This window comes from Zalophus californianus, chromosome 16, assembly GCF_009762305.2.
Source record: "Zalophus californianus isolate mZalCal1 chromosome 16, mZalCal1.pri.v2, whole genome shotgun sequence".
Lineage (NCBI taxonomy): Eukaryota > Metazoa > Chordata > Mammalia > Carnivora > Otariidae > Zalophus > Zalophus californianus.
The window spans coordinates 42,231,781-42,302,082 of record NC_045610.1 but is presented as its reverse complement, the minus strand read 5'-3'; the positions used below and the strand labels follow the sequence as shown (position 1 = coordinate 42,302,082).

At 52.3% G+C, this 70,302-nt stretch overlaps 1 protein-coding gene across 6 annotated transcripts; it reads left to right on the top strand.

The window, feature by feature from the left end:
• The first annotated feature begins 54,652 nt into the window (after window positions 1-54,652).
• On the top strand, window positions 54,653-70,060 carry ETV4 (ETS variant transcription factor 4). 6 transcript variants are annotated; one of them, XM_027567604.2, is made up of 13 exons: window positions 54,653-54,868; window positions 55,405-55,515; window positions 55,700-55,793; window positions 56,020-56,067; window positions 63,411-63,464; window positions 64,686-64,812; window positions 65,278-65,421; window positions 65,652-65,920; window positions 67,809-67,883; window positions 68,045-68,113; window positions 68,267-68,439; window positions 68,716-68,817; window positions 69,174-70,060. In XM_027567604.2, exons 2-13 carry the CDS (start codon window positions 55,456-55,458, stop codon window positions 69,396-69,398), a joined length of 1,440 nt encoding a protein of 479 aa, XP_027423405.1. In that variant the 5' UTR covers window positions 54,653-54,868; window positions 55,405-55,455; the 3' UTR covers window positions 69,399-70,060. The 6 variants fall into 6 exon arrangements, with proteins under 6 accessions (XP_027423405.1, XP_027423401.1, XP_027423403.1 ...); XM_027567600.2 differs by having other exon boundaries at window positions 65,260-65,421; window positions 69,174-69,398; XM_027567602.2 differs by having other exon boundaries at window positions 55,369-55,515; window positions 65,260-65,421; window positions 69,174-69,398.
• The last annotated feature ends 242 nt before the right edge of the window (window positions 70,061-70,302 follow it).

Sequence of the window (70,302 nt, the reverse complement as noted above, 5' to 3'; positions counted from 1 at the left end):
CCCAGCGGGGAGCCTGCTTCTCCCCCTCCCTCTTGCCACTCCCCCTGCTTATGCTCTCTCTCTCTCTGTGTCAAATAAATAAATAAAATCTTAAAAAAAAAAAGATTGGAGGTGGCACTATTTAGAAAAATAATAAAAAAATAAAAACTATTCTTAATAGGGACAGAAAGTAGACTAATAGCTGCTTAAGACTGGGGGACTAGGGCAGTAGGGAGGTGTCTGGTAAAGGGTACAGCGTTTCTTTTTGGAGTGATGAAAATATCATAAAATTGATTGTGGTGATGGTTGCACATATCTGTGCAGATATTAACAACCATTGAAGTGTACGCTTTAAATGGGTTAATTATATGATATGTGAATTGTATCTCAATAAAGCTGTTTTAAAAGAAAATATCCTTGAGAGCTTGTTTGGAGGTTCCTCACAGACTACACTAACATACAGTACCTTGCTGACCCCTGGCCTAGATAGGAAACATTTTGCCTAACCAGATTTAAATGCTCTGCATAATAAAGAAACAGTGCAGGATGGGGGAGGGGTAGATGGAGAAAAGACAGGAAGAAAGGCCAGAAGAAGACAATTTGATGACAGACCGGCTTGGTAGCTAGTCGGGGAGGCAGGGAAGGGCTGATGAATGTCTAAGCCCGAGCTCACAACCCATGGTCCACAGACCAGACCCACCTACCACCTGTTTTTGTAAGGCCTGTGAGCCGAAAGTGGTTTTTACAGATGATCATTTGCAATCAGTTTGATGATAGGGAACGCTGACTCTGAACACTGATTAAGCAAAATGTTTTATTCCCGCCCCCAAAATAATTCCATTCCTCTCATTAGTAGACCTGTATTACAAAGAAATTTACTCAATGATCATTATGCTTTGCATTTCATTAATTAAAATTTTGTGGAAATTTGCTCTCTCTATGGTTATGTAAGTATATACCTGATATGCTTGCTTTTGCCTCTTGGTCTACAAAGCCTGACATGTTTACTATTTGGCCCCTGGTGTGTTGACCCCTGGTCTAGCAATGGATGATTTTCAATTTCAAGTGGCTTCCTGTCTGAAAACCCCGTATTATCTCAAGCCTCGAGTGAAAGCCTGTAAGACACCAGCTCTGTTGGTGGAGTTCAGAAGGACTAGCAGCAGGTGGAGGCGGCCCCAGACAGAACTGAGCAGGTTCAGAGAGGGGGAGCCAGGGAGAAGCTGTAGAGGGAAAGCACACAGAGGACTAAATGACCCCAGAGCCCACAGAGGCAGCATGCTTGCCTTGAATATTCTAGAAGAAGATGGTTCTAGAGAGAGGCAGGGAAAAGGCTAGATCCTTCTGTTACCTGGATGGGGCCCTATGGGAGCAGACAATGAATGACTTTCCCACCACGAGGTCAGCCCCCCTGAGGGTGGGAACAGTGCCTTAATCATCTTTGTTTCCACAGCATGCCCAGCCTGGTATTTAATAAACATTGATGAATGAAGGAATGAAGGAATGAATGAACGAATTATTGGACTTAGCTGACCTGAGTGAAGAGGTTACTCAAATAGTGACTTGGACTAACCTCTGAGAGATGTTCCCACCTGCTCCCAGCCACAGGTTAGTTTTTACAGCATTGCCCAAGCTGTGTCCCCCAAGACATTAAAATGTGGAAAACAAAATGTTTCGAGGATCAAAATGTTTATAACAGGCTGCCTTGTGAATCCCGTTTCTGGACAGTCTCGATATACACTGCACGGCAGCTTATTAAAGGCCCTGAGAAGTCCTGTACCACCAGCTGTTCGGAGTGTGGCGGGGATCCGACACTCTCAGATTGCCAACCCGTCTCCCTTAGTTGAGCATTCACTCATAGTCCCCAGAGGTTCCAGGGGTTCCCAGTGTCACGGTTCCCCCCTCTAAAATCCAGGCAATGAGAATCAGGTTGATTCTCAGCTTTCCCCGCGGCTGATAGAAGATTGAGTTTTCTTCTGTTGTGGGTTGTTTCCTTCCTCTCCTGGTCTCTTCGTTCTTGTGGGTTTGTGCTTCAAAAAAAATTTTTGTTGTTATTTTAGTGTGATTTTGCTTTAGGAGGGAGCAAAAGTTGATGTGTGCACATTCATCTGCCCTTTTTCTTTTATTATTATTTTTATTTTTAAGTAATCTCTACACCCAGCATAGGGCTCGAACTTACAACCCCCAGATCTAGAGTCATATGCTCCACCAACTGAACCAAAGGGAGAAAAGAAGGGCTCTACGGTGGTGTCGTGTCTGGCAGCCCGAGAGATTGGGTGAAGGGAAATGAGAGGCGGAGGTGTAGGGAGTGGACCGCTTGCCCGGTTTCCCTGAAGCCCATGCGTGGGGGGAAGGGCTGATTGGCTGAGAGCTCTGCTAGGGCCTGGGAAAGCCAAAACGTGAAAACCTGGAGAAGATCCTCCCCTCGAGGTGCTTAGTGGGTGAGAGATAAGTGCATGATTTTTTTTTTTAAGTGGTCAGTGTTACATGATAGAGACAAGTGCGGGGTTATAGGAGCCCCTATGAGTGGATCGGTGCAGACAGCGTGTGCGTGTGTATGTGCACGTGCGTGTGTGTGTGAGTGCGTGCGTGTGTGCAGGCATCCTGGAGGAGGAAAAGTCGCAGGAGCCACATTTCAGAGGACAGCACCGTAAGGGCTGCAGGGTGCCAAAGGGGCCCTGGGACAACTGCCGTTGGACAGGAGGACCTGGACCGCCACGCGGGAGCTTGGGCTTTATCCTGCGGCTGGTGCGGAACCGCTGAGCACTGAGCGGTGGCCCCGGGTGGCTCACTTGGGCAGCTGGGTGGAGGATGGGCCCAAGGCAGACAGCACGGGAGTCTGGGAGACCACTTAGGCAGCTGTTGCAAAATCCGGTGAGAAATGATGACGACTGCACTCAGGCAGCGAGCGGATTCGTGATGGATCATCGGGGACAGAGTCAAGGAGGGGAAATCAGTGTGTGTGAGCTGGGGCGGAGGGAAGGGGAGGGTGGCCTAAGGAAGCCTCCCAGGTTTCCAACTCCTGTTGGCTGTTGGGGGAGGGGTAGATTAGCCCCTCCTGCTCCCCTCCCTTCTGCCCCACCCCCCTTTCCGCAGACCTGGGAGGACACCCCCAGACCATGTAAAGAGTGCTGGCTACCCTCCCTGCCCCGCCTTCCCTCCTCCCACTGTTTGCTGGGAGTCCCCTGGGAAGAGAGAGAAGGAGATGAAATCATGGAACAGAGAGGATTCGAGCCGCATTTCTTCCCTTCTCTACAATGGAAAACTCTAAGTTGGGAGAGGGGAGCCTTTAGGGGGGGCCAGTGAGGGGAATTTGATGAGGTTATGGTTTTGAAATAGGAGCTGTCAGGAACTGCCAATCTGAAGGTCGACAAGGCTCTCGTTTTTCCTTCTTCTAAGTAGGCGCTCTTGGTTGACCTCAGTTTAGAGCCTCCTCTGCCCGACTGAGTCTGTCCTATTATATCGCCAGCCTGCAGATGCCCGGCTAACCAATGGGCCTGCGTGCCCACAGGGGAGCGCAGCACCACTTCCGAAAGCTCCCCCATGCGGGAAGGGGGTCCAGGGAGCAGGAAGGGCCAGATGTGGAGTTGGAGGGGCCACTGCTCAGCTTTGCAGATGCTCTCAAGTGTCCCAGACCTTCACTTGTAAGTGAAGATGATCAGACTCAGCTCACAGGTTTGCTGTGGTGACAAAACAGGTGGGAGGGGGCATGAGGGGGGCTCTGGAAACCAGGGCCACCCCAACAGTGCAGAGCCTGGGGTGAGAGTATAGATGGAGGCTCCCCTGCGTGTGTCTGAATCCTGGGGAGCTAAGCATTAACGGGCTCTTACATGAAATATGTTGTATCCTCCAACTTTGATAAATATTCTGTCATAAGAACCTGGAAGGCCCCGTCTGACTTTGGAGCTCCTGGACTCCTTTGGAGTTCAACAGGAAACACTGTGGCATGGGGAAGGCAGCCTCCGGCCCCTTGGCCCGCAGCCCAGAGCCCCCTTCTCTTCCCACCGCCAGCTCCATCCTGCACCCTAAGGGCTTCATGCAGACCCATGAGCATAGCCCATGGTAAGGTCTAACTCATGCACACACATGCACACACACACACACACACTGCAAACGGCTGTAGAGCTAGAGGTACACACATCAGGGCATATCTGGAGATAAGGGATTCTGGGAAGAAGCTCGTGCAGATCCTGGAAGAGGGCTCCTCTGCAGGGTGGAGGAGGGGGCTGTCGGCTGGAGGTGGGCCCATTCCCTTGGCCCCGCCCACTGCTTGCCCCATGGACGGGGCGCTGTTAGAGGAACCAGCACTAGGTCAGGGGCCCCTTTGCCCGACTAAGGCAGTAGGTACTGCTCCAAAGTGAGAGTAAGGAGGAGGGATTCTTCTCTCCCCAAGATTTTGGTATTTCTTTCCTCATTTCCTCGCTCTGATTCTCCGCTCCTCTCTCTTCTATTTTCCTTGGGACAAATTTAGGGATAATTTACACACCAGCCAGTCAGAGAAGTGGGAGATCAGATGCCTTGGGGGGCATACCTCCTCAGGCCTCGGAGAGGCTAGTATCTCCCTTCCCACATCTCAGAAAGGCTTCGAGGCTTCCAATGTATTGTCTGAAAACAGAGTATCCTTAGAGACTTAGGTAACAGCAGAGCAAAACCTGGAGGGTGGAGGGCACTCCAAGCACTCACCGAGCACAGTGAAAAATGCAGGGCTGGACAAGGACACTTGGGGACATGGTGATGCCCACCCGGAGAGGAGATCCAGACCCAAGACTGGAAGCAAAGCCTCCCTGTCCCACGCCCCTCCGTCAGGTGAGACTGCATACCCAAGCACTGGTGAGCCTGGAGTAAAGAGGAAGAGGCCACAGGGGGCAATGCAGAGAGGACTGGAGTCTGGACCAAGAATCAAGAGCCACGGGTCTGGGCCTGGCTGAAGCGGTGGTGAGCATTCTGGGGAAGAAGAACATGGACGCGGGGTGCCTGAGTGACTCAGTTGGTTAGGTGGCTGGCTCGATTTCAGCTCAGGTCATGATTTCAGGGTTGTGAGATCAAGCCCCACCTCGGGCTCTGCGCTCAGCGGGGGGAGTCTGCTCAAGGATTCTTTCTGCCTCTCCCTCTGCCCCTCCCCCTGCTTGCATGCTCTCTCTCCAAAATAAATAAATAAATCTCAAAAAGAAAAAAAAAAAAAAAAGAACATGGACTCTGAGACCCCCAACCTACAACCAGCTCTCCTAATCCCAGCTACTGGCTCTTCAAGTTCAAGCAAAGTCCTACCCCTCTCTGAGCCTCAACTTCTTCATCTGTAAAATGGGGATAATGACATATTCTTCACAGAATAGTGGTGCGGATTTAATTAGATAAAGCACAAGATGTGCTTAGCATTGTGCCTGGAATGGAGAAAAGGATCAATAAAGTTTAACCACATGATTATTACAATGATCACAAGAGCTGGGAAATGTCTGTCAGATGGTAGTTGAACTGCAGCAGGTCATGTCTCATTGATGAGCCTCAGTTTCCTCATCTGAATTTATTTTATTCTCTAGAAATATTTCACTATTAATGCCCAGAGTTCCCCTGACACAAGTCATAGCTAACATTTGCACCTGCTAGGGGCCCAGCACTCTCTGAAGCACTCCACACACATGATGTCATTTCATCCTCCCCTTTGGGGGTCTTTGAAAGGCCTTCAGTTGTTCCCCGTTTGGCAGATGAGGAACCCGGGACACAGGAGGGTTAGGGACTTTGCCCTGTGTCACCCAGCAAGACCCAGGCAGCCTGGCTCCATGGTCCATCCTCCCGACGTCTCATCTTCCTGTCCAGATGTAGGCCGTGTCCCCAGCCAGAGCCACCCGGCAGCGCATTCTGACGGAACCCTCTTGTCAACCCAGCCAGCTCATTGGTTTGGCTTCTATTCCCCACGCCGAACGAGGAATGGAGCCAAATTAGTCATTTTGGCCCCTGAGTCAATGATCCTGCCTCGACGTGTTTAGACTTTCTGACAATCACACATCCCTCCACCTCTGGGTTTGAAAGAATCAGTGGTAGGAAATACGGTTTTTGAATTAAAATGGGCAAATGGCCATCCCTCGAATCGTTTACCTCTTAACCAAGGACACTGACCCACCTTGTCTCAGGAGGCACTCAGCATCGCGAGGTAAGATACGCAGGTCTGGGACTGTTCCCCCATTTCACAGCGAAGGGGAGCAGAGGGGTACAGTCGGCTACCTGGGATCTCACAGCCTGCTGGCGGTGGGGGCAGAGGTGACATTTGAACCCAGGTCTCCCGATGCACCTGCACCTTCCCGGCCGCCCGGCCCATCCCGCTGGTGACACACTCCGAGGGGCTCAGAGCCCCCCAGCCACTGGGGATGTCCCAGTGAAGGGTAGGAAGGGCTGTAGACCATTTGGCTACAGGGGCTACAGGACCCCTCCCATTTGCTCTGCCTTTTGGCCGTGGTGCGCCCGGCTACATTAAGCGTTCTTTTCTGAGCAGTTTGTGGGCAGAAGCAGCCTGGAAATTGCCAGGAACAGAGGCACCTGGCTCCCTGGGGACAATTTCGAGTCCATCTCCTCACCTTGTTTATTTGTAAAATGGGAACACAGACACAACTGCTATGTTTTACATTAAACCGAATAGGAGCTTGTGACATTTCTGTCTGCACTTGAGACATGTTTATACTGCTGGGTCCATTATGAATCTGTTTAATATCCTCCAAATTCTGCAAGTCCTTCCATCCCTGAAGCCAGGAAATGGATAATGTGCACATAGGGAAGAAATTTCCAGGCGTTCAGACCCTTAGGTAAATGAGGACTCCTTTTTTTTTTTAAGAGGAAAAAAAGCCTGTTGCAGAAAAATTAAATTCTTCCTGTACAAAATGGTTTTTCCAATGATCCTTTCCTTGTAGGAAATTGCCTAGGTCCTAAAGAGATGCCGAAGAAACCACCAACTACTGGAGCCTGAGGCCCATGCTGGTGAGAGCAGTGCCCCTTTGCCCCGGAGAGCCTGGCCCAGGGTACTAGAGGTGAGTGACCCTCCAGGGCTGAGGAAGACTTCAGGGATGTGTCACCAGGAGCTCAGGGGGCCCGAGCGCTGCCTTGCTTGCTGGGGGCACCTGGGAAGCCAGCGGCAGACTAATCCTGCAGGATTGGGAACAGGCTTCCCACAGGACTGCAGGCAGGAGCAGCTCCCTGCTTGCTGGCAGAACAGAGAAGTATTATTTTAGGGAGAAAAATGAGATTCCTGTTATTGCTTTATTCCTCCTGCAGAAATGTTGGTGTGTCCCCGCCAGGGCCAAGATGAGAGGTGGGTCGGTGCCAGCAGAAGGGTGAGCTCATCACATGTGGGGATATAAGGAGTTTCCAGCAAGGCGAGTGTGGAAAAAGGTTCCATGCTTTGAATCCTAAGTCCCTTGTCAAAGCAGAACACTTTGACCCTCGCATCACCTCCCTCCCCCATCTGTCTGTCACCTTCCTTCTCCATCATCTTGCTCCTCCATTATCTGCCCCCCCTCCCATTTGATCCGTCTATACTGTTGCATCTCTGGCCAAATGCTCCCCCTCAACACCCCTGCAGGTCTGGGCACATTCTTGTTTGGAGATTGCACAAAGGAAAAGCCCAGGCTTTGGAGTCTGAGAGACCTCAGTTCAAATCCCAGCCCTACCAGTTACTGGCTGGGTGGTATTGGCTAAGGGCCTTCAACTCTCTGGGCCTCTGCTGTCTCCATATTATCTGGCAGCTAGATGAGAAAGCAAATGGGAAAACGCCTAGGACACAGTAGATGCTCATTCAGTATTTCCTCCTTTCCGTCTTATGGAAGCAAAGGCTATTGTGTAATGAAGGAATTGTGAGACTTTGGGATTTCCAAATGTCAAATTCCCACAGGACTCTGGGAAATATGGGTCGCAGGTTACCTGCTGTCTTCACCATCAGAGACTTGACATGGCCCAGGGCTGACACAAGTCACTGTGAACTGAAGCCAGAATTAAGAAGAGGGGTTCAGGGTGCTAGAGGGAACCTCCCCGGTCTCGGCCAAGAAAGAAAGAGGAGCGTGGCCAGGAACCCAGGCCAGAGAAGGGAAGGAAGCAAGATGGCACTGCTTAGATAGAAGCAGGTTGACAGCCGGGGAGCAAGAAACTCCATAAAGTGACCACAGAGCTGTACCAGTTGGAGATGCTGAAAGGTGAGGGTGAAGAGGTACGGGGCCCATGGGGTGAGTCACCTATGGTAGGACAGAGCTCCAACTGGCATTTTGGCTGCCACAGGCAAGGGCCTGAAACACTCTCCAACCAACGTTGATTTTCCATCTGTGATTCACCAAGGCATGGAGGAGAGAGGAGGGGAGGACAGGCAGCCTCCTCACACAGCTGGCCGCAGAAGGTGCCTGCAACTTTTCCGCTCACCCCACTGGCCACAGCTTAGTCACGTGGCCACATCTAGCTGCAAGGAAGGCTGGGAAGCGTGGCCTCCAGTGGCACCATGTGCTCAACTACATAAAATCTGGGGTATTCTATCGCTAAAAAGAAAAAAGGGGCAATGGATGACGGGGGCAATTGTCACTTTCTGCCATAAACCCGCAGAGGAAAGTTGGGCGGCGGGGGGGCAGTGCGGGGGAGGGTACGCGGGCCTAAAGTGGAGCTCTGGGACCAGCAGGCACACTTCTAGATTCTCGCTGAAGGCATAAAGTAGGTTCAAGGCTTTGTTTTAAGGGAGGTTGTAGTAGACTGTTCTCAGCTCTTTGCTCTCACCCACCTTGTGACCTTTAGGCAGGAGAGTGGGCAGAATGTATTTCCCCACCGCAGTAACGTTGGGCTTGGACATACGACCAGTTTGGGCCAATGGAATATGAGCAGCAGTGACAAGGTACCAGTGCCAAGTCACAGCCTAAAGGGGCGCCTTCTGCTCCTGCTGTCACCACAAAAAGGGCATGTCCCAAATAGCAGCTTGCCCAAGAAGATGAAGGAACACGTGAGGCCTGTCGGACCCTCAGCCTGGAGCCAGGTATAGCTGTGAGCTGGGAAATATGTGAAGCCTGATTGTGTGGGGATGGCTTATTATGGGATATTAGTGCCGCGAAACTGACAAGCACAGAAACTCTGGCCCCTCCAATCCCTGATGCCGTCCCCATTCTTCCCCTTTACCCACACTTCCCCGATTAACTCATTTAATCCATAGTCATTTACAAGCCACCTGTCATGTGCCAGGCGCTGGTCCAAGTGCTGGGCTTCAGAAACCTTAAGGCACTTCCAGTCTAAGGAGAGGGACAGATATATACATAAATGAGGACACTATAACATGGTATGATACTGTGATTTCTAAGAAGAAATATACATGGTCTCTGTCCCCTTCCCGACCCAGCGCTCCTAAAACCTTTAGAATTTCCTAATCTTAGAGAGTGATCAGCGTGCCTTTTGTGATGTTAATGAGGTGTTTTGGGGAAGCACCTGGGTCACCAGAGGAGGGGGGGGGCTGGTCACCAGAGGAACCAACCACGTGATTAGAGGGTTGGAACTTGCACTCCCTCCTCTCCGGACCTCTGGGGAGATTCTGAGAGAGGCAGGAGATTGAGTTCAGTCACCAAAAGCCAATGATTGAATCATTCCGGGAAAGTGGCTCACTCAGAGGGCAGGGAAGCTCCACAATCCTTCCCCCATACAGAGACCTATGCACCTCTCCCAGCTGGCTGTCCCTACGTTATATATCCTTTGATAATAAACGAGTAATCTAGTAGGGTAAAATGTTTCCATGAGTTCCGGGAGCCGCTCTAGCAGATTAACTGAACCCAAGGAGGGGGTCACGGGAACCTCTGATCGATAGCCGGTAAGTCAGAAGCGCGGGTGGACTTGCAGTTGGGGTCTGAAGTGGGGGTGGGGGGTAGAAGCCGCAGCCTTGCGGGACTGAGCCCTTAACCTTTGGGACCTGATGCTATCTCCAGATAGACAGTGTCAGAACTGAGGTAGATCTGTGGGACACCTGGTCGGTGCCCACGGAGAACTGAGTTGTTTAGAGGTGTGACAATCTATTGTAATGGTAAGCACTGCAGGATTCGGTCTATGCTAGCGGCTGGGTGAGGGGCAGCTCAGCACAGGGCTATGCAGACCAGGAGAACCAGATTAGCTCCCCTTGCTTCCTTTAGCTTTCGGCCTCTACCCACAGCCCTCCAAGCCATCCAGAAACTTGAGGCCTGGCTCAGAGTGAGTACTAGATTCCAGAAAGTTCTACAGAGACAGCTGTGACTCCAGGCAAATAAATGGCTTACCCACTCTGAGCCTGTTTAGTCATCTTTAAAATAACATCCATCCCACAAGGTCAGGGGAAGATTTGATGGCAGCACATATGCAGCATGTCTGGTACAATGCCTGGCACCAAGTAAGACACAATCAATTGGCATTCTTGGGACGCCTGTTTGGCTCAGTCGGTTAAGTGTCTGCCTTCAGCTCAAGTCATGATCCCAGGGTCCTGGGATCGAGTCCCACATCGAGCTCCTTGCTCAGCAGGGAACTTTCTTCTCCATCTGCCTGCCGCTCCCCCTGTTTGTGCTCTCTCTCTTTCTGACAAGTAAAAAAATAAAAATCTTTAACAAAATAAAAAATAAAGAAAATTGAAGGCATTCTTAGCTCACCTAAACTGTGCAAGGCAAGTTGTAAAACCAGACGAGGGGATCTAGTTGGAGGAGGTGATGTAGGAAAGATGGTGGGGTTCAGAGCCGACAGCAAGAAAGAATTCTTGAGAGGTCTTTGGTGCAAAAATGCAGTTTTATGAAAGCACAGGGACAGGGCCCGTGGGCAGAAAGAGCAGCAATGAGGTCATGAGGAGTGGCCCAATATACACTTTCAAGTTGGGACGGGGTTCGGGATAGCGAAAGTCTCTAAGGAAATCTGGGAGCAAGGTTTCCAGGACCTTGAGGGGGCTAGTTATTGTTAGGAAAGGGTCATTTAGTACTGTCTGGTAAAGCCTTAGTCATGCGACCCTTCAGATGTATATCGGTGGGTCATATGCTTGGGGGATGATTGCCAACATGTATCTTGAGGGGTAGAGATAAAGGAGGTTTCCAAAGAAATTTTTATTTGTTAAGGTAGACTTACAGGATCCTGGGGGGTCGGGCTAAGATTGCCTTTTGCCCTTAGCAAGGTATTAACATCGAGGCAGCTGAGTTCCTAAAAGAATGTCACTCTGTCTGTCTCAGGGACTTGTCAATGGGCTGTAAGTGTAAGCAGTAGGGAAATTTAATTTTTCTTTTGCCTTTGTTTCCCACATCATAGGTAGCTGAGAGAGCTTAGGCTTAAAGTCTAGCTCTGCCTCTCACTCATTGTAGAAACCTGAGGGCAAGTGCCTACCTAGCACACGACGTAACTGTGAGGGCAGGTGGAGAAACGTGACCTGCAGGGCAAAATGCTGCTCGCCCTCATTACTGGACCTTCAGGATGCTGTTCGTCAGGGTCACTACCATACCAGTGGAACCCTTTCTTGCCCGTGTCTTTTGAATTATTTGCTTGGGACAAATTCAAAATCTCGTCTCCAACCCTTTCTGCAGTTGTCAGATCCCAAAAAAAGCAGGTAGCAGTAAATCCTGAGGCCCTGGACCACGCCGTGGCAGCTCTCCTGCTCGGAGCTGCCTGCAGCCGGTCACCCCTGCAGCTGCGCATTCCAGCTGGTGCCCAGGGGCCAGAGATGACATCATCGGGAAGGACAGGTTTGTAGCTGGGGTGGGGGGGGGCAGGGGAGGGGGGTCGGGAGGGGTGGGGCAGCAGGAACTTTTTAGTGTCCTGGGACTGCTACCTCATCCCGAGTGGGGGGAAAACTGGTACAAATGCAGCAAGCAGGCTTGCCCAGTAGTCCTTTGAGAACCGTCCAGAAAATTCTCATGGGGGTGTAGGGATCACAACTCAGCGTGGGATTAGAGGCAGCCAAGTGAGGTTGGGGCCTGCTGCCTGAGAAAAAGTGCGTGGGGGCGTCTGGGTGGCTCAGTTGGTTAAGCGACTGCCTTTGGCTCAGGTCATGATCCTGGAGTCCCGGGATCGAGTCCCACATCGGGCTCCCTGCTCGGCGGGGAGTCTGCTTCTCCCTCTGACCCTCCTCCCTCTCGTGCTCTCTATCTCTCATTCCCTCTCTCTCAAATAAATAAATAAAATCTTTAAAAAAAAAAGTGCGTGGATGGGGGCGTCTGGGTGGGTCAGTGGGCTGAGCCTCCGACTCCTGGTTTCGGCTCAGGTCATGATCTCAGGGTCATGAGGTCCAGCCCCGAGTCTGGCTCTGCTGTCAGCAGGGGAGACTGCTCGAAGATTCTCTCTAGGGAACCTTCCTCCCACCGGCGCTCGCAGGCACACGCTCTCTCTCTCTCAAATAAATAAATCTTTTTTTTAAGTGAGTGAATGAGCATGAAGAAAAAAAAAAAATAATGGCCAGAAAGAGGCAGGGTCCAAGATGGGGGCTCTCCACTGGATGGGTTTCAGGGCATCCTGAATCCACAGGATTGTATGATTTGGTGTGCATGATCCAGGTGTATCCAGTTAAGACAGCCAATCCTTTGAGTTTGAATAAAGTCAATGCCTACCCCGTTCCACATGCACTCCTCCCAGCACCACCAGGGATACTGGGATGTTGCTTATGGTTTTCCCAATTATCAGACCCCACCCTCTTCCAAATTAGTACAGTTTGTGAATCATCTCATCACCCTGCTGGTACTCGACTCACCCAGAGGTAGAAATCAGCCTCCCTCCATGACTTCAGTCCACATACAGAATCATTCATACACAGCATATTATATGGGTAAAGTTTCAAGGACCAGCGAGGTAGATGAGATTTTGTTTTGTTTTGATGTTGCTCTGTGTGTGTGTGTGTCTGTGTGTGTGTGTCTGTGTGTGTGTCTGTGTGTGTGTCTGTGTGTCTGTGTGTGTGTGTGTGTGTCTGTGTGTGTGTGTCTGTGTGTGTGTCTGTGTGTGTGTCTGTGTGTGTGTGTCTGTGTGTCTGTGTGTGTGTCTGTGTGTGTGTCTGTGTGTGTGTGTCTGTGTGTGTGTCTGTGTGTGTGTCTGTGTGTGTGTGTCTGTGTGTGTGTGTGTCTGTGTGTGTGTCTGTGTGTCTGTGTGTGTGTCTGTGTGTGTGTCTGTGTGTCTGTGTGTGTGTCTGTGTGTGTGTGTCTGTGTGTGTGTCTGTGTGTGTCTGTGTGTGTGTCTGTGTGTGTCTGTGTGTGTGTGTCTGTGTGTGTGTCTGTGTCTGTGTGTCTGTGTGTGTGTCTGTGTGTGTGTCTGTGTGTGTCTGTGTGTGTGTGTCTGTGTGTGTGTCTGTGTGTGTGTCTGTGTGTGTGTGTCTGTGTGTGTGTGCTTTATCTGCCCAGTGTTCCTTCCACCATCCAGTAAAAACAAAGAACTGCTGGGACACCTGGCTGGCTCGGTCGGTAGAGCGTGCAACTCTTGATCTCGGGGTTGTGGGTTCGAGCCCCCCATGGGGTGCAGAGATTATTTTAAAAACTTAACAATCAAAAACAAACAAACAAACAGAGAACTACTCCCCAATTCCGTGTTTCTGGAAATGTTGCTCTATATAGTATTGCAGCCCACCGGCCCGGGGTAAGCACCTGACCCAGGCCCAGCCAGATCCAATGAAGGTACCCCATCCCCAGACACTGAGGTGACTTAGCTGGTGTGAGGTAGGCCTGGGGGTATTGGGACCATCTTCCCAACTATATGGAAGAGGCCTCTCTACAGGAAAGAGAATGAAGCCAATACCAAGAGAAGCCAAGCCAAGAGGGACAAGGACGTGAGAAGAGATGTGTCCTGGATCCCTTGAGCCAATGGGAGAACAGCCACAATGTTAACAGTGTTCCCTTGAGTTCTGTAACTCAGTGGAACATTGACTCCACTGTCACCTTCCCAGTTCAGGGGACCGATATATTTCATTTTTCCTGGGTTTTTTCCCCTTAAGAAATTTGAATTGATGTTTCATCACTTGCTACCAAAAGCCTGAGTACAGAAAGGGTTTCCGTCTACTCTACTTTGCTGGTCCTCAAACCTTTAGCCAAGTCTGCAACACATTTTTCGGTATTGAGGTCATGGGGAAGGGCTGATTCCATGTCTAGGCCAACCAGAGCAGAAAGAGGGAGGTACCTGCCGGATGGGGAGAGGCTCCCAGACTGAGCGGTGCTCTCATGCAAGATAGTTGTCCCTTTGTTCTGCTCCCAGCGTTCATACCCTGACCTGGGGCCTACAGCCCCAGCAGCTAATCTCGGATGAAGGCATTTTCTTTCACAAAATGAATCTGGGGACTCCCGGGTGGCTCAGTCAGTTGGGCATCTGCCTTCAGCTCGGGTCATGATCCCAGGGTCCTGGGAGGGGTCGAGTCCCACATCGGGCTCCTTGCTCACTGGGGAGCCTGCGTCTCCCTCTGCCTGCCGTTCCCCCCATTTGTGCTCTCCCTCTCTCTCTGACAAGTAAATAAATAAAATCTTTAAAAAAAAAGGGAATATTGTCATAGCACGTATGTATTTTTTTCTATGTGCATTTCTCTGGAGGGAGCATTGGTAGTTTTCATTCATTTCTCAAAGAGTCTCATGACTCAGAAATCAAGATAGAAAACAAGAAGGTGATGGGAGTGGGGCAGGGGGAAGGGGGGCCTCATGCACAGGTGCAGGAGGGAGGAGCACACTGCCAAGCAAAGGAAGCTGGGCTCCGGCCCTGAGGGACACATCCCACGCTGCTACAACCAGAAGAGTCCTGAGAGGTGTTTCAACATTGTCAGGCTCAGCACCCTTGGTTCAAACTAAATCTTAACAAGAAAACCCAATCTGTGAGGCACTGGGTGGCTCAGTCAGTTAAGCTTCCAACTCTTAGTTTCAGCTCAGGTCATGGTCCCAGGGCCCTAGGATCGAGCCCCGCATGGGGCTCCCTGCTCCGCGGGGAAGCCTGCTTCTCCCTCTCCCACTCCCCCTGCTTGTGTTCCCTCTCTCGCTGTGTCTCTCTCTGTCAAATGAATAAATAAAAGCTTAAAGAAAAAAGAAAAAGAAAATCCCTGGTCTAGCCTAATCGATTCATTTTACAGATGGGGAAACTGAGGCCCACAAAGAAGTGAGTTGCTCAAGTGGTCCAGTGAGTTGTGACGTCACTGGGACTAGAATGTATGACTCCCAGGCTCCCGTGGCCAGGTCTGCGCTCTACTTTCTGCCTGGGAAAATGTGAAAGCCACAGTTTCTGCCCCAAAAAGCTCAGGGTGCTCAGTCCCTCCCACAGCCCACACATGGGGGCCTGCCTCCAGTCCCGTAAAATGGCCCCCACTCCTGCGTCCTCCTTCCCCCCACCTCCCTCCCACCCCCAGCCTCTCTGGCCAGTCGGGGGTCTCCTTCATCCGGGAGAGAGTCGTGGAGGAGGGGCTGGAAGCACCTCCCTGCTCATCTGGCTACGGGAGGCCAGGCTGCCGGCCTCTCCTCCTCCTAGGGGTCGAGCAGAAGCCAGTGTGAACCTGGGGCCCGGGGAGCAAGATCTGCTGGGGCAGAGTCCCAAGACATCTCACTTTACAAGGATGGAATTTCACGACTTGTGTATTTTAATTAAATTTTTATTTTTATGCAATTTTAGCTGAAGTTCCCCTACTCCTACAGCTCACTCATTGTTATTAAAAACCATGACAAGATGAGAAGGAAAAAAAAAAAGAAAAATGCTGTCCGAGCAACGAAAATGAGGCCACTCTTTAGAAGAGGTCTGACCGCGTTGCACACTTGAAGCCCACTCCCAGCCTTCGGATGCTGATTCCACCCCCGTGACTTCACAGATCAGATTTTAAGTCTGTGGCTTATTGCTTTCTGAGCCTCCTGGGGCTTATGGGATTATTTGGGATTTAATCCTTTAATAATTTTTCCTCCCTCTTGTCTGAGGGCTGGTTTTCCAGCTGAAATCAGCCTGGGTGAAACCACTTGCCCCAGCCCTTCTCAGACTGCTGTCTTCTATTACTATATGAAAATTAAGGAGGGGATCTGTGGAAAGCTGACCACTTCTGGCACTGACAAAGAGAAAGCTTAGGGACCCGATTCTGTAGAAGGGGGAAGGCAGCCGTGCCAAGGCCTGTGCCTGAAGCCTGGCATATGTTATCCTCTTTATTCCTTACCACAGCCATGGAAGTGAGGGTTGTTATCCCCATTTTACAGAAGAAGAAACTGAGGCTCAATAACAAGTAACATGTTCAAGCTGACAGAGGTGGTAAGAAGCAGAACCAGGCTTTCAACCCTCTCCCACTGGACTCGGCATGCCTGCTCTCTGAGCCACACCAGCTGCTAGGCTCTAGCCGCCCCTCCTCCCCCAACCTTTCAGCTGAGCATGTGGCTAGACAGGGATGCCTGTGGAATGGAGACCCAAGCTGACCCCCCTCACCCCCTCATACGCTCCAAGATGAGCAGATGGGATCCGATTCCGAGTGCCCTGAGCGCCCGCCGTAAACCGGGCAGGAGGACAGAGACAGAGGCACCGGCAAGACTCTCCATGTGGGGCAGGAACCAAACCCAACTGAACCGACACAACAGGCCACGAGGTTGCTGCCGTGTGGGAGCCCAGCGGAGACGATGAGCCTCTGACCTGCACACAGGTGGCCACATTTGGACTTAGTCTTGAGTGGCGGTGTTTGATGTCCACCAGCAAAGAAGGAACAAGGGGAGCACGGAGAGGGGTGACAGCATGAGCAAAGGTGTGGGGGTCCGAAAGAGAGGGTGCATTAAAGGGGCGCCAGGTGGCTCAGTCGGTTGGGCCTTCAGCTCAGGTCATGATCCAGGAGTCCTAGGATGGAGCCCCGCATCAGGCTCTCTGCTTGGCGGGGAGTCTGCTTCTCTCTCCTCCTCCTGACCCTTCCTCCTCTCATGCTCTCGCTGGCTCTCTCTCTCTCTCTCTCTCAAATGAATAAATAAATAAAAAGAAAGGGTGCATTAAAGAAACTGCAGGAAACACAGTTCTAAGTGCAGAAGGGGAAGGGACAGCTCAAGGGAAGGGACAGGGTCCCCAGCATCCTTTTGCCATCGGGCATTCCCAGAGGGAGAAAATGAAATGGAAATCCTGACTCCGCAACCCTCCTTCTGGCATCGCTGGCTCACAGCTGAATCAGTGGCTCGCCTGTTTCTGGCTTTCTGGGAAAGGGGGTTGCACTCGTTCACCTTGACTGGTGACTCCCTCTCATGAGCCCGAGAGCCCCAGTAACCGGCCCCCCTGCCCAGCAGTGCCCCACTGGAAGACAGGAGCTGAGTCCTTGAAAGGGACTCTTGCCCTCCTTCCCTTGAGCTGAGCTCAGCAACCAGCAAGTCGTTCTCACGCACAAACGTATGCACAGTTCGTTCAATCAACAAATCTCTAGTGGGCAATTTCACTGTGCCACAGGGGCTGTGCTAAGCATTGGGATGTAGAGGTGAAAAAGACAGCCCTGGCCCTCCTGGGGAAAGGAAAGGACCAATGAACAGGTCATTGCAACCTAGTAGTTCTGGGTTCTGTCAGCAGAGGTGGTCACGGGAGGTTGGGGGCTGGGGCGACAGCAGCACGGCTATCTCCAGGGATCTCGTTGGAAATGCCAATTTGGAGATCTACTGATCTATTGATCTCCAGATCTACTGATTCAGAAACTGAGGGTGGGCCTAGCAGTCTGTGGTTTTAACAAACCCTCCATGTGATTCCGATGCAGGCTACAATTCTCCTCGAGAACAGGGAGCTATCAGAATATGGAAGAGGGAGTGGTACTTCTCCCTGAATGGAGCAATGGGGAAGGCTTCCTGGAGGGAGAAATTCCTGCAGTGGAACCTTCCAGAACAAGGGGCCGTGTGAAGAGGTAAAAGACTGTCCCAGGTAGACAAAGCTGTGCATGCAAATGCGTAGAAAGTGAGGGGGCTCTGGGGGTCTTCAAAGAATTTACGGGAGTGGTGGGTGAGCATCCAAACGTCTGCAGATGAGGCTGGAGGGCCTGAGAAAAGAAAGACAGAAAGAGTAAAAGATTTCAGAATTTCTGATGGAAGGAAGGTGAGAAAGAAAACTCAGGTGGGCAGGTGGACCCCCTGCAGTAAACAGCCCAGCCTGAACCATGCGGGACCCATACCCTCAGGGACCTGGAAGCTCCCCTCCCCACCCCTCCCCACCCCCCACCCCGTCTCCCCAAAACTTAACGAACGGCATGACCTCATGTGTTATGGCTGCAAAGGCGTGGGGGAGGCCAAATCCGGTGTTTGTATTGAAATTAATTGGGGGCTCCACGGATGATGAAGGCTTTGAGGAATGCACAGGCCCCCCCCTTGTGATCCCAAGAACAATGGTGTCGCTTACGACCACCGAGGCCCCCGGAGGCTCACATCTGCACGTCTGCAGCCCTTCTCGATGAAATAATCACCATAGGCAGACACGAATATTTAAAATCCAAAGCAAATACCTACAGGACCTTGGGATGTAGAGGACTTTGGGCAAGCACCCCAGAGCTATTTTTAGCCTAGGAAATGGAGCCCCCATTTTACCCGGGGGCAGCTGCTTGTCAATCAGGAAAATCCCTCTGCTCACCCCCAGCCCTGATTTACGGTGATTCAGAGAGGAGACGCTGCCAGGAACAGGGCTGGGGCCAGGAAAATTTCATCTGTCTGGAATCCGACAGGAAAAAAGAGGCCTGGAAATTTCAGAGGAAGCTGGGATCTGTGCCTGTTCCAGAGCCTCTGTTTGTGTTCGCTCAGCTGGCTCCTGTTAGCGAGTTAAGGGTCCACTGAGGAAAAGCGTCAGGCCAGGTTTTTCCATCACTCCAGAACCTTGAGCTTGATCCCCAGGCAGAGGCTGCCCCTGCGACCTCTGACCCCAAACAACAGGAGCCTTCACCACGTTCCCCCCCGCAGGCCCCCAGCCCTGGGCCTATCTTAAATGAACATCTTTGTTGTTGTTGTTGTTGTTTCCTTTTCTCTTACCAAAAAAAAAAAAAAAAGATAGCAAAGCGATTCTTTTTTGTTGTTTGTTTAGCACACTCAAGAAGTAGGGTTCAATATGAACGCTAATTAATTCAATTTAGTTTTAATTTCCTCCCCTGGAATGGCCCAGCTGTCCCAAAGCAGCCTTCTCATCTGTCCTCCCCGGTGCTGGGGCACCAGTAACCCCCTAACTTCCAAATCGGATGCTATGAGCTCTAGAAGAAAACCAGGGATTAGGGCTCTGCTCAAAGTCTTGCAGTGTGGCAAGTCCTAAAGGGGCGAACAAAATTATGTCCCTTGCACGCGTGCATTCCTTCGGTCCCTAAGAGCCTATCTTGTGCCAGGCCCTGTACTGGGGGTGTGGTATGGGGCCGGGGGGATACAAAATGGGCATGACCTGCCCTTGAGGTGCTCACACTTGGGTGGGGGGCATAGCCCTGTAAATAAAGAACTGCACTGTTCTAACTACCTTACAGAAGAGCAAATGGGCTCATCCAGGTAAGCAGGAGAGTCACAAAGCACAGAGGAGAAGCCCCTTGGGCTGGCTCCGAAAGTAGATGAAAGGGGACAAGATGAAGGGGACAAGTAGATCCGAGGGGAAGGAACCATGTGTGCAAGGACAGAGACGCAGGAAAGAAAGGGAACAGACACACGCCCATATCCCGAGGAGTCCGGTGTGCCTGGGACATAGATAGGATCTGAGAGTTGGGCTGGCTCAGGAAGGGGGTTTGTTTAGGCTGTTGGGACTTATGCCAAAGGTGCTGGAGAGTTTAGCTGGGGAACACTGAAGTCAGATGTGCACTTTGTCCCGGTGACCTTGGGAGCACTGTGGAAGCTGGAGGCAGAGGGACCAGGGGCTGATAAGACAGCAGAGATGGAGGGAAGGGCAGGGTTTAGAGAACATTTGCAATCCCAGTTAGAATACCCATGGGGGCTGGCAGATGGGAGTTCAACATTTAGACATGGGTGCGCAAGGGGAGACCTAACTTTCTAGAGAATCCAAAGCAAAACCTCATGCCATAATGTCTGAACGACAGAAAGCATCTAGGCCCGCGGCTCCTTCGTACAGGCAGCCGGGGACCCAGAGGAAGTGAATCTCAGTGGCCTGGCCCTGACCTGTCTTGGAACCCAGGGTTTCCAGTAAGGCACTTGCCTGGGACATTAAACTTAAGGCTCAAAACTCAGAAATCAAGAAATAAAAATATTTTAATGCAGTACTTTGTAAACCAAAATCAATGCAAAACTTTAGGATAAAAAGTATGAAAATTTTAAATAAAGATCCAACTTCCCATCCAATCTTCTGCCTCATCCACCTCACCCTAATCCCAACTCTGGTTCCAAAAAAACCTTATTTTCAAAAATCAGGCAGCCAGGGAAGCCTGGCTGGCTCAATCAGTAGAGCTTCCGACACTCGATCTCAGGGTCATGAGTTTGAGCCCCACACTGGGTGTAGAGCTTACTTGAAAAAAATAAATTAGTAAAAATTTTTTAGAAATAAAAAATAAAAAACAAGGAGCCAACCTGATATTTTTTTTAGTATTGTGTTGTATTGCTCTTGATGACTGAGTTTTTTGGGGCCCCATTGCATTTTGAGCCGGTGACAAGTGCCTCGCTCCCCTCACCCTAGACCTGGGGTTGCCAAAGAGAGCCCCTTCCTGGAATCCAAGCCCCAGTGAGGAGCCCTCCAGCCTGCAGAGAACAACATGCCTGCTTGAATTCTGCTTGAGAGCTGTCTGAGCTCATGTGCGCTGAGGACTCTATGCTGAGCAGCAACTCGGAACCGACAGGTCTTATAGAACCTAGCACCCCATCGCTTGGAAAATCCGATGCTACCGTGCACCTGGGAAGGCTTGTGCAAACTTCCTTTCATTTTTTTTTAAGATTTTATTTTATTTATTTGAGAGAGAGAGAAAGTGAGAGAGACAGAGAGAGAGCATGAGGTGGGGGGAAAGGCAGAGAGAGAGAAGCAAACCCCCTCCCCCCACTGAGCGGGGAGCCTGACTACACCAGGGACTAGATCCCAGGGCCCTAGGATCATGACCTGAGCCGAAGGTAGACGCTTAACCAACTGAGCCACCCAGGCGCCCCAGTTGTACAAACTTTCTAAGCTCAGTTGCCTCATCTATAAAATGTAAAGAGGAATGTTTATTTGTTGCTTTTCACTTCAAAGATATCTAAGTCAGCCCCAGCACAGGACCCAAACCCAGGATCCTTGGTACATCCAGTCCACCAACAATGAACCCATGCCATGGGTCAGGCACTGTCCTGGGGAGGTGGTGATAAACAGCCCGTGAGAAATGTATTCCCACCCCCATATCTGCCCCTGCAGGGTTTTTTGTGTGTGTGTGTGTTTTTTTTTTAAGATTTTATTTATTTACTTGAGAGAGAGAGACAGAGAGACAGAGAGACAGAGCACCAGCAGGGGGAGCAGCGGACAGCAGGGAGCCCGATGCGGGACTCGATCCCAGGACCCTGGGATCATGACCTGAGCTGAAGGCAGACGCCTAACCGACTGAGTCACCCAGGCACCCGTGACTGCAGTTTATATGCACAGATTTGAAAGAGCTAGGTCCAAACAGAGACCAAAATCATTCATTCATGTGTTCATTCATTCATTCATTCATTCAGTAATAGGCATCCACTGAAGAGCCGTCTCTACCAGCTGCTGCCAGGCATTGTTGGCATCACACACGATCCCCGGCCTCAAGATTCTTACAACCTGATGGCCAAGCAGACATAGAAAAAGGACTGCAATACAGAGTGAGGTGTGCTCTTTAGAGACAAAGGAATACGGGAATTTACAGAGTGGGGCGGGGGGGTGTTGCAGAGCAGGACCTTGAATTCCGCTCAGGTAGAATTGTGCCAGATGGACTAGCACTTTTCAGACAAGGACCTTGTCTTAGTCCATTCAGACCGCTAGACCCCAAGGACCGGAGGCTAGGGGGCCGGAGATGCCCAGAGAGAAACAGAGCAACCACAAGACAAGGGCCAAACACCGCCACCTTCTCCAAGGCTTTGCCATTTGCATTCTGGTTCTAGACCCCCCACTATATGTGTCCTTGCCCTCAGCTCCCCTTTCCTTGCCCTCAGCTCCCCTTTCCTTGGTGTGACTTAAGCAAGGCTCCGTGCCTCGTAGATACATGACCCAAATCAGAATAGGTCCATCCTGCCCACTCTTGGGAGACCAGTTTCCTCATTTCAACATCCTTAAAATGGTGAGATATTCCAGATAAGCCAGAGCTCTGAGCTGGCGCGAGGAATGTCCTTCCCATGGATAATCTGTCCTGTGCTTCTGGGGGATTTCAGGTGAACTAGGTTTGGGCGTCTGGTCAGAGAACCTAAGCGTTACATGGGAAAATGAGTGTTGACTGAAACAACCCGTTTAATGAGGAGTTGGGGCCTGAGCGTGGCGCCCTGTTCAGCCCAGTTGAGATCTCACTTCTCCCTCTGTTGCCTCCTCTTAATCCTAAAGCCTTACTCTAGTCTCTCTCACTTCGTAAGACACACTTTCTCACTCCCTCCAGGGGGACGCCACCGCTTCCTCAACTCCCGTGGAGTTCTCAACCCTCTTCCCACCATTCCATGGAAACAGATGCGCTAGTCCACGGGTTTAATGGAGATGCAGCTTTTGGTTGATTTTGAACTTTCTCTAGCTAAAGTCACCAATGACCTCCTTGTCTTTAAACTATGGTTCAGTTCCTGTCTTCATGCCCTTACCGCTCAGCTGTGTGGAACCCTTTCTCCTTTAGTGCCTCCACTCTCCCCCAGATACCACTCTTTCTCACCAGCCTCTGGTCTCCCTCACCCCTTCCTCTGCCGGCCTCTTATTTCAGCTCTCTTCTCCCACTATACCCTCTCTTGGTTCAGCTCCTTTGAGCCCAAATGCCCCTCCCTGGCTTGTACTGCAACGTCTCCAGCCTAAACTCTTCTCTAAGACTTGAGCCTATCCTGTCTCATCTGGTCATTTCACCTGAACATCTTTCATACGCTCAGAATCAACAAGTCCCAAAGGAGCCTAACCTCTGCTCCCCAACCTGCCCCTCCTCCCATATTTCCCTGTTTTGTCGGCTGTGACCACTACATGCAATCGCCCAGCTCAAAACCCTGGAAATCAATTCCAACTCCTCCCCCTTCCTCATCTTCCATATCTATTGAGTCGCCAAGTTGTGTAGCCTCGTATCAGAAATCTCTTTAACCCCAATCCGGGCTCTCCATCCCTCCCACCCCTGTCTCAGCTCAGGCCTTTAGCCTTTTTCCCTCGGATTATGGCAAAATATCCCCACTGACTTTTCTATTTCCAGACGTTTCCAGTTTCCATCCCTCCTCTCCATGGCCGCCAGCGTTCTCTTTCTAAAAACAGATCAAAAAGTGCCATTTTCTGCCTACAAGTTTCCAATGGCTCCCCATTGCCGATAGAATAAAATCCAAATTTCTATTTTAGCATACAGGGCCTTTCACGGTCTATGCTGAGCTGGTCTTACCACACCCCTCTGCCACCACTGTCCCCCCTGCAGGCTTTGACCGGATTCCGTGTTTCTCCCAGTCTCGATTCTTGCTGCTTCTTTCCCACTCTGCCATAGCACCTGCAGATCTGCTATGTTTGTGTCCCCCCAGAATTCATGTTAAAATCCTAATTCCCAGGGGTGCTTAGCTGGCTCAGTCAGTGGAGCATGTGACTCTTGATTTCAGGGTTGTAAGTTCAAGCCCCAGGTTGGGTGTAGAGATGACTTAAAAATAAAATCTTTAAAACAATAAAAAGTAGGGGCGCCTGGGTGGCTTGGTCGGTCAAGCGATCCCAGGGTTCCGGGATCAAGCCTTGCGTCAGGCTTCCAGCTCAGCGAGGAGTCTGCTTCTCCCTCCCTCTCCCTCTCCCTCTGCCCCTCCCCCTGGTTCATGCTCTCTCTCTGTCTCTACCCCCCTCTCTCTCTGTCAAAGAAATAAATAAAATCTTCAAAAAAATAGAAAAACTAAACCCCTAGCCCCCAGTTGGATGGTGTGTAAGGCTGAGGCCTCTGGGAGATGAGTAGGTCCTAAGGGCAGAGCTCTTATGAATGAGATCAGTGTCCTGATAAAATGAGACCCCCACGTAAGGACATGGCAAAAAGACAGACATTTATGAACCAGGAAGTAGGCTCTCACCATCCACCAAAACCGCTGGCTCCTTGATCTTGAACTTCCCAGCCTCCAGAACAGTGAAATTAATTTTAGTTGTTTATAAGCCACCCAGGCTGTGGTATTTTTGTTCTAATAGCCTGAATGGATTAAGACAAGGTCTTTGTCCAAAAAGTGCCCCTCGCTCCCACTCCACACATCAGGGCTCCCTCCACCCAGAGATGAGAGGAGTTGTCCCTTTAATGCACTTGTATCTGCGGGCTCTGGGGGTTCCCTGTGCCCAGCCCTGTCCTGCCTGCTGACTTGGCACTGCCCTTCTGGAGGCTGCTTCCTTCCAGTAAGGGTCAGGCCCTGGGAGACCTGGGGTGGAGGCCTGAGGGTGTGTCCTGGACCTCTGGCCTTCAGCCCACCCAGCAGAGCGCCCTGTCCCCAGCAGGCTGGAAAGGTCACTGAGGTTTCTCTCCACCCTCAGCCTCCTCCTTCCTCCCCACCTCCCACCCCATAAACACACAGCCCGCGGAGGGCTCTCCTTGAAGTCACTGGCTATCCCTCCGAAAGTAGGAAGAATCCCCAAAGCAAACTCCAAATGCTTTACCTCCCCATCCTCCCACAACCCCACCAGCCTGTCCCTGATTGGAGCAAAGACAGTTAGAAACCAGCAAGCATGGAAAATGACACAGCAGATGTTGGTTAGAGACCTTCACACCAGAAGGGGAGCTGGTCCGTGCAGGGGGCCAAAGAGCAGGGACCTTAACTGACCCAGCGCCACGCCTGCATTCCAGCTTCTTTCTCCTCAGCCCTTTGGGCCTCCAAAGCCTTAGCTGCACAGGAAGGTCCTGTCTTCCTTCAAGCAGGCGGAATGTTCGCCTCTGCTATTAACAGAACATCCGGTAACATTTTAATTGAAAACTTAACTCTAATTATTCCACCTGTTGACCAGGAATGCAAGCAAACCCAAGGCCAACTATGAGGCAGCAAATAGATCCACACGTGAAAAGACAGGAGAGAGAGAGGCAAAGGCTGAGAATTAAGGAACGAGGGGAACCCTGGACATTTCTCCTACTCGAAGCCCAAGCACCGTGTCTCTGCCTCACAGGAGACCCCGCGCTGGTTCCCTGAGAGCCCACCTCCCCCCCAAACCTTCACTGAACCCACATACACCCATTCCCCACCACGCCTCTGCCCTCCCCAGTCCTGTACAGGCCCAGCGATTCCTGTTTCTTGCTCCAAGCAGACTTGCTGTCAGCAGATTTGAATGGTGTGAGTCCAGTCCTCCCCGCATGGGGCTCGGCTGTCCACAAGCCCACGGCAGGGTGTGTAATAGCCTGGGAAGCCACAAGACACAAACGTGGCGACAATCATTTACGGGAATACTTGGCAGGGAGAACCTTTGTTCTCACATCCTATCAACCCAGATAGATGATGAGGAAGAAAGCAAGATTTGCATGAATGTTTAAGTAAAACACCATCTTCGAAATCACATGGGCTAAATATAATGTGGTATCCACAACTCGATCCTGGCCCAGGAAAAGGACAGGAATGGGAACACCAGAGAAATACAAATAAACACTGGAGTTTTGCTGCTGGTAAGAGGACCGGGGTTAACGTCTCAGTTTTGACGAAAGGATCATGGTTCCGTAGGATGTTAACAGGGGAACTCTGTCCTCTCGTGGCGACTTTTCTATAAATCTAAAATTATTCCAAAACAGAAAGTTTAGTTTAAAAACAAAAACAAAAACATGTGGCTGCCTCTGGCTTCCTGCCCACCCCCTCGGCTCCCCAACCCCCAGCAGCACAAATTCGCTATTGGCTCCAACCGAGAGCCTTGGGTGGCAACCGCGAGGAGCCCCACAAGGATAAGCTGGGACCAGAGGCAGGATGTGTGGTCATGGGCAGGTCTGAGCCAGCTCGAGCACAAGGGAATCAGTCTGCAGAACCACAGACAGACCCAAACCCTGGAATTCCAGATCGTTCCAGATCTACAGGTCATTTGTTCACTTAAAAAGTATTTATCATAGCACGCGCCAAGGGCCGGACTAGGCTGCTGTGAGAAGGGGAATGTGGGGGGAAGGGGACCATGGGGACAAAGATAAGGGAGACCCAGAGAAATACGGTCTCCTCCCTTGAGGAAGCAGTGAGGGAAACAGATGGGCTCCCCACACGGTGACAATACCCTGCAGTGACTGGAGTGTGGGGATGGGCCTGCTGGGGCGATCAGGGAGGGCTTCACAGAGGAGGTGGTATAAGCTCTAGCAACTACACAGCCCAGTTGCTCCCTGTGACCCAAAGAGAGCCACATCCCCACCCTCTGGCTCAAGCCACAGGAAGGAGTGGAGAAACAGGAGGGCCCTGCTCTCTGCAAACATCAAGTGCTGTCAGCACCATAAACTCATCATCACCATCATCATCATCATCACCATCAGACTCTGCTGGCCCAGCAGGAGGCCCGGGGCCGCAAAGGGAGCCCCTGGTGGGGGGACAGCAGGCGCGGAGGAGACCACCGCCCTGGGCCCCGGCTCTCTCCCATACCTGCAGCTGGCGGGGGCCTGTTGACACAGCTGGGGAAGAGGGGCTCCGGCTGCCTCGTTAATCACCGCTGCACAGGAGCCCGAGGGAGGGGCGCCCCTGGGCAGGGGCGAGCTCTCACCCGGGCTCCTGAGGGCAGAGTGGGGGAGCCTGGCCTCCAGCCCAGAGCCGGGGGAAGGCCTGAAGAGGCCAGGATGGCACGCATCGAAGCTGCCAGGCCCCAAGGACGCCCCAGGCCAGGGGATTTCCCAGCCAGGATGTTTGTCCCAGGAACATCAGCCTTCCTGCCCGGAGGTTAGAAACCGCCTCCAGCCTGCGGCCGGTAACCCCCGAACTGGCAGGTCCCAGGAGAAGCATGTTTTTTTTCTTTCTCATTTGGCCAAGCCAGTGTCAGCTGTTTGCCATGCGGTTCCTGACACTCCCTAAACCCTGTCCAGGGTGTGTGTGTGTGTGTGTGTGTGTGTGTGTGTGTGTGTGTGTGTGTGTGTGTGTGTGTGTGTGCGCGCGCGCGCGTGTGTGTGTGTGTAACCATCAAGAGTTACCAGGCTTTGCTGAGGACAGAGAGAAGGTCCATTCGAACCAGAAGACTGTTTTGAACTCGGCCAGGGAGAGGATGGGGAAGCAATGGAACTGTTTCTGTTCGTGATTCATTCCACAAACACTTAGCGAGCATCTACCATGTGCCTGGCACGGGTTTAGGTGCCCGGGAGACAGCAGAGAGCAGAGAGGAGCCCCCGTTTTCCTGCAACTCACCTTCTAGAGAGAGCGACAGAGAATGGGAGAACAGGCCGTTCACCAACGAGTGGTCAGGAAGGCCAGAGTCCTGAGCCCAAACCCAGTTTCCAGAACTGCTGCCCCGCCCCAGGCACCCTCTTCCTCCGTCCCTAAGAGAGCCCCCCCAGTCTGAACCTGGAGGCCAGAGGCCAGCCTGGCAGCTGGGGGGCATGAAAGCCTGTGTCATCTGGAGTCCTCCGTGGCCGCGGTCTGCTCGGAAGGGTGATGGAAGGAAGGGCAGGCATCTCCCTCCAGTTTCATCCTAACCGGTCTGGACCAGCAGGTGGCCAAGGGCCCAGGGCCTCTGCCCTCTCTCAGCCACCTGGGAGCGAAGGGCTTGTGCCCTCTGCCTCTCCTCTGCCCTGCGCACTCCCTTCTCTTTCCCGCCTGTTCTTCCGCTCTTTCTCCGCCTTTCTTCCTTCTCCTCCGTCCCCCATGCTCTCTCTCCTCCCCCCTCCCCTTCTTCCTGTCTCACATTTTCCTGCCCAGGAATCAGACCCCAGACAGTACCTAGGAAGTCTGCGGCCTTGCCTAATAGAACCGTAATAGTCCTTGGGGAGGCGTGATAATGACATCCTCCTTAAATAAAAGGACTTAATGGAGATTTCCCAAATTTGAAAACCACATTTCCACTAGAAACCGATTCAGCAAGTGACTGCTCTGGAAAGGAACTCTCAGGGAAGCTGCAGTGGGGAGGGGGCGAAGTGGGAGGAGGGAAGGAGTCTGCGCAAAGAACATTCTGCTGAGGGACTTGCCGGGGCAGGACAGAGCCCCTGGCCCAGGGACACAAATCATGACGGTGGGTCATCTCAGTCCTCCCCCTCCCACCCTCCTGGGCCAGCCCAGAAAGAGCCGAAGCTCGGAATCTGGAAATCCTGTGTGACCTGGGTGAGTTACTATTCCTCTCTGAGACTCTGGGCCTCAGCCTCCTCAGCGGTGAGTTGCCTTGTCCTTGTCATCTGTCAGTATCACCAGAGGAAGGTCGGGCATTAGCATTTACCTAGTTCCTAAGGGAGCAAAAGCCCGATGAACGGCAGGGCAGGCCTTAACACAGACCGCTAGACCGGCGTCCTTCTCATCCCGTAAATGAGCAGGTAAACCAGAGCTAGGCCACCCATTCACCCTGGATTTAAGAAAATACCAGACTGTTGCACTGCTTCTCACTAGGATACTAATTAGCAGTAAGTGAGGTGCAGAATATAGAATTAAGATCTCGGGGACTCTGGGTACCTCTGAATACAGGGATGCTAAGACTGAAACCAAGGGCTCTCAAGCCCACCTCATTCTCCCCCGCCCCCCAGTCCTGAGATGAGGAATGTGATGGGAAAGTGCAGATGGCAAATGGCTGTTAACTGAATGAATCAAGTCAGAAGCCCTAGATCAGTGGTGAACCCAGCTCTGCCACTGACTTGCTCTGTGGTCTTGGTGAAAGGTCTTCGGCTCTCCGAGCCTCCATTTCCCGAGATGTAGACTCATGGGATTAGGTGATCTCTAAGAGCATTCCCATTCTAATTTTTTTTTTTTCTAAAAATAATTTAAATTGGAGGTAAAATTCTGATTTGGGGCTCTGCGGCGCGGAGAGATGTAGCGTGTTTGCCAACACTGCCACCTTGTGGCAGGAACACACAACTCCCTCTTGAGGCCTCCACTCCTCACCCTCGTCAGAGCCACCAACGCCCGCCGCCGGGTCCCCGCACCCCACCACGCGACCCCCATCCCAGAGCAGAGACTCCTTCTTATCAACAGTGGCTCTCTTTGGGGGCACCTGGCTGGCTCAGTGAGTAGAGCATGCGACTCTTGATCACAGGGTCGTGAGTTCAAGCCCCACGCTGCGCAGGGAGTTCACTAAAAAAATAAAACAAAACAGGAGCTGTGTTTTGAAAAATATCTCTTTTGGAGTTTGTAACATAGGACACTCATTGTTGCAAATATGATCCTGTCTTAGAAGAGGAAAAGCTCCAATTACAACAATATGCCAATTACAACAGTGAATATGTTACACACGTATTCTCTAGTGTGATCCGGAAAACAATGCTGGGAGGAAGATATGATTGGCCTTCGTTGTACAGAGGAGGAGACTAGGGCTCAGAGAGGCAAAGCGACTTAACCAAAGTCGCATAGCTAGAAAGAGATGACCCTGAAACTCAGAGAGAAAGATCACCAGACTCCAAAGCTTAGGCTGCCTCCGCAGGAATGCTAGCTGTTTTCTCTCGGGTCTCTCGGAATCCACCTTCACAAGCCTCTTAAGCTGGGGAGTTGAGGGGGGGCAAAAGAGCAAGGCCTCCAAGGAACACCCCTGCCCTGCTCCTGGGATGGGGATCGATGGAACTTCACCCAAGGCTCTCGGCTCACCAGGCTGACTTGGAGCACATCAGAAGCTTTCAGAACGTTCCCTGCAATGCCAAAAAGAAACCTCCGCATCCTAAAGAAGGCATGAACCCATGACTCAGAGGAACCAGAAACTCAGCTCCTGTGTCTGTGGCCTGTTGGTGAATTTGTTCAGCCGCCACTGGTGGAAACCTCCCCACCACATCCCAGAGGCCGTGACCAACCTGAGGTGGAATGAGGACAGAGTCATGTGGTTCTCATATTCTCAGGAGAAGTGATCCTCTTGCTGACACATATCCTGCAAACAAGACAAGCCCAACTCCAAAATTTATATTTTCACAGTTGCTTATCAGTTACCTCCTCAAACCCAACAGAACATCTTGCACAGTCGCCACCAATGTAACCACCCCGTACCCACTCCCACGCCCGGAGCAGCCGACGCCCCACAAACAATGTGAGTGTCACGAGGAGAGAGGGACAGAGAGCTCGGGGTAAATGACCTTTACCCCCAGGCTGGAGATATTTGTAACTGTCTCATCCCCTAATCTTATCTGATTCTTCTGGGCTTTAGCACCCACCCACAGGCCCCGGAAATGTCCCAAATGGACCAAGACGCTGCCAATCTCTCCCCTCAAGCCCACCAACACCAGGAGGCCATAAACACGATGGCTCCAGGACTCTACCCCTTCTGAAAGAAGTCTGTAAGACTCAAAGATGAAACAATAGCAATAAGAATAATAATAACAGAAAGGATGCGTGTTGTTACTGGACACAGCTAACCAGGCAAAGGAAGAATACGGCCAAGGTCTCGCTCCCTGCAACCTTCTGGCCCTAAGCCCGTCCCTGTCTAGTTCACTCCAGGTCCGCATAAACATGCCCCCCCTTTGAACCCTCCTACACTGTTGGTGGGAATGCAAGCTGGTGCAACCCCTCTGGAAAACAGTATGGAGGTTCCTCAAACAGTTGAAATTAGAGCTACCATTCGATCCAGCAATTGCACTACTGGGTATTTACCCCAAAGATACAAATGTAGGGACCCGAAGGGGTACGTGCACCCCAATGTTTATAGCAGCAATGTCCGCAATAGCCAAACTGTGGAAAGAGCCAAGATGTCCATCAACAGATGAATGGCTAAAGAAGAAGTGGTATATATACACAATGGAATATTATGCAGCCATCAAAAGGAATGAGATCTTGCCATTTGCAACGACGTGGATGGAACTGGAGGGTGTTATGCTTAGTGAAATAAGTCAATCAGAGAAAGACATGTATCATATGACCTCACTGATATGAGGAATTCTTAATCTCAGGAACAAACTGAGGGTTGCTGGAGTGGTCGGGGGGTGGGAGGGATGGGGTGGCTGGGTGATAGACATTGGGGAGGGTATGTGCTACGGTGAGCGCTGTGAATTGTGCAAGACTGTTGAATCACAGATCTGTACTTCTGAAACAAATAACGCAACATATTTTAAGAAAAAAGAAAAAGAAGAAGATAGCAGGAGAGGAAGAATGAAGGGGAGTAAGTCAGAGGGGGAGACGAACCAGGAGAGATGATGGACTCTGAAAAACAAACTGAGGTTTCTAGAGGGGAGGAGGGTAGGGGGATGGGTTAGCCTGGTGATGGGTATTAAAGAGGGCACATTCTGCATGGAGCACTGGGTGTTATGAACAAACAATGAATCATGGAACACTACACCAAAACAAATGATGTAATATATGGTGATTAACATAACAATAAAAAATTAAAAAAAAACATGCCCCCCCTTTAAACTTACTCTATCACTTTCACCTGTATGCACAATACATCAGCACATCCAAATGTCCTTTATCTGAGATGTTGTCACTGTCTATTGAGCGGGATACAATGCTCCGTGAGGCGTGCCCAGCAGCGGCACAAGACGTGGTGTATGCAGCTTGGCGCTAGCGGTGTGGACACGTCGGGGACATGGGGACATGGGTAGGCTGCGCAGCATCTCCGGAACAAGCACACGCTGTTCTGAGAGCTTCCCCTCCTGCCGGTGTGCTCCCACCTTTTTCTGGGTTCAACACAGTTTTACCCCAAAACCCCGCCAACCCACGGTCATGTCCCTCCTCCCCGGCCCTCCTTGATCACAGATCACAAGCTCTTCAAGCTGGAAGAGCCACCGAGAGCCGTGCCCCAGCCAGGGGAAGGCTTTACCTTATCACCGAACACTTCCTGGGGGGCGGCTTTCTTTGCCTTGTAAACTGCAGAGGAGCGAAGCCCCGCTAATTGGTGGGGTGGCATCAGCCGGCCCGAAGCTCTGATTAACTGGCAGGGTGGTGACGGTGTCGGGGTGAAGGGCTGCCCTCTGGCTCCCCACGCCCCGGTCGGAGCAGCTGTTATAATTCAGGGAGCAGAGACCCCCAGCTCCTTCCCCTGTAGGCCAGAGAGAGATCCTCTCTAAGGGCAGCACGCCAGACAGAGCCTTGGACCGGTCCCTCCCGCTGACCAGCTGGCGGGGAACACAGGCCCCCAAAGGGCCAGCAGCACAAAGAACTCAGCGCAGCATGGGCTCCTCGACACCGTTTGGGAAGATCCAGGACCAGGCCAAGCTGCAGAAGCCCCCAGGCTCTACTGCTGCCCGACTTGGGGCAGAGGCGACTCCAGGCTCCAGAGGGTTAAAAACCCACTCTCCTCCATGGCTCCGTTCCAAAGGGTCTCCGTTAACACCAGAGGTCCCCTGATATCTCACTCACTTTAATAGATTTTTCCCATTGACGGCTCACTTTATTGACTATCACTTCCTTTCCTGCAGGGGAGCTATCTTCTGGGTCACTGATCCAACCAACTTAAAAGGGGTTGCATTGATTAGGTTTTATTGGTGGTGACTCGTGCAGAGACGAGCCCACTTGCTCCTACCTGCTAACAGCTCCTTTGTTTCCCCTCCCAGCCCCCACTCGTTCTGTTGACTGATGGGAGGGACAGTGTTGGAGCACTTGGGCGCTGGGCTGTGCAGTGATGGGGTATTTCTGATGACACAGTCTCAAGCTCTCTGTGGCATGAGGGTAAAGACCATTCACACACACACACACACACACACACACACACACACACACACACACACACACACAGAGGAATTAGTTAGCAAGGGCTTGAATAAAGATAGAAGCCGATCCAGAAAGTTGCCCATTCACTTACTGAGCACTTACTGAACACCTACTATGCGGGATCATCATAAATAATGCCTTCATAACATTTACAGGCTGCAAAACTTTTTTGGATTGATTATCTCACCTCCTGCTCACAAATCTGAGCCATAAGTAGGATGATTATTATCCCTACTTCAGGGATAAAGCACCAGAGGCCAAAGAAACCTGCCCTAAATTACACAATTCACTAGTGGCAAACTCAGAACTAAGGCTTCAGTTGTCTGACTCCAGAGTCTCCATCCTCCTGTGCTAAGAGCCCCAGGAGATACCGAGAGGTACAAGGCAAAGTTAATATTTAATGTAAGTATAAGATTATTTATGTATGTGCAGTGCGTGTGTCACTAATAGACAAAGTAGGGGGTGAGGCAGAAAGAAGCAGGACTGGAAAGGCTCCAGTAGGCATCCGGTTCAAACCCCTCGACTTACGGGTGAAGAAAAATGAGTCCCAGGGATATAAGATCATGCCAAATTCATACAATGAAGACTTTCGTTCATTCATTCTTCCATTCCTTCATGTTCCGTGCCAGGTCCTAGGATGTGTTCTCGTGAGAGCTTATGTGGTAAGCAAGTACTTGAGTGCAGAGGACTAGCCACTCAGCTGTGGGAACACTCATTCTTGTCGAGATGGCATCTGTCCAGGCAGCCTTTGATCTTTCTCCTTTCTGGGTCACTGGCCTAAACTTTTCCCCTCCGTAGGCCTTCCCACCCCAGCCCGTGACCACATTCAGAGCAGCCCATCTCCGGCCAAGACCCCAAAGCACCAAGTCCCCTGACTCGGTCTCAGTCCCAATTAAAATGCCCCTCCAATGCTGTCTTTCACTCTTAGCTTGTCCTGTTCTAGAATCAGATAGACCTTGTCTGGAAGGACAGCCAATGCTACCCAAAGCCTTTCTGAAAGCAAAGGGCCAAGATGTGCAGAACAAGAATCAATCGATAGGACCCAGTTCCACAGCCATGAGTTAGGTGGGGAGAGCACGCATTGGCGTGGGTAAATATTTGTGTGATGGCCTGCGCACATGAGGGGCAGGTGGGTGAGGGACAGTGTGTCTGCGTCTGAGTCCTCTGGAGTTACTCCTGTCCCTTCCCCTACTTGTGTACTCATTCAATCGTTCAGGAAGCTTCTGTTCGTCCAGCATTTTCTTTGTGGCAAGCATTGCGCTGGGATCCGGTGATTCAGAGTTGAACAGGCCTGGTCTCTACCCAGGAGAAACCCATGGTGGAATGTGGGAGAAAAACACATGTGCAAAGAATTACAGCTGTATGTGGGGAGTCCCACAGTCAAGATATTTGCAAGGGAGAGGAGACAGGAAAGCGTCTGATCAAACACGACGTCGGAGCGGAGCTCAGGACAAATCAGCGTTCTCCGAGTGGGCCGAGGGGGAGGAGGATGTCCCAGGCAGTAGAGAGAAACATGCAGGGGCATGGTGTGCTCTTGGAACTAGAACAGTCAGGCTCAGAGGAGGGAGAGAGGTAGGCAGGGGTGGATGGTGGCGGGCGGGGACTGCTACTAAAGGCTGAGGTGGGGGGCACTGGTGCAGGGGGACCCAGACAGGGACATTGGATGGAAGGAGAGGAATATTCTTCCTCAAATCTGGCCGACAAAATGAGCTCTTTTTCACAGAAAGACCCCGAAGACAGGCCCTTTTCCCTTTGTCCATGTGTGAAACTCCTTCCGATGGAGAGAAGTTCTCCTCCAGCTTTAGCTAGAATTACCGTGTTCAACCTTCTTCACCCCGCTCTCTCCCTCTCTCTCCTTCAGACCCCTGTAATGCAGAATCTGGGTTTTGCTCTCTGTGCATGAGAATTAAATCATCTGAATTTAGTAAATTAATTAAATTTCGGCTCCTAGGCAGGAAGCTTGGCACATCTCAGAAAGAATTCCAGCAAACCCTGCAGAAACAAATAGAGAGCCTGAGATCCACCCAAATGAGCAACGGCTAAACGGGTCAGCTGGTTACCAGAACCCATTTTTGTCGGCATAAATCTGCAGCAATCAAGGGGCACACGTTACAAACACACATAAAGGCTGTGCCCAGAGCAGGAGTAGTGGGTGTCTGCCAGGCGCCAGAGAGATGCGTTCCGGCACCTCTGCGTACCCTGCTAAGTCCCACATCCACACTCCAAAGAGAGAGAAAAACTTTCGGGCCCTGTTTCAGGCGGTGCTCACACACTCACTCACACACAGACGTCTTACACACTGACACTCGAAATCACACTCACTTACTTACACACATACACACCTCTCACACATCTATCGTCCACACATACCCACAATCATACCCATGCACAGGTACACACACTCACACACACACGTACGACACATACTCACACATACACACTTGCTCATACACAATCACGAACACTTGGACACACCCACATCTCACACCACACATGGGCTCGCGCACACACACACACACACATCTCACACACATACACACCTCACACTCATGCACTCACAAACAACACAACCCCTTGCACATACACACACACCCCACACCACACAGATCCTCATACATACGCTCACAAGCACAATCACACCCACTCACACGTGCACACAGCCATACATGCTCACACATATAGTGAACTTCCAGGCTCGCCAGTCATGTCCTTTGCTGCCCAGCAGAGCGACAGGGCTTGGGGGATATCAGCATTGCCTCCCTGTTCCCACAGCTAGACTCACCAAAAGCTCACTGTTTGTCCCAAGATGCCTTTGGAGCTATTTTATGTACAGTGTATTGGAGTAGAACAGTTACACAGAAACGTGCCCAGATCGTAAGTGTAGGTTCGATACCTTTTCCCAAAGACCATTCTTGGATCAAGAGGCAGAACAGGGGCGCCTGAGTGGCTCAGTCGTTAAGCGTCTGCCTTCGGCTCAGGTCATGATCCCAGGGTCCTGGGACTGAGCCCTATGTTGGGCCATGTGTCGGGCTCCCTGCTCACGGGGAGTCTGCTTCTCCCTCTCTCTCTGCCCCTCCCCCCTGCCCATGTTCTCTTGAGCTCTCTCTCTCTCTCAAATAAATAAAATCTTAACGATTGTTTTTTTCTTTTTTTAATTTTTTAAAAATATTTTATTTATTTATTTGACAGAGAGAGAGACACAGCGAGAGAGAGGGAACACAAGCAGGGGGGATGGGAGAGGGAGAAGCAGGCTTCCCATGGAGCAGGGAGCCCGATGCGGGGCTCGATCCTGGGACCCTGGAGATCATGACCTGAGCCGAAGGCAGACGCTTAAAGACTGAGCCACCCAGGCGCCCCAAATAAAATCTTAAAAAAAAAGTGGCAGAACATTTCCTGATCCCAGAGGCCCCCACATGACTCCTTCCTGGGGTAACCACTCTCCTGGCTCCTAACAGCTTAGATTAGCTTTGCCTGGTTTTGTACTTTTTTTTTTTCCTGGTTTTGAATTTTATATAAATGCATCAGTTCACTTTGACACCCCATAATGACATTCACTTTGAGAGATTCAGGGCGCCCCTGGCTGGTTCAGTTGGTAGAGTGTCTGACTCTCAATCTCAGGGTCGTGAGTTCAAGCCCCATGTTGAGCGTAGAGCCTACTTTAAATAAATAAATAAAGTTTAAATAAAAATTTAAAAATTAAAAAAAAGAAATTCATAACACTGACACCATAGGACAAAAGAAGACTAGGAAACAAGTATACAGAGTAGCATTTGTCAAACCATTTAGACAAAGAATAAGGAAAGGCTTTGAAGAGTAAAAATGCAATCCACTGATGCAAGGGGTTCTCTGATCCATCAGGCGAAACTAGCTGCTGAGAGTAAAGTCAGACTTGCTGTAAGGCATGGGCCCTAGAACAAAGGACATGAGGTACAACCAGACCTATCCCTTCTTCAACATTTTTCAAAGTGGGCTGAAACCACCACACTGAATGCAGACTCGGGAGATCTGGGTCAGAGTCCCAGCCCTGCCCCTAACTCTGGTGACCCTGGGGAAGTCTTTTTGTCTCTCTGCACCTCTGCCTTCTCACCTGCATAGTGGGGGGTGAGAATAATAATATTACACTTTCGTGAGCACTTGCTGTGTGCCAAGCAAAGCTCCAATCTACTTAATCTTCTAGACCAGGGGCCAGCAAACTGTGGCCCGTGGGCCACATCTGGTCCCTCACCTATTGGTAAACAGCCTGCAAGCTAAGAACCATTCTCACATTTTTAAATGGTTTGAAAAAAAATCAAAAGGATGATATTTTGTGACACAGGAAAACTATGATATTCAAACTTCAGTGTCCAGAAATAAAGTTTTATAGGAACACAGCTTTGCACATTCATTGACGTCTATGATTGTTTCCAGAGCAGCTGTAACGAAGGCGTTACGGCCCACAGAGCTGAAAATATTTACTCCCTGGCTCTCTACACTCAAAGTTTGCTGACCCCTACTCCAAACCACCCTCACCTTGGGCACTCTTTTTGATCGTCCCCATGTAACAGATAAGGAAGCTGAGATCCAGAGAGGTTAAGGCAACTACCGGGGGTGGGGGTGGGGCCCCCAGCTGGGAGTAGGAGGTCTGAGCTAAGTGTGGGCACCTGGCTCCGATCCACCCACTCTGGGGAGCTGCCTGCCATATGTGAGGCCCTCTAAGGCAGTGGGCGTGATGGCATTGCTTGGCAAACAGCCGAGAAGGATAGAAACATGGGAGAGGTGCCTCCCTAACCTCCTGGCAGTCATCAGTGACGGATTCCACACACACCTCTCAGATGAAAATGCCCCAACACGCTACACATACCACATCCAGCCCAAAGACCTTCTGATTTGAGTTAACCATACTCTGTTCATGGCCCGTTATCATAATTAGTCTTTGCAGGGCCATGCTCTTGGCCCCATTCATTCATTCTTTCATTCTCTTTTATCCCCGTAGCCCAAGTCCGTATGATAGTGTCTACTGTCTGTTTGCCGAGATCTTACAGAATGGGTGGTGTTATTTTATATGCATGTGGTTTTTTATTTACTTAAAGGGTATTGTGTCATTTTTTCTTGTTCTCTTTTTCCCTTGGCAACATTTTTTCCCTCTACTCGCCTACTGAGGTATAACATGCATACAGTAGAATGTGTCATGTGCACTGGTCTTAAGTATAAAACGCAATTTTTTATCCATGGATATACCCGTGTCATCACCGTCTACATCAAAATAAGACATATTTCCAGCACCCTAAAAGGCTCCCTTGGACCCCTTCCCAGTCCATAAACTATTCCCTTCCCCCATCTGCTGCCAGAGATAACCACTCTTCCAACTTCGGTTCCCACTCATTAGTTTAGCTTGTTCTTGAACTTCATCTTTTTTTTAATAAAAAGATTTTATTTATTTATCAGAGAGAGAGAGAGCACAAGCAGGGAGAGCTGCAGGCAGAGGGAGAAGCAGGCTCCCCGCTGAGCAAGGAGCCCCATGCAAGGCTCGATCCCAGGACCCTGGGATCATGACCTGAGCCGAAGGCAGATGCTTAACAGACTGAGCCACCCAGGCCTCCCTCCTTGAACTTCCTCTACACGGAATCCTGCAGTGGGTCCTCTTTCATGTCCTGCTTCTTTTGCTCAGTTTGTCTGGGAGATTCCTACATGTGGTATGGGTAGCAGTAGATTGCTCTTTTTAACTGCTGTGTAGCACTAAGTTTTTCAGATCTAGCCGCGTTGCTCTGTGTACGTCCAGTCTGTTGCTTCTCACTGCTGCTCCATGACACATGAACCCCATTTTACCTTTCCACTTGGCCAGCGAGGGACACATGGGATGCCTCAACGGCCATGCTCATCCATCTCCCCTTACGGAGCTGTGTGTACATTTCACTGGGATGAAGAGCTAGGAGCGGAATTGCTGAGGCACAGGGCCTGGGCAGGCTGAAACGCACAGGTTCTACCAAAGCAGGAGGTGGGAGAAGGAAGACCTTGCTCTGCTGGTCTTCCCCTGACCCCATCCTCCCCTCCCCCTTCCCTCCTAGAAAACCTTTCAGCCCCTCTGTGTCCTCTTGCAGGACCCAGTTAAGCACCTTGCTTCCTGAATGTCCTGCCTCCGTGGCAGCCCGCGCCATCCTCCTGCATTATAACAAGACGAGAATCAATGAACTGTTAACTCTATTGCAATAAAGGAGAGAGCCCAACCTTATATAATTCTTTTTAATTGTTTTCTCACATTACAAGGGTTTTTTTTTTTTTTTTGCTAAACTTATTCCGCCATAAGTTATGTCGTTTAATTTCTCAAAGTGCTAATAATTTAATTGCTTCCTTCCTGCGCACAAAGTGCCTGTACTCTCCTCCCTCCCCAGCACTGAGATTATAAAACGGAGTTGGCAGGAATACCTAAGAGGGGAGTCTTTTTGGCGGCAGGATTTGATGGGAAGCAGCTTTCTCAGAAGTCAGTGTGTGGGACTGGGAACCTGGCTTGGGACTTCAAAGGGGCATGGGGCCCAGCCAAGCCTGCCTGCTAGCTAGCTCCAGGGGGTTTGTGATAATCACAGGGGAGGGGAGAGGGAAAGAGCTGAGATTAGAGGGGCGGGATGAGGTAAGGGAGCGCTGAACACAGAATGGTGTGGTTCTGAAGGGCTGTCAGGGAAGCTGGAATCCATCTCCAACAGGAGGGATTTAGATCAGACCGGACACATTCCTGACAGTCAGGACCCCGAGGAGAGGAGCTGACTGGACCAGGGCAGGGTGGGGAGGCGACATCTGCTAAAAAGAACTAGCATTTACTGAACGCTTCCTAACAGCGTGACACTGTGTTCCCCCAGGTCATTGCATTTTGTCTTCACACCCAGCGCTCTGAAGTCAGTACTATTATTAACCACTCTTTGACAGATGAGGAAACTGAGGCAAAGATACATTCATCTGCTCAGGTCCTCATAGCTCGCTGGTGGTAGAGCAAGAAGAATCAGCCTCCGGGGCGCCTGGGGCGCCTGGGTAGCTCAGTTGGTTGGGCGACTGCCTTCGGCTCAGGTCATGATCCTGGAGTCCCGGGATCGAGTCCTGCATCGGGCTCCCTGCTCGGCGGGGAGCCTGCTTCTCCCTCTGACCCTCCCCCCTCTCATGTACTCTCTCTCTCTCTCTCATTCTCGCTCTCTCAAATAAATAAATCTTTAAAAAAAATTTAAAAAATAAAAAAAAAGAAGAATCAGCCTCCAAAGTCTGCACTTTCCTCTGACACGTGGTCATGCCTCCACCGTGTGAGCTGAATGATGACATCACTGCTAATGGAGCAAGATGGGGGGGGCGGGTAGAGGCCTCAGAGGACAAGATTAGGGATGAGCTACTCTTGAAGGTTCCGAGGCCCTGCTCTCCCACCGTCCCTCTGATCCTCAGAATCACCTTAGCACCCCCCACACCTCCACACGCCCACTGCCCCGTGACTCCACATTGTCTGTTGGATACGAGGTCCTTAACAAGGTCTCCAGAACATTCGACTCCCCAGCCCTATCGTGAATGCCCCCACTCCATTACCCTGGGACCCAAATTTCCTTTTGGGCTGCTACAACTTTGTAAATGCTGTTTCTTCGACCTGGAAACATTTCCCCTCCCCTACAGATGAAATTTCACAAGGCCCGGTTCAAATGCTGCCTCCCCACTTCCCGAAACCTGCCAGGACACTTGGAGCACACCTCTCCAGGAAGAAAACCTGGTCTGCTGCAGTGTTGACATGAGCTTACTCAGCTGTCTCCCTAGCTACTTAACTAGCTTTGTGACTTCAGGAAACTCACTTCTCTGAGCCCCCCCACCCCGCCCCCCGCCATGTCTGGTGTGGAACAAGGGAGTAGCAGCCATAAAATGTTTAGCCTGGCACAAGGCGAGCCCTGAAAGAAAGATTCGCTGTATTTTTGGCTGTCGGGGTCTATGCGTTCCCATCCCCTGGCACACCAGCTCTCATGTAGTAGCTGCTTCATAAATACATAAAACGGGTAAAATAGCTAATTAATTACCTCCTCCCCACTCCCCCCTCCAACCCCAAAAATGCTGCTGTGCGTCCAAGTTTGGGACCCCAAATGTAGCATCTTGTCACTGTTTCCATCAGCCGGGTATTTCCTCTGGAGGGCAGGGCCTCCAGGGTTCCACACAAATGAACACCATGTCCCCACTCCCCTCCACTCCATAAAGCAGGCAGCAGAGGGCATCCTGAACTAGGAGTCACAGGCGTGAACCATTGTCCAGGATGCCCTGCCTCCAGATTTGGAGAATCCAGAGCTTTTCCACCAGCCATCCCTCTCCTGTTCACTTTCCTTTCTCCGGCTCTGGTTATGATCTCTATTATCTGAAACCAACTGAGTCCTCAATAGGGACTCTGCCTCCTCGCCCTGCTCCTCAGGATGGGGGTGCCTGGGACAGGCTGTGTGTCTCCTGTTCTCAGTCTGTTGAGTCCATTCACACAAGGGAAAGAGCACTAGACAGAATCAGAGAGCTTCGGGCTCCAACTATCATGCCTGGCTGTGTAACCTTGGGCAAGTCACTTACCCTCTCTGAAAGCCCAGGTTGCGGTGATACTGTAGAGAGATGGGTGAGATTCAGCCACATAAAGCCGCACAGAGATTATTCTGATGGCAGCTCCTTCCCTGTGGCAGCTGCCTGCCCTGGGAGACTGGGTAGGGTGGGGTCAGAGCTAAATGTCTCGGGGTCTCCAGAGTTTGAGATCCGGAGGGGACCGGAGAAGAGGGGTGGGATACAGAGTCACCACCATTACCCCGGCTGTGGGAAGGTAGAGGACTTGGAGGACATGGACAGACACCCTCCTACCGGGGGCACCTATGTGGCCAGGCACCATAGTGTGGCTCCAGGCTGCCATGCTTCCCCATCATGTGCGTTTGCCGGAATTGGATTAGGACAAAAGGCACAACTTGCTTCCCCAGCACTGTCTGAGCAGAGAAGGAACACTCTGCAGCTCCTAGAGAAGGAACAGGGGGACCCAAAGACTCAAGGCCCCTCCTTCCCCCCCGGGGAGGACAGACACACAGATCCGTGATCCGTGTGGCTCTAAAGTCACTCCACCGGGGCGCCTGGGCGGCTCAGTCGGTTAAGCGTCTGCTTTCGGCTCAGGTCACGGTCCCGGGGTCCTGGGATCGAGCCCCACGACTGGCTCCCGGCTCGGCGGGGAGCCTGCTTCTCCCTCTCCCTCTGCCTCTCCCCCTGCTCATGCGCGCTCTCTCTCTCTCTGTATCTCTCTGTCTCAAATGAATAAATAAAATCTTTTTAAAAAATGAAGAAATAAATTTACTCCATCCTCGGCTAGAGCAGCAGAGACCAAATGAGGGCCTGACACCCTGAAGTACGGGTGTGAGGGGCCCAGCGTGGAAGGACCTCTGAGAGAAGCCACTGGTGAGCAGAGCAGGGGGCTCTGAACCTCTCCAGGCTAGAATTGGGGATGTCCCCTCTGAGAGCGGCTCCCCCCCACTTCATGTTGACTTCCACTAGGCTGGGTTGCCTTTGGTGCCTCAAACTTGAGTTATGAAAAATGTTATTATTATAACATCACGCTGCCCCTCCCCCCCCACCTCCTCGACTAGACAGGAAGTCTCTGGCAGGTAGAGGTCTGTTTTCTATCTCCATGGACAAACCCCTCCCCCCAGCACCCACTCACTGCTTCCTTCCTTCCTTCGCTAATATTTATTGGCTTCTGAAATCAGACAAGGCTGGGTTAATAGGCTGGCTTTGCCCCTTCCCAGCTGGGCGACCTCGGGCAAATTCCCTCTCCTCTCTGAGCCTACGTATTCCCTGCTATACTAAGGGGATAATGATAGACTCTTCTCTCCCCCCCGCCCCGCCCCAACCCAGAGTTTTCGAGAGGATTACATTATTCTCGACAGGCTTAGAATAATGTCTGGCGCCTAGTAAGCTCTCAATAAATGTGAGCTATTGCTATTTGACTTAGAACATTCTCCCCCATGGCAGAGAATGTCAATCTTCCCAGCTGGAGGGTAAACTCAACCCACAGAAGGAACTCCATGAATATGTGTTGAATGAACCAGTGAGGAAGGACAAGGCTGACACTACAGGTGTGAGCTTTCAAAAGAGTCGCTGCCAGTGCTGTTCACGATGGTCTCCTGGGGTGGACCCCAACAGTGACCAGTTCCCCACTTAGTCCTGAGGAAGAGCCACTCAGGCACACGGTCTTCTGCTCATCTCTCTTGGCTGTTCTTTAAGGCAAGTTTCTCAAGTGTCTCCGGCTGCCTGGCCTCTCCCATGTGGGTGCAGGAATGAGGTGGGGAGCACCAAGCACCCAGCTCGAACCCCTTCTTTGTAGGCAGCGGAGGGCAGGCCGGGGCAGACCCCAGTGACACGGGGGCTGAGCTCTGCTCTGGGAGAAGCTGTCACTTCTTATCCTGTGGCCTCAGGATGGGGCTTGTGGTGACGGGCCAGGCTCTTCCCTGAGGATTCTAAAATTTGCTTCTCCATCTCATCCGTAAGTCAGGCTTCAGGAAAGTAAGAGCATGGTGTTATTTGGAGCCCTTTCTTCCCCTCGCTTGGGTTCCCCATTCCTCCATACTCCGGAGGGCTCTGGGAAGAGGCTTGGAACTGGAGCCAAAGCCCCCGCCCGTTTGTCACCTAAATTTCCACCCCACCCCACCCGACTCCCGCTCAGCTCAGCTCTCCTGACCTGGGGAAGATACACCTGCAAAGGTTCTTCTCGGCCCCCTGGGAAGGTTCCTACTGGGAAGATGGCTCATGGGCTGCCTTTGCCCCTGACTTGCCCAGAGATACTTGGCCCCCTGCCCTTGGACTGCCCAACCTTCAATGCCCAACTCCTACTCTCTGAATTAGGTCCTCTACACTTTAGAGGAAGGCTCGGTGAACTTTTTCTGTCAAGGGACAGAGAGTAAATAATGTAGACTTTGAGAGTCTTACATACCATCTTTCCTGCACAGCTCCCCTGTTGTAGCACAAGCTCCCCTGTTGTAGCACAAAAGCAACTGGGCAATATGGAAACCAGTAAGCATGACTGCGTCCCAGTAAAACTAATTATAGACACTAAAAGTTGAATTTCTTATATTTTTCATATGTCCTTAATGTTGTTTTTCTTTTGATCTTCTCCAATCATTGAAAAAGGTAAGAACCCTTTGTAGCTTGCAGGCCCTACAAAAATAAGCACTGGGCCCGACTTGGCCCACCGGCTACAATTTCCTAAGCCTTGCCTCGGAGATTCCAGTCCTTCCGCATCTCCCCCGCGAGCATTCCCTGGCCACAAACTCAGTTCCACAAACTCATCTTCAATTCAGCTTCAGCAGGCTGTTTGCAAAGCCCTCACTCTTCCAGGGGCTGGACTGGGCATCACAAGGGGGTACAGAAAAGGAGTGGGGCCCCCAGACTGCCCTCAAGGAGCTTTGAATCCAATAGGGGTGTCCAAGACAAGTCCAAGGAGGAGTCTAATACAAGGTGGAGGAAGGTCAGCGTCATGAGAGAGACCTTACCTTCTCCAGTGGATAAGTTCTGGCAATGTGCTTGGCGAAGTTGGAGGAGAGTAACCAGCTTCCTGGGGGAAGAAATGTACCAAGAAAGACTTCATGGAGGAAATGACATTGGAGATGAACTTGTGGGAACAGGAACTCTAGGAAAGAATTGGTCACCCCTAGTCTTCCTTCCTCCACACAAAGGGTGCTCTCTGGCTTTTGCACAAAAACATTGTGACCTGTTAGCTATTTCCCTGGCCTCATACCCATAATGCCATCACCGGATGGTGGGCTTCTCAGGGCAGGGGTAGGGACCTAACTCATTTCTGAGCCTCTGGCTCCCAAGAACATGTTTTTTGCACAAAGTATATTTTAGTAAATGTTTGTCGAGATTGAATTGAGGTTGGGGTTGGGAAAGAGGAGGACAAAGTCTTTTTTTAAGATTTTATTTATTAGAGAGAGAGAGAGTGGTGGAGAGGGGCAGAGGGTGCGGGAGAGGGAATCCCAAGCAGACTTCAGTGGAGCTGGACGCGAGGCTTGATCTCACAACCCTGAGATCACGAGCTGACCTAAAACCAAGAGTTTGATGCTTAACTAACTGTGCCACCCATGTGCCCCAGACGTTTTCCCTAAGATTTATTTATTTATTTTAGAGAGAGAGAAAGAGAGAGAGCACACCCACACAAGTGGGGGGGGAGGGTCAGAGGGAGAGGGAGAGAATCCTCAGACTCCCTGCTGAACAGGGACCCCAAGATCATGACCTGAGCTGAAATCAAGAGTCGGACACTCAACCAACTGAGCCAACCAGGCGCCCCAAGGATGACAAAGATTTGATGGAAATTGAACCAACTAGGTTGTGTTGTTCCCTCTATTTCCTCCAGCTCCCCAGGCCCCAGAAAGGCACTTCCCAGGAAACGCACCAGCTGTCTTGGGCACAACCTAAGAGTCTCAGAGGAGACTCCTCATTCTGGAAGAATTACTGCAGCCTTCTGACTTCTTGAAAATGAGAAGGGAAGCAGCGACTATTATCTGTGTGTGTGTACACACACACACACACACACCACACACACACGGGGACCCACAATCCTCCTGTCTCTGACAGCCACCTCCTGCCTCTTAACTGGGCCCCCCACTTCTCTGCCAAAAAAGGTGAAGTCCCTTAGACATCCCAATAGCCACAGCAGACTGGGCTCTGGGGGCCTCAAAGCCAACTCCCCTAGAAGCCAAATGACCCTGGCCACCAACACCCAGGGAATGGGACAGGTCACTCCCTCAGAGCCGGCAAACCAGAACCACGGCTGAACAGCTACTGATGCATGCCCAAGCAGCATGCGGAGAAGTGGGAAGAATAGTCAGGATGAGCTGAAAAGAGCCCTCTCCCCCCACCCCTACCCCTCTTGCTTTCTCCTTCTCACCCTGGCCGCCAGGGCTGACTGATCTCTCTGAGACGAGTTCTCAGGTGACTGGGACTCAGCCCCTCCCACCATGGGTGCCCTTGACCCTGAAGCTAGCCCACCACTGCCCACAGGCCGTGCTGCCTGTCCAAACATCAGCCCGTACACTGGGAGCCTGAAGTGGAGGAGGCAGCGAAGTGAGGGTGTACCAGGAAAAGGGGACAGTCACGGGGACCTCGCACATGCCTATATGTTGCCCAGACATACAGAGAGAGACCAGAAAATGGCTTGTTCCTATTAACTTGGCATTAACTACACATTATCTCTAGTCCTCTCGCTCCTATGAGGTCACTGAAATCAAGAGCCAAGGGGGATCTTATTATCCCCACGGTACAGATGAAGAAACTGATGTTCAAAGAGATTGCTTGACTCACCCAGATCACAAAGCTAATCAGAGGCACAACCAGGGTTTGGATCCAGGCCTGTCTATCTCAAAACCCATGTGCCACTAATGCCAGAGCCTAGGGCTCTAGCAAAGCAGAAGCACCATTTTTTTTTTCTTTTAAATACTTAGGTATAGGGGCACCTGGATGGTTCAGTCGGTTGGGCGGCCAACTCTTGGTTTCAGCTGGGGTCCGGATCCCAGGGTCCTGAGATGGAGACCTGCATCAGGCTCGGTGCTCCTCTGGGAGTCTGCTTGAGGGTCTCTCTCTCCCTCTCCCTCTCCCTCTGCCCCTCCCCCTCACTGGCACGCACCTGCACACATGCTCTTTCTCTCTTTTGCTCTCTCTCTCTCCCTCTCTCATAAATAAATAAATCTTTAAAAAATAAATAAATAGGGATGCCTGGGTGGCTCATTCGGTCAAGCATCTACGTTCGGCTCAGGTCATGATCCCAGGGTCCTGGGATGGAGTCCCGCATCGGGCTCCCTGCTCAGCGGGAAGCCTGCTTCTCCAACTCTGCCTCTCTCTCTCTCTCCCTCTCTCTCTGGCAAATAAATAGATAAAAATCTTAAAAATACATACATACATACACACATACATACTTTGGTATTGGTAGTCAGGATAAAAATCAAACCTTTCTGGACTTCCTCTAAGTTATTCTATGGTTTCTATTGTTTGTCTTTTAATTGCATGGCAGGTGGGACAATAGGCATGACCATCTTAACAATACAAAGAACAGCCTCCAGCTGCATGAATTGCTTCTTGAACTACTTGTTCTCTGGTTGTGCCAGGCTCTGTCGGGATGAAGTTTCTTTGGCTCATGATAGATTCAGGCCTCAGTGCTCACAGTTCCACACCATGTGTGTAAACAAAGGAGAGATACCGTCTGTGTGTGAGGTCTGTATTTACTGTATATAGATATGCAGGGTCTATGTCACCAAGAGCACACAAGAAATTGAACATCTTGGCTGTCTCTAGGAAGGCCAAATGGGTTGCTAGGGGAGACATTATAAAATCTCACCAGAGAATATTATATGATTTTGGAATTTTGTACCATGTGGATGTCTTACCTACTCAAATAAATAAATAAATAAGCGCTTTACAACGTTTACAACCTCGGTTTAAGCAAAAACAACATAAAATGTGAATTCGTTAACTTCTGTTTTCAATTCTGCCGACCTACCTGGGACCAAAAATCAAAGGTCTGGTTACTGCCTCATAGCAATGCAGAGAGACAAATACAGAGAACCAAATATAATTTAAAATCTCACCAAATGGGATTCATGCGGAAAAAGGATCCAGCCTGGGAAGTCAGGAAAGCGCGAGGGAGGAAACTGGGCAGAGAAGAGATCTGGTACCAACTAGGGAGGTGGGGAAAGGGGCTCCGGAGGCCAAGCCCCTCCCAGCATGAGTTTGCATTGAGGGTGGGTGGGGGAAAGGGGGAGACATTTAAAGAGAGAGGAGCCCAGCCTGTGATTCCAGCCCTTGAGATACACCGGGAAGTCAAAATAGGGGAAGAAGGTGGAGCCACGGAGAACCAGCCCCGCGCACATCACTGGAACTTCAGGGGACCCTTCACCAATCTGAGACTTGGTTTCTTTGTCTATAAAATGAAGGGTTTGGCCCAGAAAGATCTCCAGGTGCCTCACAGCTCTAATATTCTCTGATTTGATGGCTGCAACCTTCTGCAAACGTGCATAAAATAGATTAGTTTTAAGCAGTAGTAAAAGCAAAACTGAAAATCAGATTTATCATTTTAATTAAATATACTTTACATTCTAATTTCTAGGAAGCAAAATGCTACCCTACCCCCATCAGTTTTCCCTTCATGGGAGACATTCATGTCTGATGCACAATTTAAGAAAATGCCGAACCACCCCCTAAGAAGATCCACAATTAACAAGACCCTAACAGATATTTCTTATCAGGAAAGTGGGACTTGTGGCGGGGTGCGGCGGGGAGCGGGGGGGGGGGGGGGGGGGGGGAACATAAAAAGGAAATGTCAGGGAGGGGAGGGTCAGGTGGGGTCAGGGTACGGAGGACTAGGAATCGGCTGCTAAAAACAACTTGCTTTTGTCTCCTCTCTCCCCTCAGAGGCCATAGCTAACCCTGAAACTGGGTGGAGCTTGGATGGGACTCAGGAGCTAGGAGTTTGGTCCCCACCCCCCCACCCCCCCACCCGGTGACATAAGGCGAATTGCTCCCTGAACTTCACAGCGCTCAACTATAAAATGGAACTAAAAACCCCAATTTCAAGGAGTGCTAGGCAAATGTAAAAGAACATATCTGAAAATGCTTAGGAGAAAGTGTAAAGTGTGTGTGCAAACACCATATTTTGGAAACTCGAATTGGGATCCAGAATGCCTGGTCCCCTCTGATTAGGTACTATGTCCTCTCGGCATGCGTCCCCCTCCTGGTCCTTCCTCCCTGCACACACTTTCTCCACCCAGGCACTTGGTCCCCACGGAGAGAGAAGGAAGCAGAGCTTCCCCAAGAGGGGAAGTGTCATTTCCTGGGCTCTGGGCTCCGGGCTCTGGGCTCCGCCGTCCCATCCCGTAAATTAACAAATGTGGTTGTAAATTACCAGGTAACTCTGGGCTGGGGTCACCAGCGGGATGGATGAGAATCAACAGGAGAACTAAATCTACAGCGGGGGCTCCCTGAGTCACAGGGGAGCCCCCACGATGCCTCAGGAGCGGTCAGGGGCTGGGGGGGGGACGGTGACAGAGGAGTTTCTGTTGTGAAAAACAAAAACACTCAGAAATAAAACTGGGAATCCCTACAGCCACCCCTCTTCCCCCCAAAACAGTCCAGAATGAGTCAAGGGCCCAGGCTTCTGCCAGCCGTGGCATTCCCTGCCACAGCCTTAGCGAGTCGGGGCATCCCCCCAGTTGCCCATTATTCGTGATGACAAGAGCAGATATAGACACTCAGAGAACTGAGGAGAGACTAAGTGAAATAAACGGTGTTTAGTCTTTAAAGAGAGAAGTTGCCTTTGCTTGGTAGAGCCCTGCCCCACAGGAGCTGCGGCCCCTCATCACTCAAGTCTGCACTTAATTAAAAAGGGGAGCATTCTGGACTCTGCCCAGTTGGTACCAATTCCATTCTAATCCTTCAGGCTGCTGACAAAAAGCGGGGAGGGGGGAATCAAAAGAGGAAAAAGAATCTTTTATCCTGCAGCGTTCAGACAGGGCCTGAACTTGAGCTGGGGCACTTGGTCTCTAAGTAGAGCGGTAGAGGGTTGAGAGCTAAATTAATAGGGGAAGAGACAGAACAGAACAAGGAAGTTTTTGCATTTGGGGGGAGTCCCGAGTGGCTGTGGGCAGCAAATATGAAAAGCTGAAGTCACCAACACCTTCTAAAAATAAAAATGACTCTCCTGGAGGCATGGTTGGTCTCTCTTTGAACTTCCAGACTCTTGCCAGCATTAGGCTCAACCTTTCTCCCTGGGACAATATCCCAGATCAAAGGAGGACACATGTATTCCACCTTGTTTAAAAAATACTGAAATGCTAGGGGCACCTGGCTGGCTCAGTCGGTAGAGCATGTGACTCTTGCTCACAGAGTCATGAGGTTGAGCCCCACGTTGGGTGTAGAGCATAGAGTTTACTTAAAAATATATATAAAAAACAAAACAAAATATATATATTGGGGCGCCAGGCTGGTTCAGTCAGTGGAGCACGCAACTCTTGATCTCAGGGTTTCGAGTTCAAGCCCCACACTGGGTGTAGAGATTACTTAAAAATAAAATCTTTAAAAAAAAAAATTTAAATGCTCTTCACTGGATTTCTGAAAAGTTCTTTTTTTTTTAAGATTTTATTTATTTATTTGAGAGAGAGAGAGAGAATGAGAGAGAAAGCACATGAGATGGGGGGAGGGTCAGAGGGAGAAGCAGACTCCCTGCCGAGCAGGGAGCCCGATGCGGGACTCGATCCAGGCACTCCAGGATCATGACCTGAGCCGAAGGCAGTTGCTTAACCAACTGAGCCACCCAGGCGCCCTCTGAAAAGTTCTTAGTACAGCTCCCCAAAAGATGGCTCCCCAGGAGGAATCCTAAAATCAGCCGCTCCCAAGGATTGGCTTGGCCCCACGGAGGTCACTGTGTCTATCCATCTCCTCCTGAGAATACCACAGCTGCCACACAGAAGCGGGTCTCTCCCGGGAACTGGAACCTCCCCCCTCAGATCCCTGACTGCCCGTGCCATCTGCTATGGCATGGGTTCCCATGACGCGGGAGTTGGACTGGTGCGATCACCTTCTATTTCTCCCAAGGTCCTTGAGTATAACCACCGTACAATACCCAAGAGAAAGAGAAGCCCGGTCTCCAAGGATTCATTTTTTTTTTTAAAGATTTTATTTATTGATTTATTTTAGAGAGAGAGTACGAGCAGGGGGAGGGGCAGAGGGAGCAAGAATCCCAAGCGGACTCCATGCTGAGCACTGAGCACAGGAGCTGGATGCCTGGATACCTGGATGCCTGGACGCGGGGCTCGATCTTACAACCCTGAGATCATGACCTGCGCGGAAACCAAGAGCCAGATGGTCAACCGACTGCACCACCCAGAGGCTCCTTCTAAGACTTCATCTTTAGGGGGCGCCTGGGTGGCTCAGTCATTAAGCGTCTGCCTTCGGCTCAGGTCATGATCCCGGGGTCCTGGGATCGAGCCCCACATCGGGCTCCTTGCTCAACGGGAAGCCTGCTTCTCCCTCTCCCACTCCCCCTGCTTGTGTTCCCTCTCTGGCTGTCTCTCTCTGTCAAATAAATAAATAAATTCTTTAAAAAATAAATGAATAAAAAGACTTCATCTTTAGGGCTTTTCTCCTGAGACAGGGTGCCCTCTGGAATTGAGCAAGACGTCAGCTTTTCCTCTACCTTTCCTCTTTAGCCTGACACGCTCCCACTCAGCTGACTAGAAGGAGGCTCTCTCTTCTGTGGGGTCTCAAGAAAGGTCTTAGTCTAAGTGGAAGGTAGAGATGAACATGGAAGCAGTTGCACACCACCCCCTCCAAAAATGGTGCCTTCCAAAAAAAGGCACATCCTCCAAAATAGTGCCTTTCCAGCCATTTTTAAGGTAATAGATATTGGCAAGATATGATGAAAGCTGTTAGCACAGTGGTTCTTAACCTGGAGGTGGAGGTGGAGGTGGGGGCGGTCACAGACCTGCTCTGTGATGACCCCGATAAAAACCATGGCCCCTCTCATCAGCAAAGTCCCTACGTGCGTGCGCACGCAGTGCAGCGGCTGGCCTCAGTGGCTGGCACATCAGTGAACTCTGGCTTCAGACGCCCTACGCTTTGGAGGGAGAAATGTGAAAGTGGGATCGGGAGTCAAGGACAAAGGAAACCCATGAGTGGCACTTTGTTTTTGGTGGTCTTGACCCACAAGTCCACGGCGAATATCCCGTGATTCCCCCCCCCACTGCCTGACCCTGTTCTCTGGTTCATTCCCCCTGGTGACAGATCCAGTCTGGGAGCCACTAAAGGGACATAGGACACCACTTGACCCTGTTTATCTCATCCACCTGGCCTTCCCGGGCTGTGTCCCTGGGTTACCTCCTGAGTTCCACCCTTTATGCCAATGGGACTCTGAGCTTTTCCAGACACTGTGGAAGCCAGGCCTTTGGAGACATTTCCGTCCTCCCTCACACTCACAGGTAGGCTGGACAGGTCACCCAGCGCCCCTCCACTACACTCTCGCAAGGCTGCCTGGGAAAGCCGGCTTCTCTGATGGCTCCTGGGCCTCCTTGTCGGATCCAGGGGCCTCTCCCTTCCCATTGCAGTGCTCAGCCCAGCCCTCTGATCAAGCCCCAGGCTTATTATATGAATATTTGCATATCTAAAACCTACATTGACATTTTATAACTTAGGCTCCTGGGAAACAGGTCAGAGTCCAGCCCCAATATACTAGAAAGAAGCATTTACCTGGGCACCACCCCCAAGGTGTGTTGGGGGGGTGGGGTACCAGAGAGTATATTGTGCTTCATCAGCAAAGCCATGTGTCCAAGAGGGGACTGTAAACATCCTTAGTCTGGGTGAGTTCACATGTCCTGTCCGCGTCCTGGCTCAGGAGAGGTCTCCAGCCAGCCTGTTGTGTGTTCCCTCAATGAAGAGTCTCTGTGACAAAAAGTCTGTTTGGGGTGCCCTCAGTCTGTTGAGTGGACCCTTGGGATAGATGTGTATTTGCAAGGCCTCAATTTCCCTATTTGTAAAGTGGACAAGACCCCTCACCGGACCCCTGTGAAAGTTGCATGAGTTAATCAAGTCAAGCACTGGACATGCTCAGGAAATGTTGCTTATCATGATGGGATTTCCAACAGAAACCTCCGGCCCATCTATTCCTTCCTTTCCCTAACTATCTCAAGCCCTGGAAGAGGCTTGAATGTTCCCCCTGGAGATGTCGCTGCTCTGAGCCTGGGTGTTGAATCAGAGGCCAGGTGACGGCAGGGGCAACAGCAGCGAGCCGCATTTTTCTCTCACTCAGCCAGCATGCTGAGCCAGAGCCGGAGGAAGAGCAGGAGGAGGGGCGTGGCTCTCAGCTGGGACCCCGGATGGGGAATAGAAAGGCAACACTTACTCTCCAGAGAGCCAGGGGCCTTCCAGAGAAATGCTAAAGCTCAGAACCACTGAGAGCCCCCACCTGGAGTGCCCGCTCTGGGACCCACAGGAAACTTCTTCATTGTCATGGAGACTACATCAGAGCTGCTTTCCTGGAAGAATCCTCCGTCCTCCTCCCCCACTTCTTTTGGCCTTGAGACACAAGCTCCTCCCTAAGCTGGTTCCATCCAGCCCAAAGCTGGGATTTGCTGGGGCTTGTCTCTCTCTTGCTGTGCGCAGGGTTCCTGCTAAGCTCGATTAGTTTGGTCTTTTGCACCTATTTACTGAACTAGTATTTCAAGGGACTCTCCTAAGCATGAAACAGCTGGGGAAGATTTTAGGAGACAAAGAGACCTCCTCCTCAGGACCTGGAGAGCTCTCCAAACTTAGGAATGACCATGATGCAGAATGAAAGACATCTACAACAGAGATATAGGCACGAATGTTGGGGGGCCCTTTAGGAACTGACTCAGGTTATCTGGAAGGCTTCTTGGAGGAGAGGGGCAATAGACATGAGCCTCAGAGAATAGTTCCTCAGAGAAGAGAGAGAAGTTTGTTTTCATCTGCCCACGGTGATCTCCTGGAATGAACACTAAATAAAATAAATAGCCCTAGATGCTAGAGGTTTGGTGTTCAAGTCCCAGTTCTAATCTTGAGCAGCTTAAAGAGCTTACCGGTATCATTTCCTTCTCTGAAATGCCACTGCCTCATCTGTAAAGTGGAAGTGTTAGATTAGACAAATTTCGTGGTTTGTTTATTACACAAACTCTCCGGCCAACGTGGGGTCCAAACTCACAACCCAGAGATCAAGAAAGAGCGCCATGCTCTACCGGCGGAGGCCAGGCACCCCAGGTTAGATGAATTTTGAAAGTAGCCCCAAGTGGCCTGGGGTTCAGCTAGTCTCTAGTGTGTATCATAAGTAGGCAGGGGGCAAAACTGGGCTCTCCTCAAAGGAGTGTATGGACTGTAGACCCAGAGATTGTCTCAGAAAAAAGGGCCTGGGGGACTTCATGTACTGTGTGCCCCCATGGCTACAGCCTAAACAGCCCAACTCTTACGGGCTGGGGGGGTCTGTCTCAGTCACAGCTGCCTGCCTGGCACCCAGCACTGTGTCTGGCACAATTAATGTTTATCCAGTGAATTGGCGAATGATTTAAGGGACCAGAGCCTATGACCAGCTTTTTGGCTACCCTGAAACCAGTCCTACCCCCAGGTCATCAGATCCCTAAGACCCTATGTTTGCTCCCAGGATTAAGAGGAAAGATGGCTGAGAGGGAACTGCACTTTCAGAGGTCCATGCCGGGGCCTCTGGTTTCTGCTGCAATCAACAGAAAGTGGGTCACACAACAGCTCTGCAGAGCAGACCCTTGAGGAAAAGCCTAGATTCCGTGCTAACTTATTGAGGGCCTACTGTGTAGCAGTTGTTGTCACAAAGCCTTAATTCATTTAACTGTCGCCTTAAACGGCTGTACAGGATAATGTGGAAGATTGGGGGCTGTCAACCCCAGCTGCGCTGAGTTACTGCAGCCAAGTCATCACCCCTCACTGAGTATTCATTCTCAATCTCTGTAAAATGGAAACAATGGAATCACTTCGCCAGGTTATGGGCATGAAATGAGCACGTGGCAGCGGAGCGCTTCATAAATGCTAGTTATTATTGTTCCTCTGGGCACAAGTCCGCTCGCCTCCCCGCGGGGCGCACACACAGGCATGTTCACACTCCCACGTACACGCAGATGCAGAGACGTGTGCAGACGCCAGCCGGGCCAGCCCGAGGAGCTCGCCGAGCCTCACACCCAGGGACACCGCGGAGCCCCGCAAGGAAGCCGTCGGGTCCTCGGCTTCGCTCCTTTTCTCTCAGCTCTTTATGAATGAACTCCGGCCGCTGAGGAGTTTATTTTTTTATGAATGGGAGCCCGAGCCGTGAATGAAACCGGGAGCCAGCCCCCGCGTTCTGATTGGCCCCCGCGTCTGGGAAACTCCGCCCTCCACAGCTCGGCTGGGCGAGTCTCCGGATTGGCGGGCGTGCCCGGCCCTGGGGTTTCATTCACAAAAGTCAATGAAACAAAGGGAACGGGGTGGGGGGGGGTAAGAGAGCCGAGGCCGAGGCGAAGGAAATGCACCAATCAGCGACTCCCCCGGGCTCACAACTGTCGGCGGCGCCAGGAAAACAAGCCGGTGCGCGGGGGACCCGGGGCCGGGGCTGCCTCGCTCCGGCCTAGCCCCGCGGCCCTCGGTGCGGCCCCGGGGCAAGCTCGCGACCCCGCGCGGCTCCAGCTCAGACGCCCCGGCCTCAGGTGAGGCTGCGGGAGGGGGAGGGAGGGAGAGCGTCTATGACTCCTCGCCTCGCCTCCAACACACACTGCACTCTCTAACCACCGCCTCCGCAGATCCTAGGGCGGGGGGGTGTGGGAGGCGCCGGGATTCGGGGTTGGAGGGGGTGCGGGAGTTGTGGGCGTGCGAACCGTGCGCGCCTCGCCCGCTCCTCCGCGCTCGAGCGCGCACACACACACACACACACACACACACACACACACACACACACACACACACGTCTTATGTAACCGAGCTTGGGCAGAGCAGGGCTGCAGAAAGCAGCCGAAACGGCGAGCCCGGCTCCCAGGAGCAGGTGGGACCTCCTTTGGCGGGAGGGGAGTGGTGGCGGCGGCGCTCAGCTCGGCAGGCGGAAACCTCCCCATCGCCTGAGTGAGTCGGAGAAGTTTTGCTGTCGGACCCAGAGCCTCGGGACTGCCCCTCCCTGTTGCCCTTACCCACCCCCACCCCGCTGCCTTCCCAGGACGGTGTGCGAACGCAGGCCCCCCCTCCCCTCCAGGTCTCTGCCCCCGCGCGGGGCCCGGGCTGTGCGGCCGGAGGGAGCGGCCGGATGGAGCGGAGGATGAAAGGCGGATACTTGGACCAGCAAGTGCCCTACACCTTCTGCAGCGTGAGCGCCGCGCCGGCCTCCACTCCCGCCCCCGCCCTGCACCCCGCCCTACAGCCCCTTCCCCGCGGCCCCCACGGGGTCCAGCGCTGCCCGATCCCTGTGTCACCCCGGGACCCCAGCCCCGCCCCCCCCCAGACCGGGCGGCCTTAGGGTGACCCGGGGGCGTTCTTCCCCTTCCCCGCAGAAATCGCCCGGAAATGGGAGCTTGCGCGAAGCGCTGATGGTCTCGCAGGGGAAGCTCATGGACCCGGGCTCCCTGCCGCCCCCCGACTCCGAAGGTAAAGAGCCCGCGAGACAAACCGTGACCCTCCTCACCTCACACACCCCGAAGGCTGATCCTGGAGCCCCCACCCTGTTCTCCGAAAGACTCCCCTCCAAGGATCTCTGATCATTCTTGGGCCCGTACAACCAAGAGGGGGGCCGGTCACCACCCACCTCGCGAGGGCTCCCTCCCTCTTACCATCTCCTCCACCTCACCTCCAATTCCATTATTCACCCCCTCAGATCTCTTCCAGGATCTCAGTCACTTCCAGGAGACGTGGCTTGCTGAAGGTGAGTAGTTTTGTGACCTTTTCTATTATTGGGGCGGGGGATGCTCTCTACCCCTGATATTCCAACCTAACCCACTTCTCCTCTCTCCCTGCCTCAAGGAACTCTCCAAAGACACCCCCCCCCAAGTCCCCTTACTCCCCGCTCTCTCCAGCGCCCATTGTGGACACTTATATTGATATTTATTTTCTCTGCCCTGAGCCAGGCTTGTGTAACTAGGCCTGGGGATGAATCAGACCATTGTGTGGGGTATTTGCTTATTTGAATGGAACTTGGCCCCAGGCCCGTTTTCCTGGTTGAAATTTTCATTTGCAAAGTTTGTTTGGCAGCAGCCGCCAGGCCGAGGTGTGTGTTGGTGTGGTGGGGGGGGGGCGGGGGGGGTAAGGGAGGGAGGATGAGGAGAAAGGATTAATTTGTAACCTATCTTCAGGAGTTGCCAAAACATTGATTTTTGCCCCCGGGGTTTCTCTTCCCAACCCCCAGAGCTAAACAATTTATTGTCTGAGCCAAAAACACAACAAAAGTTTAAATAATTCTTTTTTGCAGCACTTTGGCAGAGAGGGCCCAGGGCTTCCCCCACAAATAGCCTTGATTGTAATTCTAATGGCAAGTGATCCTCCCTCCCCCTTCTCTCCCGAATACCTCTGCCCCAGGCAAATTCCTCCTACTTTGGCTAGGGTGTTTGCTGGGGGGTTAACTTCGAGCTGGCAGGGATGGGGTCAGGAGCTGGGCCTCCTCTGGGTAGGGAGCTGTGTTCTCAGGGTCTTCTGGTTGGATCCCTTGGTGCATTTTTGTGGGGCCTCAGGGTGTCACTGGTGGAGTGGCAGGTGTTTAGACAGTCTAAGAGGGAAGGGTTAATATCCCCATCTTCAGGTCCCTTTATTTTAACACTCTGAAAACGAAGAAACCACTACACTAGGAACCCCTTTCTCAGGGCTTTTCTTTAGGATTTCCCCATCCCTCCACCTGGGTATCTTTGGTGATTTTTTTAAACTCAAACCCCGCTCCTCTGGAACCATCTTTAAAAGCTTGAGGTAGAAGGGAAGGACCCCTGACTAGAACCCTGGAGTGAGACTAGACTATCTGTCTTGACTGCCATGGTATCCCCAAAAATATGTGTACTAACAAAACGGCTATTTAGCATAGAGCAAACGCTCAAGACATTTTGTGGAATTCGTGGCCAAACGGCTTGTATGGGTGCTGGAGGGATCCGGGGGTTCTGGGGAGGGAATGATACACACCTTCCCTGACTCTGCAAGCCCCGTGCACCCAGCTCTGAGTTACAGGCAGAGCGTATGCCCAGTCGGCCCATCCTCCTTCTGAGGTTCCGGAGCTGGGCTGGAGCTGAAGAACGCAGGGGTGTCAGTTTCCACGGTCTCTCAAAGACTTCCTTTCCCAATGCCTGATTTCTGTCTGGCTCACCAGCCTTCTTGTCTGTCAGCGGAGGGTCCCTCTGCCCCCCCCCCCCCAGTGGGCAGCTCCCAGGGCTGTGATGTAGGGGTAGGCTCAGGGGTTGGCATTTTGGCAGCAGCTGATCCATTTGTGCCTGGGTCTGGAATGGGAAGGGGAGGGGAAAAAACGCTCTCTCACCCTTGGAAGCCCCACCCCTTGGCGGTGGGGGTCTAGAGAGTGTACGTGTGTCTATCTGCATGTGTCAGTGTGAGGGCGAGTGTGTGTGTTTCATGCTGCTGCCCTGGGAGTCCCTGTACATTTAAATCCAGTGGGTGGGGAGGTGGGGGTGGGGATCTCCTTGGTTCCCTCTCCTTCCTTCTGAGGGAGCAGCTCAGGTTCCCAGCTGGCGATGGATGGCCGGGCCTGAGAGGGGGATGCTGAGGCCACTCGCTGCTTCTCACTCTCTCTGCGGAGACAGATGCAGCTGCCGGGGCCCTGTCCCCCTGCACCATCCCAGCACCAGCCCAGCCTCCTCTCCTGCCTCTTCCCACCAGGTCAGTGACCCCCACAGCCCAGAGGGAGCTTTGGGGTGATGGGGGGGACTAGCTTCTTTGGAAGCTTGCCAGTGGTGGGGTACATCAGGAGGAATGGGGGCCGGAACCCAACCTCCCCACTGCAAGTTTGATTTTTTTTTCTTTAAGTCCCAATTTGGAGAGAAGCAGTGGGTCCTTGTAGTGTGGGTGGGGCTGTGAAGAATTTGGGGGATGCCAGGTTGGGTCCGCAACGATGGGGTTGTGGGTTCAGTCTGGTGTCTGGGCTTATTTAGGGGTGACTGAGTGGGGTTCTGGAGAGACAGCTTAGACATCTTTGGGTTTGAGGTTTTTCTAGATAGTGTGTGTGGGGGGAGGTGTTAAGATAAGGCTAAGAGGGTGTGTCTGTTTCGGGTGCCTGGGATCTGTTGAGTTGCTACAGAAAGGATCAGTCTGCTGTAGGGAGACCGGGGCTCAGGCAGGCTGAGCTCAAGCTGTGTCTGGTTAGGGTCAAAATGTACTGCTTCTGGTTGAAGGGTTCTTTCCAGGCTTGTCGGGAGCCCTCCCTCGGGAACCCTCAGGGACAATGACTTGGGTCTATTTGGTAGCAAGGAACACTGAGTCTGGGCCCCGTGTGCCCTTTGTATGAGGCTGGGGTCTCATAACGGAGAGTCTGGATTCACAGAAGCTCCCTGGATAGGTTGCAGGGGTCCTTACGCCCTCCGATATCGTGTGCAAAATTGTTAGGGGTGCACCATACACAAAGGAATATGGATTTTTCTTTGAAGAGAAGATCCATAGGCTTTAGGGCATTCTTAAAAGGGTGGGTCTGTGCTCCCCTTTTCAGCAGGTTTAATGCTCCCAAAGCTTCCTCTAAGGTCTTCAGTCCCTTTGCCTTTTGGTTCCCCGCCCCCCATCACATTTGCAAGTCCAAAAAGAGGGCTGATGTGTGAAGGGTGTGCATGGAGGATATGTTTTACCCGTGTGCTGCCATGTAGTAAAAAGGAAGTAGGGTGTGTATGAATCCGTGTGTGTGCACGCTGGTGCCTCAGCATGTCTGTGGGATGAGATGGGGTTAATCCCCTCCCCCAGTTTCTCCTAGCTACAATGCCTCCTTCTACATCTTTCTGTCTCCTCCCCTTCCAGAAGGCTCTTGGGGACAAATGTCCCTCCATAGATAGAGAACTGGTTCCTTCCAGTACAGAGGCTGCCAGGGTGGGGGCAGGGTAAGGGTGAGAGACAAGGCCAGTGGTGACACAATGGAGCAGAAGCTGCGGAGAATGTCTCCCCCGCCTCCACTGGAACTCCTACTAAAGAGACCCCTTCACCCAGTGATTGGACCCCAGGAAGGGGAAAAGGTGATGGGACATAGATGGTGTAGGTAGGTAGGTGGCCAAGCTGGGGTGGGCTTAACTGCTTGGCTGCTTTAACCTCCCAGTTCTCTCAGAGCCCGGCTTGGGAAGCTCCCAAACCCCTTCTCTTCTACTGACCCCCCCACCCCGCGTTGGAGGGACGTTCCCTAAAATTCTCTCCTCTCTGGGCATGATGCTGATGGGGCACTTTTCTTATCCCCTCCTTAATCTTATCTGCCGGGTTCCCAGGCAGATAGATAAACTCCGCCTTCCGCCCAGGATGGAGTTGAGGGCAGCCCCTGGCACACTAGCTTCGCAGCCAAAACTCAGCCAAGTCAACAAATAAGTAGAGTGGCATATTCTCAAGCCTGAACATGGTAGTTAGAAATTCTCCTGCTCTCCAGGAACTCGGGCCTCGGTGTCACTGTTCCTATTCCGATTCTCGTTGGCAGTCTCTGAGCAAGGCCCTAGCCTTGTCCCTTTGGTTGGAGAAGCCAGTATTCTGGGGAGGGGCCAAGCAGAGACTGGGATTCACACCACAGCCCGTTTTTGTCTTGACTGATTTCTCCTGGCCCTGGGAAGAAGACGGCGCCTCTTCTGGGGTACGGTCTCTGTGCCGGGGGTAGCCTCCTCTGGGAACCGCCGGGCTGTGGGGGTTCTGGTCAGACCTTCAGGCCTGAGGCGGGAGGAAAGGCAAGACGACCCCTTAGGGCTCTGTAGCATCATGTGAACTGGCCTGGGATGCCACAGGAAATGCCCCCAGCCCATTACCTCGGTGGAAACCGGCAGTGAAGCCCCAAAGGGGGCCCAGAAGGCGTCAGCCTCCCCCACATTCCCCACCTCCTCTGCCCACCGGACCCTCCTTGCCGAGGTAACAAGGGCGTAAGCGTCACTCATCCTGCTCCCATCACCCCATCCTGCCAACTTTGGGGGTATCGCCTGTGGCTGGGCCAGAGGGCACATCAGGGATGAGCTTGGCCCTTGCGCCCCTGAGAGGGTTTTGCTCCTTCCCTTTATCCAGTGTTTCCCAAACCTGCCTATTCTTTTTTTTTTTTTTTAAAGATTTTATTTATTTATTCATGAAAGACAGAGAGAGAAAGAGAGAGGTAGAGGGAGAAGCAGGCTCCTAAGGAGCAGGGAGCCCGATGTGGGACTCGATCCCAGGACCCTGGGATCATGACCTGAGCTGAAGGCAGATGCTTAACCATCTGAGCCACCCAGGCGCCCCTCAAACCTGCCTATTCTTAAGGGCCACCGAGGGTGCTTGTTAAAAGTACAGATGCCTGGAACCCAGCCCAACGCTTATGGAATTAGACTCTGCAGGGCTGGGGACGGAATGTGTGTGTTCTTTTTAAGTAAACTCTATGCTCAAACTCATGACCCCGAGATCAAGAGTCGTGTATGCTCTACCTACCATCTGAGCCAGCCAGGCGCCCCAGGAATGCGTATTTTTAACAATAAACTGGGAATTCTTGATTTAGATCAGTTTGGGGATGGTTGCCTTTGTGCACTAGTTGTGCTCCTGAACAGATAAACGCTGCCTGCCTGTTTTTGCCACGGGACTTCGTGTCCTGCTCATTCATTCGATCACTTCAGAATAGTTTTCTGCTGACTTTTCATGAGTTCTTCTTTAGCTGCTGGTGGCTTCTGATTCTTAAACCCCTCAGTCCCATCCCTCTGTCAAGAAGGCAATTATCTATAAATGTGTATTTTTTTTTTTTAAGATTTTGTTTATTTCTTTGACAGAGAGAGACACAGCGAGAGAGGGAACACAAGCCGGGGGAGTGGGGGAGGGAGAGGCAGGCTTCCCGCCGAGCAGGGAGCCCGATGCGGGGCTCGATCCCAGGACCCTGGGATCATGACCTGAGCGGAAGGCAGACGCTTAACGACTGAGCCACCCAGGCGCCCCTATAAATGTGTATTTTAAAGCACTTGGCACCGGGCGCCTGGGTGGCTCAGATGGTTAAGCGTCTGCCTTCCGCTCAGGTCATGCTCCCAGGGTCCTGGGATCGAGTCCCGCATCAGGCTCCCTGCTCCTTGGGAGCCTGCTTCTCCCTCTGCTTCTCTCTCTCTCTCTCTCTGTCTCTCATGAATAAATAAATAAAATCTTTAAAAAAAAATAAAATAAAATAAAGCACTTGGCACCTCTGATATTCAAAGCAAGTTGATGAAGAATCCTGCCAAGCAATTGATCACAGCCCAAAGTTATTTCTTGTGAGGTGTGCTTTCTCTGGAGGGAGGACCTGCCTCTATAGTTACCCTGTGTAGGGTCACAGGGAAGCCCCCAGGGAGAAGGAAGAGCTGGCTGGGTAGGATCCTTTCCACTCTTGCTCCCAAGTCCACCAAGAGGACACCCACCAGCCTGAGGGCAGGGTCATTGTATGTTTATTACTTAGTCAACAAATAAAGCACTTGAGTATCTATTCTTAGCCAGACCCTGTTTCCCCTCCCTGGGGAATCATCAAGACAGATAAAGCCCCTGCCCTCAGGGAGCTTAAATTTCCCGAAGAGAAGGTAGAGGGTAGACAACAAACACAGAAACGTAAGTAAATTAAGAAGATGGCGTAAATAAATTAAGAAGAGGCATCCAGGTAGCGTACATGCTAGGGCAAAAATAAACATGGGTTGTGATAGGAGCCGGGATGGACCACTTTTGGTGTGGGTGGTCAGAGAAGGCATCTGAGGAAGTGACGAAGTGAGCTAAGACTTCAGTGGCCAGAAAGAAACAGGCCGACAAAGGTCTGGAAAAGAGGAATCAAGAGCTCTGGAGAGGAAAGGCAGGTGGGAGAGGTAAGCAGGCCAGACCATGTGGGGCCTCAGGGGGCTGGCCAAGAGGAAGAGTTTGGGGTTGGAGGTTTTAAGCAAGGAGAGAAGGGATTGGACTTCTCTTGCAGAGAGACCACTCTGACAGCTGTGTGGAGAACCACCTGCTGTAGGAGGTGAGCATGGAAGAGAGGGAGTTCCAACAGAGGCTCTGGCTGAAATCCCAGGAAGAAACGGTGGAGCCTCTGCTGACGGGGAAGCCGTGGAGGCTGGGGTGTGTGTTCAGGCAGAGCTAGGCGTGAAGCTGTTCCCCAGCCTTGTGTCCTCCCTTACCAGCTTTTCTCAACTCCGGTCGTTTTATCCAGCAGTTTCCCCATTGTCCACTCTAAGAGCAGTGTCCTCGTCTTCCACCCCCTCACCTTCAAGCCACTCTTTCTGGACTATCAGGAAGTTCTTGGTGTCTACCCTTCCCCTTCCTGCTTTGGTGTATTCTGGAGAGAGGGGCAAAAGTGGTCAAAGATTCTGGGGTCAGGGGTGGTCCTCAGCCATATGCCCACCTGAAGGAGTTGGAGAGGCCAGGGTAAGAAACTAGAAATCAGAGCCCGAAGGTCCAGGTTGGAGGCCATGGATGAACTGCTATGCTATCGAGGCCTCACTCCCAAACCCAGCTCCGCCCCCGCTGACACCGTGGGAGCGCTTCTCAGACCTTCCCCTCTCTCCTAGCTACACGCCGAGGACACGAGGCACGGTGACCTGCCCATGCCCCCAGCCACTGCCTCTCCCACCATCCTCCTATTCACCTCTCCTGAGCCACCCCCTTTTCTCCATCTTCTTTCCCAAGTTCTCGATTTCCAGGGTTCACCCAGCAGGTTGTGTAAAACACAGATTCCTGGGCCCAGCCCCGATTCAGAATCTCCCGCATGTTATTCTAGGTCCATAGGATGTCACTGTAATGCCTGCCCATCCCAGATGTGACTCTGCTGGGAGCCCGGAGAGGGAGCTTTGTGAACTCTGAGGGGCAGGGCTGCCTTCACTTCCCGAAAAATGCAGGGAATAAAGACAAAGCATCTAGGAAAAGACGCTGGAATCTGCTCAGACAGGTTCTGGGAACTGGCAGCGTTGCCTCCAAGGTCTTAGTGGAGCCCAGAGATGGAGGGCACTAGGACCTGGGGTGGGGTTACTTTCAGTCCTCGGAAGGCTGTTTCCCCCTTCGGGCCAGTGCTAATCTGCAGGCCTGCCTTAATGGTGTCTCCCCGGGGCTGCCATCCAGGGGCCCCCACCCAGACTCACCTCTGACCTCTCTCTGCAGCCCAGGTACCTGACAGTGATGAGCAGTTTGTTCCTGATTTCCATTCTGAAAACTGTGAGTGGAGGGCCCTGGGTTGAGGGAATGGGGAGTGGGGCAGGGCCGGAAATGAGTCACAGGGGTAGAGAATCACAAAAGATCAACTTGTTCTCTCCTAAAGAAAAGGGGGAAGAACGGGGCTCCCCATTCTTGGGTTTGGACGCCAATACCAAGGCAGTAACTGGGAGCTGGAGACCTTGGTTCAAATCAGGGTTTGTGCCCTGTGAGTGGACACTTCGTCCCTCTGCTCCCCTCCCCCATTCCCTGATTTCTGAAATGAGGGGCTTGGACCAGTTCAGCGGGGCCCAGTTCTACCCTTCTAAGTTACTTTCCTCCAAGTGGGGGGGCAACTTTACCCGCCCCCCGCCCAGGAGACATGTGGCAACGTCTGTAGACGCTTTTTGGTGGTCACAACTGAGGGTGGAGCGCTACAGGCATTTAATGGGTAGAGGCCGGAGATGCTGCAAACACCCTATAATGCTCAGGACAGCGCCCCCCCGCCCCCTCCCCCCCCCGCACAAGAAAAATGATCTGGCCCAGAGGTCCTCAGTGCACTGTTGAGAAACCCTGCTTTAATGTCAGATACTCCATTCTCAACTGTCTTCACTCACCGTTGAAATGAACTAAGGCACAAATAAAGGAAAACAGCCGATAACAGAACAGTCCACTGGCGATGGGCTCAACGCCGTGAGACAGAACCTCACAGTCGCTCGGAACCAGTTCTGCGGCTCAGTCTGGTGGCTGGAGTTTGCGGACCCAGCAAGGCCCACAGGAAAGACCAATGTTCTTCACAGATAATTAGGAGCATGTGCTTAATGGTAGTCAGCTGACATGCAAGTGGGCGAATATCCAACCTGAACCAGAAAAAGAAAGATCCTTTATAGCACCAAAGAAGAAAACATGTCTCTCCCCTGGAATTTTCCAGGGCACTCAGGAAAACCACAGGCCCTATGTTGGAGGTGCTCACTCCTACAAAGGTGTTTTTGGGGGTTTGGGGTTGCATTAAAAGTTGAATTTTAGACAGTCTCTCTGGTTGATATTGGACATTAGCCCGACGACGTATAAAACTAGACATAGTGTAAATAGCCAAACTGCCCTTAAAAGTGACCAGGAGTCTCTGAAAACTGAGCCCCAGGGAATCTCCCCGGCTGGTGCTCAAAGAGCAGAAGGTGTGGGGAGCTCTCCTTGCGTCCTCTGTGACCCTCTCTGGCCTCGGTCTGCCTCCTCCCACTCCTGCAGTAGCTTTCCACAGCCCCACCACCAGGATCAAGAAGGAGCCCCAGAGTCCCCGCGCAGAGCCGGCCCTGTCCTGCAGCAGGAAGCTGCCACTCCCCTATCACCATGGCGAGCAGTGCCTTTATTCCAGGTGAACCCCAGCCCAGCCCAGGGAAGGGGAGGAGGGGGGTGGAGGGAGGAGTAAAGGCAGCAATGGGGGATGCAAGTTAGACAACACAAAGGATTTCTGAGCCCCTGTAGGGGAGCCCCACGGCTCAGGATTTCCTCCCAGTGGTCAGGAGATGGCAGCAGGGGGCTCAAGGGGTGTGTGTTAGGGCCCGGGCAGAGCCTTTCCACTGGAGGAAGCCATTTTCCTGCCCAGCCCAGTTGCTGTGGGCTGGGGAGAGGCATTCTCAGGATTACACCCATTTTCAGGATTTACGAGAAGGGAGAAAAAGAGTTCACTTGGGGGCTCCCCCCGTCGCTCATGCCATTCCTTTCCCAGCATGCCCTGCTTTTCCTTCTCTGGGGATAAAGGGTTCAAAGATGCTCGCCCAGCTTCTCTGCCCCCTCACCCCTGTCTCCCCCTCAACTCCAGTGCCTATGACCCCCCTAGACAAATCGCCATCAAGTCCCCTGCCCCTGGTGCCCCCGGACAGTCACCCCTGCAGCCCTTCCCCCGGGCAGAACAACGGAGTTTCCTGAGATCCTCTGGCACCTCCCAGCCCCACCCTGGCCACGGGTACCTCGGGGAGCAGAGGTAAGGAGACAAGGAGGCCCACAGAACCTGTGGACCCAGGTCTCGCCGGTTCTTCCTCGATCCCTGAGTGTTCTCCAGCTGCCCCTAAGAGACCTGGAGTGGGGGGAGGTGGGGAAGAAGGGACGTTGACACTCCCCCACCCCAGAGCCCAGTCTGCAAGCTCTGGGAGTGGCCCGCACAGGGACCGCTTAAATTAATCTTCTCTTCCTTCTCCATCCAACCACATCCAGCTCTGTCTTCCAGCAGCCCTTGGATATTTGCCACTCCTTCACCTCCTCCCAAGGAGGGGGCCGGGAAGCCCTCCCCGCCCCCTACCCACACCAGCTGTCGGAGCCCTGCCCGCCCTACCCCCCGCAGAGCTTCAAGCAGGAATACCTGGACCCCCTGTATGAACAGGCAGGCCAGCCCACGGTGGGCCAGGGTGGAGTCAATGGGCACAGGTACCCAGGGGCGGGGGTGGTGATCAAACAGGAGCAGACGGACTTCGCCTACGACTCAGGTAAGAAATGCTCCTGGGGAAGGGGGTTGGAGGAGTTTTGCTGGGATTGCTGAGGAGGGTGGCATGTGATCCTAGGAACAGTTCCATGACACCCAGGAGGTCTCCCTACAGGTTTTGTTTTGTTTTGTTTTTTTTACCTTCCCAACCCACCCAACCACTCCCTTTTGGTCATAGATTCAAAAGAATTGTCATTTTTCAGTCAGCACACTTCTACTCAGATAAAAGATAAGAGGGTGCAGCTCCTTGCCCTCAGGCAGCTCGTGGTTTAATAGGAAAGTTGAGGCATCTCTTCCTTTTCCTCTCTAGCAAGTGTTTGAGGTTACAGTTACCTACTGAGACCCGAATGCTGGGCTGGGAGCATGAGTGGTGTGGAGCTGGAGGGCACAAAGATGAAGAGGATGTGTCATTGGTCCCCACCCCCATGGAAGCTTAAAAATATTAACAGACTTGAATGAAGAGAAAAAATGAACTTGAAAGGAGCGAGGCTCCTCGTTCCCAGCGGGAACGCAGGGTTACTGTTCCAGCCTCCAGGCTGATGGAGCTGGGTACGCAAGTAGGGCTGCTTTAAACTCTAGCTCCACCTGACCATTGACAAGAGTGAGGGGCACTCAGCCAGATTCTTGGCCAGCTAGAATGCAAAGCCTCCGGTGCCAAGGGAGGGCCATTCTCATTTAGGAGGGACCCAGAAAACCTTGGCTTCTGTTACATTGTCACCATCCCCATATTTGAGTTTATCAGCAAATTCGTGTGAGAAAAATAAATACTGAGATTAGAGTAGGCTCAGGGCAGGCTAGATCTTTCGAATTTCCCACCTCCTGCTGTGCAGTGTTTTAGGGGGAGAGGGATGAACCACAAACCCCGCCGGGGGCTGCCCGAGTGAAACCACAAGGGTGCGCCTCTCCTCTAACGTGGGGCAAACGCTGAGCCGTGCCTGGCTGTGAGGTTGGAGGAAGGAGGAGGGAAACGCTCTGGCTGCTGACCTTCAAAGGATGTAGACCGGAGGAGATCTTGTTACATGCCCTTGAACTCCTGCCCCTCCCCCTTGAGCTTCCTCTCAATGGAGTCAGGAATTTCATTCACAAAATGGAGGCATGAATGAGCCCACCCTCCCGCCTCCTCCCGGAGGTGTCGGGTTTCACCATCTCATTCATAGGTGGGAGTGCAGGGGGTAGGGCGAGAAGGGCCTGGAACTTGAACGGGTGGCTTCACACAACCCGCCTCCTCCAGGTGGAGCAGGGCTATTTCAATCCTAGGGAATGGAAGGAAAAGGGCGTGAATGCGCTCTGCTGTCAGACCTGAAAAAACACGGCCCAGTGCCCACCGCCTCTTCCCCAGATCCAGATACCTTCTGGTGTGCTCTCTCGCTCCCCCTCCCACCTTCCCTCCCTACGGGTCTTCCCCCAACCCCCATCTTCCTCCGTTTCCTCCCTCCCTGCACTTGTGCGCTCACACACGCACACGCACACGCACACGCACACGAAGCTAGGAACCGGCTAGGAACCCGACCTGCTGACCGGAGGTTAACCCATTCCAAGGGAGTCTTAGGCATGGACACTGAACCCTTTCCCCGGAGGTTCATCCCTCCCCTCCCTCCTCCCCGCTGAACTCACAGGAAACAGCTGTTGCCTGGAATCCTGGGCCTTGTGCAACAGCTTTGCCCAGCCCAGCTGCTGCCGGCCATGCCCTCTGGCCCAGACTCCAAGCTGAGAGGTTCAGGCCTTGCACTCCCTCTGGGTGAACTTGCCTTGGGATTTGGTGGTTGGCAGGCAGCTGGGGAAAGAACTGGAATGCAGGCTGGCAGGAAGAAGTCCCTGAATATGGGCAGGACTGCCACCCGCCCTCCCCCCGCAGCCACCTGTAACATCACCCTTCTTTCCTCCCCTCCCAGATGTCCCTGGGTGTGCATCAATGTACCTTCACACAGAGGGTTTCTCTGGGCATTCTCCAGGTGACGGGACCATGGGTAAGACAGCCCCGTCCTCTCTGCCAAGCCCCTCCACATTGGAGGGGGGAGTCCTGCTGTTGAGGGGGGGGTCTCCTGGCCAGGAGTCCCTCTGGATGCCAGGGGCTCATAGCAGTGAACCCCCCCCCAAGATCTGAATGACCCCCAACTTCCTCCTCAAGGTTATGGCTATGAGAAACCTCTGCGACCATTCCCAGATGATGTCTGCGTCGTTCCTGAGAAATTTGAAGGTCAGAGAAGTGACTGTTCATGAGGGTCAGGATCTGAGCCATGTCCCCACCCCACCCCCCCAGGAATCCCATTATCCCTGCAGAGAGGAGAACGGGTTGCTTGAGGGACCAGAAGGCACAAACCTGACACCTCCTGTTTTCTGTGTTCCCCAGGAGACATCAAGCAGGAAGGGGTTGGTGCATTCAGAGAGGGACCGCCCTACCAGCGCCGGGGGGCCTTGCAGCTGTGGCAGTTCCTGGTGGCCCTGCTGGATGACCCAACAAATGCCCACTTCATTGCCTGGACCGGCCGGGGGATGGAATTCAAACTAATAGAGCCTGAGGAGGTGGGCCTCTCAGATTCTGTACCTCTCCTCCCAATATCTTTGGGGCCTGGAGATAGGAGGACGTGGGAATGTGGCAGATGCCTCCCCATCAGAGTTGCCTTAACCTGACCTGAATTCCTGTCAGGCCTGGGTCTGTGGGCTGCTGTGTAGTCTGCGGGGTCAGCTTACCATTTTCTACCAAGAATCTCAGGTGCTTTTTCTGACCCGTCCCCCCGCCTCCGCACTGTCTGACTGCTGAGCTAGCACCACCGTCCCGAAACTCTGTCCTGTTCCCAGGTTGCCAGGCTCTGGGGCATCCAGAAGAACCGGCCAGCCATGAACTATGACAAACTGAGCCGCTCGCTCCGATACTACTATGAGAAAGGCATCATGCAGAAGGTGGGGGGGCCAGGGGCCCAGGGATGGGAGGGTGAGGGCCAGCAGCTATGGGAAGGTCACGGGGCCAGGGGAGTGTTTCCCAGCAAGTCTGTGGGAGCAGATTATGCCCCCGTCGGAGGGAATGAGACACTGTGGACAAGACTTCCCTCTCCCCAAAGAGTGCCCCCCAGTAACTGAAAAGCCCGAAGTGTGGAGACATGGAGGTTGGAGAACAGGAAGTGTGCAGGGAGCGGGCCTCTCGGAGGAACGAGCGCGGGAGAGAGACGCGCCCCACGCGTCTGCCTGGGCCGGCGCCCCCCTGCCCCCCGCTGACCTGGAGGGAGAGCTAGGCCCACCCAGCCCCTCTCTTCCCACAGGTGGCCGGCGAGCGCTACGTGTACAAGTTTGTGTGTGAGCCTGAGGCCCTGTTCTCTCTGGCCTTCCCGGACAATCAGCGTCCAGCCCTCAAGGCCGAGTTTGACCGGCCAGTCAGTGAGGAGGACACAGTCCCTTTGTCCCACTTGGACGAGAGCCCTGCCTACCTCCCGGAGCTAGCTGGCCCTACCCAGGCCTTTGGCCCCAAGGGCGGCTACACTTACTAGCCCTGGCCCCGGCGCCCCTGCCGCCCTGTGTACATATAGATGAATTGGGTGTTGGGGAAACCCTCACTCTGAAACCCACAGATATCTTTGGAGCAGATCCCCACTGGCCCATCAGTCGCCCCTGCCCAGACTCTGAGTTGCTCACCAGAGTTGATGGGAAGGAAGACTGGAGAACGCTGCAAGTGTAAAGGTGGGGTCTAGAAGCTCCTCTGGGGGCGTCACCTCCAGCCTCTTCCCTTAGAGGCCCAAGCTGCACTCCTCTCCCCCCACACAGAGAACAAGAGTTTGCTCTGTTCTGGGAGACATAGAAGGAGCGTTCCCACTTTGTCCTGGTGGAGCGGGGCACGTTGAGCTCCCCAGATCTCCCACTGTGGGCAGACAGAAGCCTGGATCCTGCACTCCGCTCCAAGCTGTGGCCCGGGAGGGTCCTGCTTGTCCATTCTTGGTGCTCTGCGTTCCCAGAGGCAGGGGGAGGCTGGAGTAAGGAACCTGGGGTGGGGGAGGGGCTGCAGGGTGGAGGCGGGGAGGGCTGGGTTTCCTGCTTCTAGGGCCCTTTGCCTCTTCTCTGCCTTTTCCTAGGCCCAGGCCTGGGAGTCCACCTCTAACCTCCAACCTCCGCCACATCTGCCAGACCCCAATAAAGGCCCCTGCTTCCCCTGTTAGTTGTCCCGTGTCCTCTTTGCCGCGATGGGAGAAGGAAGGACCTGGGGTTGGAAAGAGCTTTGGCTTTGGGGCAGACGGCCAGGGTTTGGGGCCTGGCCTTGACACTTAGCTTCCCAGATGGATTTGGGTGAAGACAGTTGACCTCTGACTTTCCTCTGAAAAATGGGCTCAGTGATACCTGTTCTTCCCCCCTGTTCTATCCTCCTCCAGGATTATTGTGTCAGGATCCTGAAATAATGAT

What these genes read in the sequence shown, in the direction of transcription:
- ETV4 (XM_027567603.2), top strand. Translation starts at nt 55,456, where the DNA reads ATGGAGCGGAGGATGAAAGGCGGATACTTGGACCAGCAAGTGCCCTAC. An exon ending in TGCCCTACACCTTCTGCAGC is followed by an intron (nt 55,516 to 55,699) that starts GTGAGCGCCGCG and finishes CCTTCCCCGCAG; the next exon opens with AAATCGCCCGGAAATGGGAG. An exon ending in GCCGCCCCCCGACTCCGAAG is followed by an intron (nt 55,794 to 56,019) that starts GTAAAGAGCCCG and finishes TCACCCCCTCAG; the next exon opens with ATCTCTTCCAGGATCTCAGT.